At 40.7% G+C, this 65,174-nt stretch overlaps 4 protein-coding genes and 1 long non-coding RNA gene across 9 annotated transcripts; 2 read left to right on the top strand and 3 right to left on the bottom strand.

The window, feature by feature from the left end:
- Nucleotides 1–5,220: 5,220 nt before the first annotated feature.
- slc14a2 (solute carrier family 14 member 2) lies at nucleotides 5,221–11,614 on the top strand. The gene is made up of 10 exons (XM_069139117.1): nucleotides 5,221–5,297; nucleotides 5,835–5,906; nucleotides 6,024–6,210; nucleotides 6,699–6,888; nucleotides 7,046–7,174; nucleotides 7,589–7,781; nucleotides 8,226–8,373; nucleotides 9,543–9,677; nucleotides 9,861–9,910; nucleotides 10,008–11,614. Exons 1-10 carry the CDS (start codon nucleotides 5,247–5,249, stop codon nucleotides 10,428–10,430), a joined length of 1,578 nt encoding a protein of 525 aa, XP_068995218.1. The 5' UTR covers nucleotides 5,221–5,246; the 3' UTR covers nucleotides 10,431–11,614.
- A 7,661-nt stretch (nucleotides 11,615–19,275) lies between these two features.
- lnpep (leucyl/cystinyl aminopeptidase) lies at nucleotides 19,276–35,246 on the bottom strand. Of its 2 annotated transcripts, XM_069178522.1 has the most exons (22): nucleotides 34,858–35,246; nucleotides 32,018–32,112; nucleotides 31,130–31,332; nucleotides 30,707–30,818; nucleotides 30,269–30,526; nucleotides 29,976–30,166; nucleotides 29,659–29,797; nucleotides 28,766–28,900; nucleotides 28,493–28,613; nucleotides 28,251–28,402; nucleotides 28,048–28,161; nucleotides 27,813–27,944; nucleotides 27,583–27,717; nucleotides 26,681–26,841; nucleotides 26,499–26,587; nucleotides 26,213–26,396; nucleotides 25,931–26,087; nucleotides 25,031–25,215; nucleotides 24,646–24,807; nucleotides 23,943–24,083; nucleotides 23,755–23,836; nucleotides 19,276–23,623 (listed from the first exon to the last, which is right to left on the bottom strand). In XM_069178522.1, the coding sequence occupies exons 1-22, from the start codon at nucleotides 34,883–34,885 to the stop codon at nucleotides 23,492–23,494; spliced, it is 3,108 nt and encodes a 1,035-aa protein (XP_069034623.1). In that variant the 5' UTR covers nucleotides 34,886–35,246; the 3' UTR covers nucleotides 19,276–23,491. The 2 variants fall into 2 exon arrangements, with proteins under 2 accessions (XP_069034623.1, XP_069034622.1); XM_069178521.1 differs by having other exon boundaries at nucleotides 28,251–28,613.
- A 488-nt stretch (nucleotides 35,247–35,734) lies between these two features.
- Nucleotides 35,735–43,807, bottom strand: erap2 (endoplasmic reticulum aminopeptidase 2). Of its 4 annotated transcripts, XM_069138895.1 has the most exons (22): nucleotides 43,327–43,380; nucleotides 42,955–43,169; nucleotides 42,368–42,664; nucleotides 42,066–42,252; nucleotides 41,809–41,978; nucleotides 41,557–41,695; nucleotides 41,333–41,467; nucleotides 41,116–41,236; nucleotides 40,848–41,002; nucleotides 40,613–40,726; nucleotides 40,396–40,527; nucleotides 39,932–40,063; nucleotides 38,975–39,043; nucleotides 38,673–38,848; nucleotides 38,490–38,569; nucleotides 38,215–38,398; nucleotides 37,923–38,079; nucleotides 37,644–37,828; nucleotides 37,385–37,546; nucleotides 37,028–37,168; nucleotides 36,639–36,720; nucleotides 35,735–36,289 (listed from the first exon to the last, which is right to left on the bottom strand). In XM_069138895.1, exons 3-22 carry the CDS (start codon nucleotides 42,535–42,537, stop codon nucleotides 36,143–36,145), a joined length of 2,838 nt encoding a protein of 945 aa, XP_068994996.1. In that variant the 5' UTR covers nucleotides 42,538–42,664; nucleotides 42,955–43,169; nucleotides 43,327–43,380; the 3' UTR covers nucleotides 35,735–36,142. The 4 variants fall into 4 exon arrangements, with proteins under 4 accessions (XP_068994996.1, XP_068994997.1, XP_068994998.1 ...); XM_069138896.1 differs by lacking the exons at nucleotides 42,955–43,169; nucleotides 43,327–43,380 and adding an exon at nucleotides 43,619–43,807; XM_069138897.1 differs by lacking the exon at nucleotides 42,955–43,169 and having other exon boundaries at nucleotides 43,327–43,383.
- Nucleotides 43,808–44,035: 228 nt separating this feature from the next.
- LOC138191627 (uncharacterized) lies at nucleotides 44,036–46,091 on the top strand. Its single transcript, XR_011177744.1, has 3 exons — nucleotides 44,036–44,112; nucleotides 44,699–44,787; nucleotides 45,522–46,091. It is a non-coding gene; the product is annotated as an uncharacterized lncRNA (long non-coding RNA).
- rgmb (repulsive guidance molecule BMP co-receptor b) lies at nucleotides 46,072–55,220 on the bottom strand. Its single transcript, XM_069138541.1, has 3 exons — nucleotides 54,709–55,220; nucleotides 50,276–50,829; nucleotides 46,072–48,500 (listed from the first exon to the last, which is right to left on the bottom strand). The coding sequence occupies exons 1-3, from the start codon at nucleotides 54,824–54,826 to the stop codon at nucleotides 47,742–47,744; spliced, it is 1,431 nt and encodes a 476-aa protein (XP_068994642.1). The 5' UTR covers nucleotides 54,827–55,220; the 3' UTR covers nucleotides 46,072–47,741.
- Between the last annotated feature and the right edge of the window lie 9,954 nt (nucleotides 55,221–65,174).

Here is a 65,174-nt window from a genome sequence, read left to right as displayed (position 1 = left end):
TAAGGAAGAAGGCAGCAGACCAAAAAAAAAAAAAAATCCTTGTTAATTTCTTTTCTACATACAGATCTGCCCTAAAATACACGTGCTGTACACGTGCTGTTCTTTGGATTCAAAGATTAACTGATCAGGTTTAAGAGGTCAAAGGTCAACATCAAGGTTACTGTGACCTCACGTTTGTCCAGTTTACTTACAAGTATTATGTGCTTTCATCGCATTTGCTACCTCTTCATATAGTAAAATATAGTTTGAATGTAAAAGTGTATAGGCGTGAATGTGTGTGTGTGTGTGTGTGTGTGTGTGTGTGTGTGTGTGTGTGTGTGTGTGTGTTTGCCCTCTGTCCAATGACAACAGGAAAGCCTTAAGCAGAGAGAAAAAACTCCTCTGAAATTACACTTGGATTTTAAAGTGACAGTACTTTAATACTTAAAATGTCAAAATTAAATGTCCATACGATTTAAAATATTTTAGAAACGAACATTAAAAAGGTTCATTTTTTTTTCGAACCCATGTATTTAACTGAAATCCTGGCATCGCTCCTTTTTCCAGGCCGAAAAGCTGCACATGAAAGTGACAGCACGTTAGTCAAACACTAAGAAAACAAATCGGACAACCATCATACAAAGAATGTCTCACTGTGCTGAAAGAGGCCACTCATGAAAAAGGGGCAAATAGTAACAAGTAACACTCTCATACACACACAAACACACACAGATGGAGATGTGGCCGGGCGTCGGGCCAGATGCTCCAAGAGAAGGAAACTCACATTCTTGTGATGGGGAGTCATCAAGTATCAGGTTCCATAGACTCTGGCAGAAGCAGGAGCCCCCTCACCACCTCACCACACACACACACACACACACACACACACACACACACACACACACACACGCACGCACGCACGCACGCACGCACGCACGCACACACACACACACACACACACACACACACACACACAGACACACACACACACACACACAAACAAACACAATCATAGGGGCCTACTCTCCTGCCGTCCATTTTGTACGTGCATGAGGGCGGGTTGGCTGCATGAAACTGCTGCCTCCTCGTACTCTTTCAAATCGAGAAATTGGGCTAGAAGTGGTGGATTCTGAATGCAGCTTTAACAGGTAGGATTTTATTTTATGGACGTTTGTGTGTCTATCAAAACCAAAGAACCTCAATTAAGAGGATTTCTACAGCAGAATGGCCACAGAAGAAATGTTAGTTTGATTTAGTGTAAGGCATAGAGGTCAAATGATCACCATGGAGGAAGGAGGTTGAGCACCATGGAGGAAGGAGGTAGATAAATAGACACAACTGATGTGTAATTTTGTATCTCTCCACTAGATGTCAGCATCAGCCTACTCTTGTTCCACTGTTGCTGCATGCAGCTGTTGATCTGAGTCTGAAATGTTGATCATTATCTCTGTCTTTGACATTTTTATTTGTAATATAAACAATTTGGAGCAGCAATATTTTCATGAAATTAATATTTTCCTACACAAGATTATACCTGATTTTTAGGGAAATGACATGCCCTCCTCGTAAGGGTAGGCTACGTCAAATCACGCCATTACAGTCAGTTGATGTTACGCATAATTGGTCGTTCAGTTGATATGAGGACAGCCCGTACCTGGAAAATAACTGGACCAGCAGGTTAAATATGCTGATGATAAACATCATGAAGCAACTGTTACCTAACAGCCGCCTCAGATAAACTGAGCAGTTATATAAATAAGGAACTTGTCTTGTAACACCACAATAAATGTTAGGAGGCAATGAAGAGTCACTGTAGTGTCCAGGCAAGCCCTCGAAGTTTCGCTGTCATGGTTAAATTGTGCGTGTTCTTACTTCTTTTCTCTTTTCTTTTTTTTTTTTTTTATAACGGATGATTATAAGTATATAGTGTATTGCCTCCGTAGTTGATTAATCATCCATCCATCCATTATCGGTCCCCTCTTGGCCCAACACACATTCAGTGTCATCAGTGCAAATGTTTGGACGGTGGGAGGAAGCCAGAATACCCGGAGAAAACTCATACAGGCACAGGGAGAGCATGCAAACTGCAAAGCAGTTCTCTTCAGTCAAGAAGAAACGTTTGTCCAGCGTCAAGCTTCAGTCGTTTCCTTACCGTGATCTGTCTCCAACAGTGGAGGAACGTCGACGTTAACTCTTGTTTGACTTCTATTTCTATCACTTCTTTTCTTTGCCACCTAACGTGGTTTCTTGCATGTGGTGTTGGTGCTCATGTTCTTTTCCCAAAAGCTTCATCCATTGATGTGTTTACTGCTCCACTCATTCAAACAAGAGTTGCTCCTTTTTTCTCTCATGTTGGACTGAGCCAGACTGGATGATACAGTGACTCTATCACCAGGTTACCAAGAGACGGACCAAGCTGTTAGACACTTTTTTCAGTCATCATCCAGTTCTGAAGTTTGGATATGAGCATCTATCACCGCCTTTGAGAGACCTGAAAAACCTCGGGTTTGAAAAGGCCTTATTGCTGAATACATTTGTGTCAAAGTAGTTCTAGTGTGGTTGGTCAGAGTTTTATTATTTTTTCAGCATGAGATTCAAGTGTAACTGTTTCTCCTGATGAATCATAGCCAGAAAATAACCAGCTGCTTCAAAAATATTTGCCCATACCTGTCTGTTCTTCATTCCTCTTTTAAAGAGGCTAAAAGATTTGCTCAAAAATCTCTTTTTGACACTCACACGTTTTCTTTTCCAATATTTTTCCTCTTCAGCAATGGATGACTAGATGTCTGCAGCATCAATCAATGCTGCCAATCAGGACTGTAATTACGTAATATAAATGATATAGGAACAAATAAACCAATCCACGCCCACAGTATTAATCTTTTATTGCATTTGTTTCTGCTGTTTATGGTAAAGTTACTTGGATTACTACAAAAAACAACCAATATTTATGGACAGTGACACAAAGGTGTAACTGTGAGGTGCTATTTATGTTACAATATATAACTCTCTTTATGTGCTTTTTACTCCACCCCATTTTTCATGAAGAACTATATAATTAGATTATAAAATACAATGTAATGACAAAGATTAAATCAGTGGTTTCCAAAATTTTTGAGCGATCTAACAAAAACATAGGGAATACAGTGCCAGACTTTATTTAAAGCAGTTAAAACAAGACAATATCTAACGTGTATGATAATAATTAATTGGGGCCATTCAGAATAACAGAGTACATTTTCCTGATTGCAGTTTAGTTTTTGGTTTTTTTCAGTAACAATTTGGTTTATGGTTGTTATGACCCCGAATAAAAGACCTTGCTCTGTTTTTTTCCGTACCTTTGAATTTGTTGCAGAGCAGAAGAGAAAGTTACTTGCTCATCTCAGCGGACACTTTCATTTATGAATAAAAGCATGTTTTCACAATTCAGGTGTTTCCCGCACTCCTAACAATGGTTTTATTGAGCCATGCAATACCCAAAAGCCAAAATTCTTCAATGTTCTGTACTTTATTTACATTTTGATCTATTTCTTGTTTAAATTGAGTTTAAATGCACCTGTTGTGAATAATTTTATCTGAAAGCCTTATCTGTGTTACTGACTGGTTATGAGTCTGTGGCAGTGGGGCATGGTTTGTGTGTCAGCCACAGGACGCAGAGGTGGTAGGAGTGGCTGTAGGAACGGGGTTGAGATGGAGATAACTAACTCAGGTGTACTGTGTTAACTGATTACGCTCCTATTGTGTTCAATGATTACTCTCCCTTCCCTTTATATTAGCAGTCCCTTGCTGAGGCCAGTGGTGGCTCACATACACTCTCTCTTCAACAGAGAGGGTGCCAGGAAGCAGAACAAGACCACTGGTATCTGTAAGTCGTAATGGTGGGCTCTGCAGCTGGGCAGCCCTAAACACAGGGATCTTGACGTTGGTAATTCTTTTGTATGTGACTTTTTAAATTAAAGTTGTGCAATTCCACTGGGCTATCTGTTTTGTACTGAGGGGACCTATGGAAGTAGCAACTCTCTCTAACAGAGCCCCATGGATTTAAACCTCAGGGTCATTCACCTGTTGATAGTAATCTACCAGTCAATGATTATTTCCATTACAGATTCTTTTCATTTAATGAATTAATTGTTTATAAAAAAAATACTTTGGAAAATTACAATCATCACAATCACAATTCCCTTCAGTCCAATGCGTCCCCTTGTAATTGTTTGTTTTGACAAAAGAAACATGTTTGATATATTGGATCTAGAGAGTATTTGGTATTTAGCCTAAATCTCTGGCGGTAAACAGAAAGAGAACTTTGGGTACGTTATGAAAGAATACTGATGATGGACATTTAGATTAAAAAAAAAAAAAGGCTGGAGATTAGGCGTGCTATGCAGCTAATGTAACCTCGAGCAGCTCAAGCCTCAAGTTCAGATCAGACTAGAAGTTTCTGGTTGGCCCACTTTTAAGCACAACCAGGGAGTTTTGTTTTGATTTCCAAACCTGTAGTCTTCAGGACTCCGGTGACATCACTCTATCAGTATTATCAGATTTTGTGTAAATGCCTATCGTGTTTCAAAAGTATTCAAGGAATTTTTGTCAACGTACGCAGAAGTACTCGTGAACACCTGTAAACATACTTTAAGTGAAAATCTCACTTTGAAGTTACTCCTTAAGCAGTCATGTAAGTGAGGTCCAGGACAAGGTACTCACCCTGGGATCTGTCAATAACGCTGATACCTGAAGTGCATGGCCTCTCACTGTACACAGGAGAAGGAGGCCCTCGGGGTTTTCTGCCAGAAAGCCTCTCTAACAGAACTCCAACCCTTTTCCTCTTGCCCGAACCCAAACTCCTTCTGGTAGAAAGTCCTGAAGGTAAACTTCTTGGACTGTTGGACAAGGATCAAGTGAAGTACAGCTTCTGCCGTCTTTGACAAACTTGCTCAGGCTCTGCAGCATTTCACATTACACATCAAACGCCTCCAACTGAGGAGAAAACCCTGACTTCACCTGAACTCACCTTTACTTTATTTGTGATGATCAATGTAAAATTAAGGACAGAAAAAAAAAAACTTTGCTATCTGAGTGTGTCGAGAGAGATCTGGGTGAGGCAAAGTTTATCACTGCTGAGAGACAATGTTCCCTGTGGAGGATGAGCAGCGGAAACAAAGAGGTGGATGAGAGGGAGAGGTTGAGTGAAGAGGTGGAGTTTGCTCTGTCGTCTATAAGAACCTTCAGTGGAAGTCTCCGCAGTGCAGCTTAACAGAAGCTGGCAGCAAATGCATCCTGTGCCTATTCTTGGACATATGACTGGATCACCCAACACAAAGGTAAGGGCACTTGTAACTGTTTCCAAAGTCTGTGAAGTCCAGTAGAGCAGAGTCCAGTAAAACATGGTTAAACTTTAGATAGTGTGCGTCTGTTTGAGCAAATATTTGAGGACAATTATAGATGTGATTTTAACTTTGTTTTACTTTATCTTAAAGCATTGATTTTCATGTATGATTGATTTTTAAATCAACACATACCAGTGATCAAAGTGGAAAAATAATGATATAATGAAGTTTTATCGAAGTAAAAAGCTAAATGTTGGTTTTAGGTTAACCTTTACTGTACTGTAAAAAAGCCACAAGTAAATCTGTTAAATCAAAACTAGTTTTCTCAAGACATATTTTACTTACAGGCTAATTGAATGAAGGTGCAGTAAAAGATACAGTCAATAATGCAATGAATGCATTTTTAGAAGGGATATTCAACATGTTTTAAATTTTGAAAGATTTTATACATATATATATATATATATTTTACGATACATAATAAGTAATGAGTAATCTGCAGTTGAGTGACACTTTTGCTTCTTTTCTCAGGATATTCAGAAGAGTATTGACCATTCCACTTCTGCTGCACCGTGTACCAGCCCTCCTGCCACTACCTTTACTGTACGTTGATATTCATACTTCAGTGTCAGTTAGACAAAATGTGTATTTTACCATGATTCAACAATACTTTTGTAAGTAAATTCTGAAACACATTTTTAAACATAATGGTGGCCTCAGGAGCTCCAGCCTCTGATGCCGCACCCTGACCTGTCATCTGAGCCTGAACGCTCCGAGGCAGACAAGAAGGAGTGCCAGGTGCAGCCCTCTGCAGGACCACCGACCCTGCAGAGGACAAGGGCCCGCTTCCTCAAAGGAGTGTCTTACTTCTCTGGAGACATGGAAGTGTTTGGAAAATGGATGGGAAGTAAGTCAAACAGTACAGCAGAGGACCTCTGGAAATGACATATGACTTCTGCATAACCTAACAATAATACTTACTATTCCTTTCTGGTGAAAACAACATTATCATTCTGTACATCAATAACTCCAACCTGAATTTAGTTATGTAACTAGCATATGGAGAGAGACGTAAGACGGAATTTCCATAACAGGAAAGTACTAAAGTAACATATGGGACAGATGTGCAGACAAGTATGTGACAAATTTATGACAGGAACTTGAAACTGTGCCTTTAGGGAAAGCCAGGCTAGAGAGAGTTTCATAGATGTAAAACAATATACAACATTATGATATGCAATCACAATCTGTCACACTCATACTCACTGATTACGTCGTTGTCCCTGACTTATATTGACTGTGTATCTTGAACTATGATCTTGACGGAAATTTCAAAGTCTTTAAAAACCAACAACTTCTACTCGCACTCTAATAACTCTCTGTTCCATCTTTCAGAACAGTTCGTCTTGCTGCAGCTTTTGGATTGGGTTTTGCGTGGTGCTGCCCAGGTGATGTTTGTCAACAACCCTCTGAGTGGCCTCATCATTTTTGCTGGCCTCATTCTGCAGAATTACTGGTGGGCCCTCAATGGCTTTGTGGGAACTTTCTTTGCAACCATTTCTGCTCTCATTCTGCAACAGAACAGGTGTGAACACACAATAATTTCTTGACGACATTGATGCTTTAGCTAATGACAGTTTGATATCTTAAAATAGAGGTAGACGGTGATCATGTAGTGTGACCTAATTACACTTGTATAGCAGAAAAATATCAATTGATACATTCAAATAACTTTCCCTCAGGGGTGCAATTGCTGCAGGGCTGTATGGTTACAACGGCATCCTGGTGGGTCTGCTGATGGCCGTGTTTTCCAACAAAGGAGACTGGTACTGGTGGCTTCTGCTACCTAACATCTTTATGTCCATGATGTGGTAAGCAGATGAGTAACAGTGAAACAATACAGTGCAACAAACGAGATGAGAAAGTAGATAAATCAACCATGACATGAATGTCACAACTGATTAGCATCTCTAGTATGATTACATAAATCATGAGGTTTCTAAAGGCTAACAGGTTTCAGCTGGGTGACATAAAAACAAACCAATACCTTATGTTGATAGTGTAGAAAGAACAGGTTGTCAGTTATGCCCTGCCCCATCGTCTCTGGTGCTGGCAGATATTATTGTATTAAATTCATGATAAAAGTAAGAAATGTGCAGAAACAACTGTGAACGTGATACAAGCATATATTATAATAAATGTACTTACATAAATATGTAAGTAGACTGTGTGTGCCAAATGTGGAGTGAATGTAACACAGATGATGTTGTATCATTGTGTTTCAGCCCAATTGTGTCCAGTGCCCTGGCATCTATCAACAGCCGCTGGGACCTGCCAGTGTTCACCCTGCCCTTTAACATCCTGGTGTGTCTCCACATGGTCGCCACTGGCCACTACAACCACCACTTCCCCCAAGTCCTCATTCAGCCACGCTCAGAGCTCCCCAATGTCACCTGGGCTGAAATTGATGTAGCCAAGGTCAGTGACAGGCCATAATCTTTGTATGTTACCTCTTATAACATATCTCTTTGTTGTAGATGCTTGCACAATTTAAGATCACATACTTTTACCTTTGTTCTGATGTGCAAGATTTCTCAGCAAATTTTTCTCTGACTCATCATTAATGGTCTGGTACAACAATAGCAAATGACTTGTTCCCTGCATGGTATTCAATAAGAGATTTGGGGAAATGCTTTCTTAGTGCATTGTTATATTAGGATTTAAAGGCCCTGCACCGTAATGCACGCAGGGTCTTTTTGTTATTATGGCAGCCAGCGCTATGTTGCTACCTATGTATGTATGAAACTATGGTTGCATGTACATAGACCAAAGTAGAGATTCAGAAAGTCATTATTAGTGAAAACATCTGTGGGGTTGCATTTGCATGTAAATTTATGCTTAACTTTGAATGTACATTTTCAGCTGTTTATGTCAGTACCTGTGGGAATCGGACAGGTCTATGGCTGTGACAACCCTTGGACAGGAGGAATCTTCATCATCTCACTCTTCATCTCCTCACCCATCACCTGTGCTCATGCCGTCTTGGGATCTGCAGTGGGCATGGTTACAGGTTAGAAGACCACTAAATGCGTTGGCAGGAAACTGATAGGCAAGCCTGTTACCAAAAAAATTGGTACACTGTGTAAAATGTAAATAAAAACTAAATGTGATGATTTGCAAATCATGTTAACCCATATTAAATTTAACACACAGTGCTCACACAATGCTGAAACTGAGGAATTGTATTATTTTATACAAAATATTTGCTCATTTTGAATTTCATGTCAGTAACACGTTTCAAAAAAGTTGGGATAGGGTCAACAAAAGACTGGGAATGTTGTACCTGTATGCAGGGACAAGGCCAAAAAAAAAAAATCTGTATTGGATGGCTTCGAGCTTCAGGCCCTCAGGCAGTAAAACACAAATCTGTAGTGGAAATTACTGCATGGGCTAAAGAACTTTTCTGAAATCCATTGTTTGTGAATGCATTTCATCTCTACATTCACGTAGTAGAAGTCTCGGTGCTTAACTGGTCTGCCTGAAGTCCAGACTTGTCACCCATTCAAAACATTTGGTGCATTATTTAACCAAAAAAATAAGAAAAAGGAGACCCTTTACTGTTGAGCAGCTGGAATCTGATTTCAGGCAAGAATGGGACAACATTTATATTCCAAAACTTGAGCAACTGGTCTCCTTAATTCCCAAACATTTACAATGTTGTTAAAAGAAGTAGTGATGAAAAACAGTGGTAAACATGCCCCTGTCACAACTTTTTGGAAACGTGTTGCTGCCATCAAATTCAAAATGAGCATATTTTCCAAAACACAATACAATTTTATTTGTTGTCTTTGTTTTATTTTCAATTAATTATGAGTTTACATGATTTGCAAATCATCACATTTTGTTTTTCTTTACATTTTACACAGCGTCCCAACTTTTTCCAAAAGGTTTTTGGGTTGTAAATGAAATGACATTTAATTTCATAGGCAGAAAGGGTGTGAAATAATGAACATCTGATGTAAAAGTCATCTGCCTCACCTCAATAAGAAGTGCATCTTACTTTTGCTTCCTTGCATGCTTACAGAATGAATTCAATCCCCATTCGATATGTTCCAACTTTAAGATGACCCCAAAAATCTGTTAAAGGTGCAAATTAACAAGTAGGGTTACTATTTATTAACACAAATTGAACATTGTGCTTCTCTGATAGACTTAATATTGGTGCGTTTGTTTTTGCAGGCCTGGCTCTGGCAGCTCCTTTTGAAGACATTTACTTCGGCCTCTGGGGATACAACTGTGTGTTAGCCTGTATTGCCATCGGAGGAATGTTTTATGCTCTCACCTGGCAGGTGCACCTGCTTGCCATTACATGTGGTGAGAAGATATTCTGAAGATAAAAACACTATCTGCAAATGCATATAATCCACACAAAATGATCAAATGACATGTAACCATGTGCAACTTCAGCAAAGAAAGACCACGTATTTGAAATCTGTGATCACACTTTTTGCATTATAAACATGAATCTCACAATGTTTCACTTCCTCTTCTCTGTAGCTTTTTTCTGTGGATACTTAAGCTCAGCCATTGCCAACATCATGTCCACCGTAAGTTCACGTCCTCTCACTCCTATTGTACATATCAGTCTGTATTAACATATTCAGCAATGCAAGTTACTGACTGCAATGTATTTTTCATCTGCAGTTTGGTCTGCCAGCCTGCACCTGGCCTTTCTGTCTGTCTGCCCTCACTTTCCTCCTCTTAACTACGGAGACCAACAGGATCTTCAAGCTGCCACTGGTCAAAGTTACCTACCCTGAGAAAAACCTCAGCTTCTTCTGGAAGTTGAAGAATCAGGAAAAACTACAGAAAGCTGAGAAAGAGAGGAAGGAGCGTGAAGAGCAGCAGAGAGCCATTGAAAAAGAGGTGCTAGTGAATGAGAAAGAGCAACTGAGGCTGCAGCTGGAAAGGATGGAGGAGGGGAAGGAAGGCAGTGAGGCATCAAAGGGTACAAATGAAAAGACGAGTTTCAAAGACCATACACCTCAAGTAGTTGAGCGGATTTCTGAAGAAGAAAAAAACAGATATGGTGATTTAACTGACGTCACCATTGCTGATAATGTTTAATACAACATTTCTGCAGAGGGGAGAAAAATGTTGGAAGATGATGAAATGATATGCTAATTGAACTCAGATTTATGAAGAATGTAAATAAGTGTAGCTGTAAATATTCTTTTAGAGTAATTGTATTTTTACTAAAAACACTTATGATGGCACCTCTTTCTGAGTTTAGTTGATAACATGCTGCACTTTGTTCTGTAAAACATTTATATATATATATACAGTATATATATATATATATATATGTTTGTGTATATATATATATATATTTGTGTGTGTATATATATATATATAAACATATATAGATATATTAAAAAAAGTATATAAAGTATATATTTTTTTAAACATTTTCCAAATAATTGGCTTGTGTTTGTTTATTCATAATGAATATGAAATAATCTGTGGAATCATCTTTTGGTATGATCGACTATTCATCTTGTTATATAGCATTTATTTGAAACAAAAAAGTCAAAATCGCTATGAATTATAAAGACATCATATAAAACCTTTATCATATGTATTAATATTATAGTGGTTTGCAGTTCTGTGGACATCAAAGAACAGCTATTTAATAAAAACAGAATGTGATTATTTGCAAATCATGTAAACCCATACCTAATTGAAAATAACAAAGACAACATATTAAATGTTGAACCTGAGAAATTGTATTGTTTTATGGAAAATATTTTTTTGCCTTTGCTACGGTTCATAAAATCATTAAAAGATTCAAAGAATCCAAAGAAATCTCTGTACGCAAGGGACAATAACAACAAATCAATATGGTATGGCTGTCGAATGTTTAGTGGAAATCATTGCATGGGATCAGAAACAATTCCAAAAACCATTGTCTGCGAAGAAGTTCATTGCTGTATCAAAAAATACAGGTTACAATTGAGAAAAGATATATCCAGAAATACTGCTGCCTTGTCTGGGGCTGAGCTCTTTAAGATGGACTGAGCTCAAGTGGAAAACTGTGTCGTGGTCTGACGAATAGAAATCTGAAATTCTTATTGTAAATCGGGGATGCCGAGTCCTCTGGGCTAAAGATGAGAGGGACCAATAGGGCACACTTCAAAAGCCAGCATCCGTGATGGTATGGGGATGCATTAGCGGCATGGGTAGCTTGCACATTTGGGAAGGCACAATTGATGCTGAATGACAAACAGGTTTTGGAGGACGAGGTCTTTTTCAGGGAAGGCCTGTGCAGTTCAGCAATAAATGGCACCATTATGTGGTTTTTACAATTCTTCTGTCAAGATTTTTTTTTAAAACATGCTTCATTACAAATACAACTGTAAAGAAAGATATATTTTTAAGTGTTGAGTCCATGTGAGATTGAATTTTAGGTACGTCACAAAATGAGCAAAGATATCCTGTTTTAGTTTTAATAGCTTAATTTAATAATGTATTACATTATGGCAAACCATATTGTCTTGATTCAACTGATAATTGTAACAATTTTGCACCGCTGAAACTCACCACCCACATTTTAATTATTCACCAATACACCATCATCATGGCTGTAACACATCATTGGTGTTGTTACAGGCCTCAAACATGAGTAGCCAGCCAAGATAAGTCCTGTTTGCATTTAAACAAACTCTAATAACAAATTCACGCAACTGACATTACAACTTAAGGGCTCATATGCTAACCCGCTGGAATAATACAATTAACAATATACAAATTCATGTGTCTGTTGTTAAGTAACATGATTAGTTAGCTTACCAAAGTGCTAACATAGACAAATCGTAAGTTTACACTGATTACAAGCTTCAAAAATATATTTGACCGTTAGCTTTAGTACTGCAATTGAGCCTACTTCATTTGTACTGAACACACTTACATAAATATGAAAATGGCGTCGGCGACCCGTCCAGCGACAGGAAACGGAGGAACAGTGTCGTCGACCCGGCCGGAAGTTAGTGGCCCGACGATGCGGCTGGAGGTTAGTGGCCCGACGAGTTTCAAATCTCACCAAACCAACTATTTTTAACAGGAAACTTTAACAAACAACATAGAGAAGGCTTTTAGAGTGCTTATAAATGCTTTGTGATAGCATAGGAATCATTGAAAACCTGTTTTTCTTACGGGGAAAGAAGATGTCCATGTTGTAGATGTCCAGGAGGGAGGGGAGTGCGGAACCAGTAATCCTACCTGCTGCCTTCACTGTGCGCTGCAGGGTCTAGCGGTTGGAGGCGGTGCAGCTCCGATAGCACACAGTGATGCAGCTGGTCAGGATGCTCTCTGTGGTGCCTCGGTAGAAGGAGCACACGATGGCTGCTTTGCAGAGGAACTAGAGGCGCTGCTGGGCTTTTTTGGCCAGTGATGCAGTGTTGTGTGTCCAGGAGAGGGCCTCGGTGAGGTTCACACCGAGAAGCTTCTCGCCCGACTCTACAGCAGAACTGTTGATGGTCAGAGGGGGGTGTTGGGTGAGGGTTCTCCTGAAGTCTATAACGATCTCCTTTGTTTTTGTCACGTTGAGGGGGAGATTGTTATCCCTGCACCACATGGCCAGTCGGTTCACCTCATTCCTGTAGTTTTCCTCATCGTTGTTGCGGATGAGATCCACCACAGTCGTGTCATCCGCAAACTTTACGATGTGATTGGTGCTGTAGATTGGTGCACAGTCATGAGTTAGCAGGGTGAAGAGCGTCCATTTGCAATTAAAAATGGGTTTGCATGATTTGCAAATCATTGCATTCTATTTTTATTTACATTGTACACAGCGTCCCAACATTTTTGGAAATGGGGTCGTACAATCAAGTCATATTATTTATTACCTGCTACCACAAAAAAATGTGTTAATGTTTTTCTTAAGCTATTGAGTTGAGTTATTATTGCCCTTAATATAAAATGGAAAATGTTCTTAGTTGTGGCTCCTTTGATGTCTTCTGAAAAGCACAAGTAGGTCAAAATGCATTTGAAAAGTCACCTTAAGACACGTCCCACTTGCCCGAGCATTGGCTGCTTTGAGGGTGGAGGAACTATTTTTAAACTGGGTGTTTCCAGCACAGTGCACGTGATGCTGTGCTACTGAGCGGATGAGTTGGACATTGATAAACCTCTGAGCTCCTAATAGGAAGTTAAATAACTTTTATTAAATTACTAAGTGTATCTGACATCATTATTTGCCACACGAACTTTGCTTCCTGAAATTTCTGTGGAAAATTTGGGCCTCAGGGTTAATAAATGTCAAATCTGTCTATTTTCTTTCTTCCAGGCCTCCTCCAAGACATTCAGGGTTGATCTTTCTTGTTCTCACTTATTAACACTAAACTATACATTCCGTGTGATCCTTAACAACAACACTGATTCATATTTTAATTTACTTAAAGCTTTTTGGTCATTTGCATGAGTCGTGACCCATATTACAAATATTACTCTGCACCTGCCATCTGAGAGTTGCATACAGTACAGAGTCTTCAGCAAGGAAACCTCTCCCTTCACACTAATCTCCTCTGACAATAATGTGCTAACTGTGCTAAAACCTAATAATAATTATTTTAGTCATTTGATGTGTTACCTCTATTTGATTTAATTTTGTATAACTTTAAAACAAACTCTGAAGCTCATGGTGTTGAAGCTAAAAACGTGGCTGCTTTCTGGAGTTTCAGAGAAACAGCTTGGAGGTAAAAAGGTTTTCTGCAGTGAAAGTATGTAACCCAAACCTTTCCATGAACTGGTAATGCTTTCTTCCTCAATCCAAACATGAGATACGGTCAAAGACAGGTGTAAGAAAACATCAGATACCTGTTGACATATCAGATCAGAAGCTTCTAGCAATTTCTAGCAAAAGAACTGAATTGCCAAGTCTGCCAACTCTGACGTAGAAGAATATAGTGAGTTTATGAGGAAGTGACACCCACAATGGAGATAAGCCAGCGCTGTCTATAGACAGTTTTCTATTGAATACACGACTTAAAGTCATACATTTTGAGGGAATTTTCCTTCATTCTTAGGGCCGATGGTGCGAAAGCCCTATTCTTATTCAAGCGATGATTATGATTCTCTATAAACAACTGCATTTTTGGAGGCTTTATCATACTCAAAAACTCATGAAAGTTGGTACACCCGTCTCTCCCGGCGAAAAATGTCGTATTTTAATGGAGTCGCGAGTGGACGTGGCCAAATGGCTCATAAGTGCCCCCTAAACAGATTTTTTTTTTAAAGTCATAACAAAGCAAAGAATTGGACCTGTAACCTTCATACTGAGAGGCAACACTGCTAACCACTGCACCACCAATATTCCCAGCTGATGGTCTACATTGTGACAAATCTTTGGCTCACTGCAACCTATAACTCCACTGTCCACAAATATTCATTCAAATGCGACCAAAATTGCCGCAGACATTCTTTGGATAGTAGATATACATGTTTTCAAGGGGTCTGCATTGATATTAAATATCTTCCTGTAATGTGTTGTGGATGCAAAACTTTTTCAATTTCACCAAACGTTTCAACTTCACTCAAAGTTGAATCACCATCAACAGGCCAAGGTGGAATCTGAACCATTAATAGCAACCTTGGTGAAGTAGAATCTTTTACCTGTTGAGTTAACCAGACTGTCGGTTGAGTCACTGGAAGCTCTGAGTGAACTCTGTGAAAAACTTTCTCCTGGCGCAGCTGTTTCTCTGGAGCCGAAGATAGTCCAGCGGTCTACGACGCTGGCCCCCAGCTGGAAACGACCTCATGAAGACACGGATTCGCTCAGCTCAGGTATCAAACATGGTTCATGGTTTACAGAGGGCGAGTCCCCTTAATAAGCCAACATGGTTCACGGAGGGTGAGCCCTCCTAAGGCAAGTCCCTCTAAGGGTAAGCCACGTGGTTCACAGGGGCTGAGTCCCCCTAAGGTGAGTCCCTCTAAGGGTAAGCCACACAAGTATGGGTTTCTACATGCAGTCATACTAAGTCCAAAAGAGACTTTTTTTTTTCATTGTGCACTAGTTAGAGCAGTTGCCTCACAGTGAGAAGTAACTTGAGGCATGCGTCAGTTCAGATGTCATCCAAAATATCCAAAGCATGTCGTCCGAAATATTCAAAAAAGTCAGACTATAGCATGTTGTCCAAAAAGTGACCCAAAATTCATTTTTGTATATAGTATAGAGTATGTAGTATAGAGTATAGAGTATATAGTATATAATATATAGTATATATATAAGCAGGGTGATGCGGCTAAGTTTGATGTTTCGCCGTGAAACAGGAAGTTGATGTTTAAGGTCAAGCGATGCTGCAAACTTCACAAAACTTTGCACATGCATCAGGCACCAACTTTCATGAGTTTTTGAAGATGTTAAAGTTGCCAAATAAAGGCTTTTTTTTTTTTTTTAAAGAATAATAAAGAACGAGATTACGAAAAAAATTCAAACTGCAAGGTGGAATATGTGGACCTTGGCGTGCTGCACGTGGGGGAGCCGGCAGCCCGACCCGCTGGAGCCCCGACGTGCAGCGTGTGAGGGCCCGCAGATCACTGCTTGCAGTTTTAATTACATTTATGTAGCTCTGAGGAAAGGAGTCCTTATCCGGTCACAATAACTTCCTGTACTGTAGGTTGCCATAGGCAAACTTGTGAAAAAGATGGGAGCCGTAATGTAAAGGGACAAACATTTCTAAGTGTTCAAAGATTAACCAGATTTCAAGGATGAAAGTCTTCTTATCTAGAGATGCAGAATATTGTGTGAGAGTTTTTAATTCTAAGGTCAAGGAGCTCAGAGTTGGGATGGCAGGGTGCTGGTCTGTACTTTTCATTCTGACTTCTATGTCAATAAATATTTCTGCTTCAGACATCAAATGGTCTTCTGAAGCTTCTTCTTGTGGAGATGATCAGCTTCATGATTTCCACATTTCCTTATTCAAAGACTATCACATGCAGTATGACCTAAAAGGACTACAGTTTAAATAGCTGAATAATTAGACGTACGTTTCTATCCCTTCCAGTTCAAATGTTTGTCAATATAGTTAGAGGGCATGTCTCGAACATTGAAATCCACACTTTTCCATTTAGCAACACGTTTGCATGCTTGAAAATAATTTCATCCCTGTTAGTACCTACAACTCAATATGCTCCTTTGCACATCAGAAACACCGAGGTTTAGCCTGAGATTATGTGTCATTCCTGAGAGACCAGGACCCCAACAACTGATGTGCTGTGTACGCAGTAGAGCAGAGAAAGTTCAGAGTGACCTATAGTGGCAGAGTATAGCAGCTATGCAGTGCTTTGTCCGGGGAGTGATTTGTAGGACAAACCAAACCAAATGACAATATGTCCCCAAAATCAGCACGAATAGTTCACATTTGCTTGCAGCCTTCAAGTCCAGTAGGCCGAGTGTTTTAATCAGATTGTTACACTGCTCATGTGTCGCTCACATTTCCTCATTCAAAGACTTTCAGTTTTTTTGCTATCACCCATCAGTCGCTCTAGAATGTTTCATCACGCAGATCAATCTGATGCTGTGAAGCTGCAGAGGCAGATGACACTGACCATAAAATGTATTGACTGTCAACGTGACCTCCTGGTTTAACTGGGCTGCATAGTTCAAATGGTTGCGCCTCCGACCCGGGTTTTGACAGAATGAGGCCAACACTGATTGACTGTGTGATTAATGACGCAGAGGCCATTGTGCATCGAGCCTCCTCAGAAAAAATGGTGTGATGATCTGACAGTGAAAACACAGAAAGAGAATGTATTTTAAGTATTGCACTCAACCAAAGTTTTAAAGCACTCATACTTTTCTAAAATGTATTTCTTTTTGGTGAGACTTTAAAATTTCTCCTCACTACATATCAGATTGGGCATTTGTTGTGTTTTGTATCGAGAGTTTTGGTTTCATTTTTGTGTTTTAAATGGGGACAGTTACACTCATCTGAAATAAAGTGGAAGCATTTTGAGCATACGATATTCATCAATTCAAGTTGCATGTTTCTATACTGAGGGTGCCTTTTGGTCCGGGACGTTAAAACTGACCCAGCTATATTAATTCTGGCTTAGTTTTATGTTTTGATCAATGAACACTGTCGATGTGAAGTAGACCTCAGTAAATAAATATAACTCAGAAAGGGAATGCTTACCGTGTCTGCAAAATTTAATGCAATAATGCAAAAACACAACACTTAAAGGAACAATTCCTTTAAAACTTTGAATACTTAAAAACTTTTACGTAAGTAACATTTCGCTTACTTTTGATGAACTATTTTTCCATTGCAGTATTGATCATTTTACGTAAATATAATACTTAAGCACCTTGTCCATCTCCGGTCGCAGGACCCAGCAATACTCCTGTTCACAGAACACACTGGAAACATCAGTGCGTCTGAGAATGTCTAAGAAGGAGCCATAATGACCACTGATGAACAAACAGCTGTAAAAATGAAAACGGTAACATCCCTGCAGCTCAAACCAAATGTTTCTAGATTGAAAAAAAAAAAAACCATCATCCTTTTCTTTCCGTTTAGTTTACAGGTTGATTTATGATGTACATGAGTGTGCGCGCGTGAGTCTTTGCGTCACGATTCAAGCTATTATGCGAGTTAGACTTGTTTCTGTAATTGTCCTGTCAGTGCAAGCATGATGATGGGGCCCTTCTGTGCACGTGTTGTTGTTTTTTTGTGTCATTTAGATTTATGACTGACTTACGAGAAATTTGCAAAGAATGTCCAGGATACCAGACAGGAATTATTTATAACCATTTCCCTTTGAAGGTGTGATGATCTTGATATGAGTGTGACGTTTGAGAGACATAATCTATAATAAATTACTTGGACCTTTAGGCCTTGTGTCCAGTGGGCGCTCCACCCAAATGTCTCAGTGGGGCAATTGGTGCGATAATGGTAAAGGAATGCGTAAATTAACCTCAGTCACCTAGCAAACTTGCATACTGTACAGTATCTGTGGACCGCTCCACACAGGAGTTGATTGTATCGTCGTTCAGTTTGCTCTCACAAATCAGTTTGATAATTTGCCTCTTGGAGCAACGGTCAATATTTTGAAGGTTCCAGTGTAGCCAGCAGACGTCCCGGCCATGACCGCCCTCTATGTGCACCAGCCGTTGTACAGATTAGCAGATTGGGAGACAAGAATGGAGTCGAGAGACGACCTCTACGACTGGCTTGTTTCACAAGTAGGCAGTTTACAGTTCACATTTAAAAGCACGAGAACAAAACTAATAAAAATGTTAATTATTGTCAGCTAATAGCCAACCTGTTCCACAGCATGTGACCTTCATTTGGACTGTATATCCTGCTTGCAACCAAAGCCTGCTCAAACGTGATTGGCCAGTCGTACTCCAACTACAAAGGAACTATAAATGGGACCCAAAGCAGGGACCAAAATCTTCTCCACCTGCCCACAGATTAGCATTCTTATGTTGACATCTGATTTTAGACATTAACTACTTACTTCAGTTCCAATACGCATCAAAAACTGTAGCAATCAATAGATGGCAACATATGACAATTGTTGGCTGTCCCAGCAATCCCTACACAAAAACACATTAGTGCAAGCCCACCCAAAAACCACAGAGATTACAATGCAGTGCTTTTGTCTCCCCTTTTTTTCAGTAAGAGTAAAAGAACAAAAACACAGTTCTATAGGCTCAGCTATGGATTTATCCATTACTACTGTTGCAGCTGCAAAACGGTGGATAGATTGTTAAAAAAAAAAAAAAAAAAAAAACTTTCTGACTCATCCACTATTAGAATTTGATCAGTTCGAAATATCTCGAGGAGGTGCACAATTTAATTATTGTATCGCCATTCTTGTTAGCATCAAGCCAAATCCAAAGTTGACGGCTCGGCGGTCTCTGGTACACGTGCTCTACTCTAAGGACATACATGTTCATTCCACATATTGATTGAGTTCACTGGCTTTTAATGAGGAAGAAAGAAAGAGGGTGAAGATGGTGGCTCCATCATGACCACTATCTCCAGCTATGAGTGCTACAGTGGAAAAACACCATCACAGTTTGGTGCGGGCCAACACAGGCTGGTTGAAAAACCATATGTAATATGATTTGTACGGCTTTTCTGCCATAAATTACAGAGGAACAAGAAATATTTTCTAATACACACAAATTACATGCACATCGAAGTAAACCAATGGCGTGGTGAACTAAATCAAAATGCAAAAAATATCTGCGTTTTTTTTTTTTTTTACAGACTTGACATAAAGTAATGGTTTAAAACATGAATTTAAGTACTTTTAAATCATCGTTCCCCAGAACATGTCCAATGTGTACATGAATTAAAAATGATTTACATTTATATAGTGCACTATGTCCATGTCTATGAGATCCAGTGAGAGAGTTTCCTAAAGAACTAGAATGACCTCTGGTGGTACAGATAAGAAGCTTCATGTAACAGCAAATTCACTATAGAGCTGCAGTGTGTTTACACAGTAACCTCCCAGTAGCAACATTTTGGTATTTTTGCAGCATTACATTTTTTTAATGTTTAAAAAAAAATGAAAATTGTACAGCCTTAATTTTGTAATAAGTCTGCAACTTTTTTTTTTTACAGTTTTCCAACTAAGCCTTCCTACTTAAGTAAACTTTCAGGAGGTGTATTATTGTCCTCCTGAGTTCTATGACTTTAAATTTTGTGGAGATGTTTCTTTTATTCTGACCTGACTCCCATTACATTTACAATGGCGCTACTCTTAAAAAATAAACACATATCAAACATATTTCAACTTACAGTACAATCAATATCACTGGAAGAAATTTGGATGCAGCTTAACTTTATTTGGCCTGCCAAAATTAAAAATATCCTGGAAGTTTTGTGTTATCAAACAAAGCTTGCAAAGCTTTGGGGCTTCTTCTGTCAATTAGTGACAAACCAACATGTTTTTAAAACTTATTTAAACAATGGGGGGCAGTCTGACAGATTGAAAATATGAAATGCTCCCTTTGTAATTATGTATAAAAAGAAAATCCGACATTTTCAGAAATCAACTATTATTTATATTCACATGAAGAGCAATAAAATTCAGAAGCATCTACATTTCAATCTAGTACAAAAACAATCTGACTCAGTTTACTGCACGTGTGGTACTTTTACAGTCCCTCCCCCATCACCTCACTGTACATCTTTGACTGAAACATAACATGAAAATGAAACTCTCTGCGCTGATTAATATAACAGACTGTCAAAGCCTGAAAAGCAATAAAACAGTATCAACCACAATCAGCTGGGAAACAAGAGTATGAGGTGTCTTTTCTTAAATGACAGTTAAACACGTAATCACACCGATTGTGAAACAATGCTGGACAGGATGGAATAATTCTTAATGTGTAGACATAAACTACAATAAGATACTTTAAGTAAAGTGTGATTTACTCATTAGGTACTTTTTCAATTCTCTGTACTGGCATTCTGTGCACTGATATTCAGCACTGTTAAAGGTGCAATATGTAAGTTTTTCAGTTGAAAACATTTTAAAAAAAATGTACCTAAAGTTATCCACAAAATGCGAAGAAATAACAGGTTCGACATTATGTCAAAGTTGTCCATGCATTGTGTTTGAATTGCTGTAGCATCCAGTTTGCCCTCAATCCAACATTTTGGTAGTAGCAAAAAAACAAAAACAAAAACAAAAAAACAAGGTTTGTCGCTAAACTAACATTTCTTCTAGATTGGTAAGTAAAGAGCTCTTTATGTTAACGTTGGGTATGTAGTGACACCTTATGAATGAAATTAATTGTATTATGTTACGGACAGTGTTTACAATCATCAGTCATAAAAAAAAAAAATTAAAAAAAAAGTCAACAACTGACAGCAGGGCAAGAATACACAAAATTTGAGCCGGAATGAGGTCAGACATAGCTTGGTGTTACCAGAGCCAATCGTTTCACTGCGTGAATACATGGGTCTGGCTACGCTCCGTAAATATTCATTTCCAGTCGTTACATCCGACTGGGCGTCGACCTCAGGTTCATTTTGAAACGGTTACCGATCTGCACTGACCACACACGCTCCAAAACTCTACCACCGCTGCAACTACGTTTAGAAGAAAAAAAATGGACTTCAATTTAACCCCCCTCCCCCCAACCGGTCACCGATTGGTCCGCCCTTCAGTGTGGCAAACCGTTCGTCAATGCGAACAGTTTCCAGACTATAAGCACAGTGAAGGAAACGGAAGCTGTGAAAAATAGTTTGGCAGAGCCAGGCTAGAGCAGCTACACTGACCCACTATCGACTCCTAACCAACAAATTGGTATTACGAAGACACTTTATATTGCACCTTTAACATAAGGAGGGTGTGAACAGCCAGTTTCTCCTTCAGTACCTAGGTAATCACTTCGTTTTATTTTTCAGACTTATCAAAACGCAACATGTACCAGTGCAGAGATAAGTTCTTCTCACCGCCGTTCCGTAGTTGTGTTCTCTGAAACACGTGATCAAGCGAGAGGTACCACTACCGGGATTTTTTTACACCGATGTCATGAGTTCCCGTTGTAACAGTTATTGCTGTCACTTTCATAAACACAGTTTTCCCATAACTGACACAAAGAAGCTTCAACCTTAACATGACGACCACAGAAATGCAGGTCACCGGGAGGTCACAAAAAAAAAAAATTAAAAAATGAACCAGATGTAATGCGATTAGTTAAACCTGTAACTCATGACAAGTAATGGACTGAACAAGTACCACTATAAATAAAGCTCAGGATGAACGTACAGCTGCATTTAAATACCATTTTGGAGCCAAAAAAGGGGAAATATGTAAAGACACTAAATAAATAGAAAGTAATCTCTGGAGCGACACAGCTGGTTCACACTGGTGTAACTTTAACTCTGTGGATTTTGCTCTATTTTTGGCAACGTCTTATTGGTCAGATTATCAACATAGATATTTTTGTATATACTTTGTATCCTTAATTTGCATATTCGCCCTTAAACCTCAACATTCATCAGTAAATCCATCTTCGTGGTTGTCTAAATGAGGAAATACAGTAAAACGTTTTTACCAAGACTCTTGATAAGTTATATTTATACAGTTCCTCTTGACACGTTATGTACATGACAGAAAGCAAATCTTAAAAGTGTTGAAAGTCAAGAATGTTGAAAGAGTATATCCAAAATCACAGGGGAAAAGGCTGTGGAGTTAAACATATTTACATTATAGTTACAACTTTACTGGACTGCTGGCAAAAAAAAAAAGCAATCAAAATAAAGCTTATTGATTGGAGCTAAACTGGGTTTATGGCTGATAAAGAAATGAAGAAGAAAGAAATGAACATTTGGCTCCAGTGTGCGCTGCCTGCTCTCACCTAAGACACATTGGTTGATGATTTTAACCTGCACTGTTTCTCTGTACACCATCTACTGTACACAGTGGGAAGGTTTTTCAATACATTCAATTGATGCCAACACAAGTTTGGTATTTTAAGATATTAATCAATCAACCAATCTTCTAGCCCACCATGACTAATATAGCAAATGCTTCAGTTTGCATGAATAATTAGTATAGACAGGCAATTATTGTGTCTACACAGATTTTCATTACACAGCGATAAACGATTAGCTTAACACAAAGAATAATTCCATCTCTCAAAGCAGTGATTTCACTTTGTCTTGGCTGGGAAATCCCTAACAGCTGCATCTTCATATACAACTAACCGTACTCACATAGTGATGTTGATATTAATCACACTTCTGATTTTTGAAGTGGCCAGGACACAGCTCACAGTTCGGTGCCTGAGATCGGGCAGGGCCAGAGGAGTGTGGGTAAAGTATGATTGCCTGCTCAGGCATGAGGCTCAGGTGAAAACTGCAGAGGAGGTTTGGTCGACAGCATAAAACATGAGAAGTGTGTGTGTTGCATCTGACAACGCTCTGTCAGACACACAATCTGAGCCACCCTGAGCTATCAAGTACAACTGACAGGACCAATCTCGAATTATCAAACACCCTGTGTACCCAGCTGGAGCACAATCTCTGCCGTTGATTAGTGCTCTGGCTAAAGGGAGTGAAGAGACACAGTCCTATAATAGTGCAAACGCTGCTGTTGTCTCGAAGGCACACGCCCGTTTCCTGTAATCGGGGCAGAGACAGGATGGAGTGCCTGAATTACAGCCAGTTTCTGAGTGTGGACAGGTTCCTGTCCATCCAGCGCTGGTTCAGCCTGATTGTTTCCAAAGCTTCCTGCACGCTCCTCATCTGAGAGCCGCGCTCCTTCAGACTGAAGAAGAAAGCCTGCACCTGCACGTCACACAAAAACACACCCAAATATTAACCGGATCAGACTTGACATTCTGTCCACGACCCTGCACACAGACCCTCAATTACAATGATTTATAAATGTATTGTATTAGGACAAAATGGAAACATACTTGATCAAGGTGTGCCTGTGTGGAGAACTGGGAGGTAGCAGATTTGATGATTGACTGGATGGCAAACGAGCCCACGGGGAACCTACAGTCAAAAAAACAACAACTCTGATGCCGTTTCGTCTTTTAATATAAATAGCTTTCGAATGCGTTCTGTGATAACTTGTATTAAGCTAAAAGGAACCACTTACTTCTCTATGAGGCGGTCCCAGTTCTCTTGTATAAAATCCCAGGCAAACAAATAGCCAGCAAAACCGTTACACACCGTGCTGATGACCAAAGGCAATTCCTGTGTCTGGATATGGTCTCCCTTCAGACCTGCGTTAAGAATCCTGGACAGAGCAAAGTAAGTGTTTGAATGCACTGACAATACAGTCCTCATGATAACTACCAGATTGCATGAAGACATTTGTTGTCAAGTCCTTTAATCATTGTAATATTATGAACAGGTTTCAGAACTTGAGAACAATAAAGAAAAAGACACCAGCTCAACTTAGAGGCTTGACTTCATCCACGGTCTATTTCTCCTGTTTCATTTTTCAGTGCAAAACAGCACACTCAAGGGCAAACAGCTGACAACAAGGTTTGCCTTCATGTTTGTTTTGCTCTGAAGTCACTTTTAATGACAAGAGTTTCTTGGAGATCCCAAGTCCCTGGAATCACCACTCTGAACGCAAACACCAAGCTTCTGGTCCAGCTTCCTGACTGAATATTTGGTGTGTGCGCTCTTATGATGGCACATTACAGAGATCAGACATTAAAAATATGTTAAATGTGTCATTATATTTGTGGTCTCCCACGTTTTTAAAATCAGTGAGAAGAGAATTAGAAAATCCTCTAGTGTGCACCAGGCATAAGACTCTGTATGCTATGTAAGCAAACATAAACACTTACCAAACTAAACGGCGTGTGTCCTGAGTGGATGCTAGGCCCTGTAGCATTTTTCGCTTCTCCGCATCATAGGTGACATAGTGGTACATGCTGAGTAAAGTCGACCAATCTTCATCTGACTGAGCCGCCACTGTGAATACAACTTGCTGCAAATCACCTGGAATCCTACAGAAATTCAAATAATAGGCAAAAATATTTATTTATATGGTCACAACTGCTCCAGTTTTCTTCCTCCAACTCAGATACTAATTATCCAGTCAAATGAGTGTCCTTGCACCCTTTCTAGAGATCACTTGTATTTGTAAAACAGATGTTTGGGCTACCTGTTGCCACCATGACCCTAAATAAGAGAAATCAAAATGAAATGTTTTATGAGTTCTTTACGTACCGAAAGGTCCCGTTGGACTCAACATAGGTTTTGAATAGCGACTTCGCTTGTTGAGTGCAGTTTTCTTCTGCTAGACTGCAGGCCGTCTGCAGCAGTGCTGAGCGCAGCTCTTGTTTAGACACACTGTCCTCCTCTTCCCATGTCTGTTTGTTCATCAGGGAACCAAAATGAGCCAGAATATATTTCTGTGAAATGTAAGAAAAAAAAAAAAAAAAAATCATAGAAACATTAGGATACAGAAACTTTACACTCAGTGAGCAGCCCACTCGAATACTTAACCTAACAAATTAAGTTTACAGACTTAGGATACTTGTATCTTACTTGTCCTTGTAAAATAATAACTTGTAGCTAACAAAATTTGACTTCTTAAATAAAACCAAAGTGCATTTTGTGCAATTAAGTTAGTGATTTAAGCAAATCTAAGTAAGGTAGATGTAAGAGGGAGTTTTTCCCTCCCTCTGTTGGAGGTTTTTCTCCCTTAAAGAGGAGGGGTTTTTTCCCTCCTAGCTTATGTGGGAATTGTTGAAATTGTTGGGTTTCTCTGTATAATATTGTAAAGTCTTGCTGTAAGGACTTTAATGTGTTAAGTGCCATGAAATAACCTATGTTGTGATTTGGCGCTATATAAATAAAGTTGAGTTGAATTGAATTGAATTGAATTAAGTGATCACTAATGGGAAAATAAGTGGATGGTAAAATTCAAAAACGGCACTTTTTTTTAATGTCGGCATGTTGCTGTAAATTCTTACGGCTTAAATTTGTGAACTGCTTTACGTTACTTTACCAACTCATCAGCACTTTATACAGCACATGTTCACTTTAAGCCACACAGTATGTTGAATGTGTTCGATGGATATGTGACTTACTGTGAACCCACTTTCATAAGTGTGAGGTAAGTACCTTCATGCGGGACACAATATTAGTCTCCTGTCTTTTGTCGAGCAGCCCGTAGATTCGATTGAGCTGTAGCAGGGCCTCTGTCACAGGAGAAGTCTCAGTTTCTTTGGACATACACTTCAGCACGTTGAGGACTTGATCGAAAGACACACGTCCTAATCTAATGACAACACAGTACAGTGAAGAAAGGTGGAAGATGTAAGTGTAGTACAATAATTTGAAAATACTCCTCCACTTTTATCAGTGAATACAATTGAAAAAGAGTGTTTAAGTTGTCTTTTATACCTGGAGAGAGCAAAGATGTTATGTATAAGCGATGCACGGTCATCATTTGTAAGAACACTGATATTTTTGGACAAAGCATCTTTAAGAGCAGCCCAGCCTTCATCTCCGTAGTGGACAATGTAGAAACCTGTGTTTCTGTAGTTCAACTTTAGCCACTTCACACTTTCTGGCAGCTTAAAGGTGCCTGAAAACAAACACAAACGCACGTACACACAAAAAATTATCATTTAACAAAATATCTGAGACTCTAAAACTTAGTATAGAAGATTAATACTTTGTGTTTTACCTGACTTGGTGTTCAGAGTGAACACCTGTCTGCACTCAGGGGCCAAACTACAGCTGTCGTTTACGTATGTCACCGGAATATTCCACAAGCTAAAAAGAGTGCACAATACAGTTGGGGTTGTTGTATTTCTATGATTTGTGTATGTGTGTGTGTGTGTGTCTGTTTGTGGTAACGTAACCCACCTTGAGGTATGCGTGGCATTGTCAGTTGTGAGCAGGAAGTGCTCCTGTGTGAGGTTCACCTGGTCTCCCTTGCGGCTTATAGTGACCAATGGAAAGCCTTTCTGTGAAGTCCACGAGCTCATCATCTCTGATATGTTCTGGTGCTGTGTGGAGACCTTGACCTGAGGACAAGAAGAGAAATCCAGTTCATCTGTGCACTCATGCGTTCTCAATACACAGAGATAATTGTGGGAGTTGTCTGAAATGTTGCTGCTACATCATGAAGATTTGTATTAACAACAATTTCTTTAATCCCAACACAAAGGGCATTGATTAAAAAAAAAAAAAAAAAAAAAAAAAAAAAATAGGGATAACTTCACAAACATATTTTACACAAGTCAAAGAATCCATCAATTGTGCAAACATTGTGGCAAACATCCAGATGAGTTTGTTTGACTAAGCCGGTGGAAGTTAAGCACCAATAGGGGGGCATCCTTGGCAGCATGAGCACCAGAAGGGAAAGTGATGAATTGGCAGATGACACTTCAACAAAGGGCACTGGGCTCAAACCCTCTTGTATCAGTCTTATGTTCATGTGTGTGTCTGTATGTGCTCTGACTTCCCTTCAGAGGGGATTAAGCCTGAAGATGAACAAGGGATCTAAACAGTATAACATTATCAACGATTGTAAGTCATTTTCTCCCTTTCAAGTTAATAATGCAACTCCAGAGACATGTGTCTGTGATCATCCCTTATGTGATGACGGTAAAACTAGCTAAATGCAGACAATGTCAGGATGAATGTTAGTAGCATAGTTGGCTGTCGAACTGCAGAATGAAGGGTAAAAGTAGCCAAAATGATAAACTGCTGATAAATAGTGTCTATTATGACAGAGACATGCACACAAAAACACAAACACAGACCTGTGTCAGGCTGTTCCAGAGGTCATCCGTGTCTGTATTTGATCCACTGAACTGTTTTAGGTATTGAATGATACCCTTTCTGAACTGTTGATCGCCTGGCAGCGAAGTGTTCAGCATCAGGAGGATGGATGCACCCTGGAGGACAGAGGCACAAAGCATCAGCGGTAAGACCTCAAACAGGACTAACCCGTAGACAAATTGCACAGTACTTATTTTATACAAAAGTGTACCTTTTCATAGGAGACAGAGTCAAACATCTCTTCGACTTGTTCCGCCGTATTAACCTCTGTGGATACAGCGTGGGAGGAGTTTAGTGCATCTTTGTCTAAGGCTCTGAACCGCACTGCCAGGAATAAATTACCCTGCAAACAAAAAGCACTTACTGAAAAGACGCATAGAGAGGCACACAAATATATCTGCTTCAAAATATGCCAGAAATAATTTGAGCAAAATATTTTAACTTACAATATCCAGCTTGGGTAACACTGTTTGCAGTGACATATACTGCATATAAGTGGCAAAGCCTTCATTGAGCCACAGGTCATTCCACCACCTCATAGTTACCAGGTTTCCAAACCACTGCAACACAACATCAGAGACAGATTAGGACCCTGAACATATTCAATGTCACGGCTCCTTTCACAGACAACCGAGGCGACCAAAACTACCTGATGAGCGAGCTCATGCGCTATGACAGAGGCAACCACTTGTTTTTCCAGAGGAGAGGACTGTTTGCCCACGAGCAGGGTGGTCTCACGAAAAGTGATGAGCCCCCAGTTCTCCATGGCTCCTGCTAGGAAGTCCGGGATGGCTACCAAGTCTGATAAAAGATAGAGGGAGCATATAGCGATGTGTAAAGAGAAGGAGCAAATAAATAGTGTGAGACATGCAGGTGTGTGTGTGTACTCACCTAGTTTTTTGAGGGGGTAGTCAATTTCAAAGAACTCATTGTAAAACTTCAGTAGTTTGGAGGCCGTGTCCAGAGCATAGTATGTGTGCTCCTTCTTCTCTGGCACAGAGTAGACAGACACCTAAAACAAATAGACACAAATATACAGTACACACACACACCTAGACTGTTTATCAGCAACAACACAACATCACTAAATATAAAAAAAAAATGATATTAAGGCAAACAGCCTGAAATGAAAACAAAGAGAGAGATCAAAGCTCTTAGACCTACCACGGTTTCTGAAACATTTTTGCTGTTGGGGGCGAAGTTAGCCACGATGAAGGCCAACAGGTAGGTGCTCATGTTGACACTAGTCTTTTCAAACTCATCCTGCACGAGGCCATTGTGGAGAGGTGTGGAGTTAGCCTGAAACACAAAGCATAAGGATGAGTGGTAGTATACTCAAAAAAAATACTGTAATCAAAACTGGCATGTTGTGGAATACAGAACTGTGAGCAAATACCAATAGACTCTGCGTTAGCTTAACTGTGCCCAAACTAAAGAGCTGAGAAGCCACAGTGGGAACACAAATGACTCTCAAGGTCCTCAAGAGAGGCAGTGACATAATATACAGATGTATTACTATAATGTTGTGCTGTAGATTGTAGCTAAATAGTGACAAACACAACATTGTTGACATTATGTTGTGGAACAGAAAATGAGGCTGCGCACACTGGACATCAAGTTTATAGACCTGCAATACTAACCTATTAATATGAAATTATTTTATTTTGGATGTCCGTGGTTACTAGCCAGCAGCTGGCATGACATTAAGCCTGTCAATAATCAGCATCTGCTGTAATCTAATGAAGCTCAGCACGCAGACACTGATAGACGCTGTTTCTTCCTTATGACAAAATATTTTTGGTACGTTCGGAAAGATTTTTTTAACACTTCAGCCTGTACTATCCCAACATTGAAATTAAATGCAATTCAAAACTAAGGTCTGTTTTATGTTTATGTTTAGTAAGAAATCTCAGATTTAGCCATCAGATACCATCAGCCCTTACAAACGCACACCAAATGATATCAACCATAAAGACTGATGAAGTCATTAACCAAAGCCAGAAGGATGTTTCACCTGTTGGTACCATTCTGTAAAAAATAATACATTTTTAAAGTACCTTAGGCATGTTGGAAAGAGCCATGTAGTTTGGTTTTCTGATGATTTTAATCAGGAAAGTGGCCTTGAAAGCTGGCTCATCAAAACAAGGGAAGGCCTTCCTGGCAGACAGCGGCTCAAACTGTGTCGCTGCTAGCACCCTAAAGACAAGAGACGGACGTAATCATGTTCAAATAGATAAATGCTGTATAAATTAATAAAACAGTCCAATTTCAACTGTCAACTGTAATTTTTACAGCACTGCTCTTTTAGTGTCTGGTCACAAGTTGAGCACATTCCCCACCTGATATTATAGCACAACAAATTAACCAAGTATACCTTTTATTTCCATCTTTATCAGAGTAAGAGCTGTTGTAAAAACCATCGTAGGTGTGTGAGAGTTTGGCAGAGTAATCCAGGGTCAAAACACAGTGCTGGCCCGCCTTCAGCTCCTCAGAGAACTTAACAGCAAGCTGCTGCTTGGGTTTGAACTCCAGTACAGTCACATCATGGACCTGCCCATCACCGAGCTGGATGAGAGAAAGCATTGTTGAAAAGCAAGCAGATGACATAACCAAACATAGTGGTCAGTTATTTGGTTGATCAGCACGCAGAAATCCTTTCAATCCCACCTTGAAGGTAGCTTTGGTGATGTTGAGATTGGAACCATGCAGGACAATGCACTTTCTATTGTGAAGCACAGCCATGTTGATAACAATTCGGCCGGTGAAGGTCATGTAATCGAGGTCAGGGTTCAGAGTGAGGTCATAGCTGAGAGGACGTATGCTGAGAGGCAGTCGGAGCTGTGCCCATGGAAACAATTCACCATTTGTGGACAGAGGGTAGACTGACTCAATGGGAGTGGTCTTGTTAGGCTTCCGACACCCCGTCTGCAGGAGGAGGGAGCCACAGGAATCAGTGTGGAGGAGAAATAAAAAGGGAAGTTATCTCGCCTACATATTGGCTTAGTGCATAGGAAGAGTGAGTGACGTTAACGCTACACATGATGGCAAACGCTACACATGATTGCAAACCGTAACTAACCAGAACTAACTCAATATTTGTCTTACCCTTGTAAAGTTGCATCCAGGTAAGAAGTAGAGTACCATGGTCATAGAGGCTACTATCACCAGGAATAACACGCATACAACCATGGTACGAGCTGAAGGTCGTGAACATGTCCTGAGACCACAGAGAGTTTAGCATTACTTTTGTGAACCAATTTACAAATATGGGGTCAAAGGGAGCAACAGTGTGTATGACAAAGCTGTAGATGGTGGTGTTGCAGGGGACAGAAGCTGTGAAATGTATTTGAAGTAGTTTGACAATAACATTACATTCACCTGATTTCAACATTTGAACAGCCTATGATAATAAATAATTATTTATGGAGCACTACTTTGAAATGTCACAACGCATGCCACACTGGAAAAATATTTATTACACTAAAATACTTTACAGCAACCAAAATGAACCCAGTGTTAGTGCATTACCTCGGTGGAGACTGTCTGCTGAAAGGGGAAGAGGCGGATCTGTGAGCAGAGCTGCGGTTCATGAAAGACATGCCCAGCAGACGAGCTGAAGATTCACAGTCTTCCTCATCCTCGTCCATGTCATTTTCTCCCAGGCCTCGCACAAGCAACCGGGAGCTACAAGGCTCATACGCCACCTCATCTGGGTCAAGAGCAGGAAACGTCTAGAGAGAATGTCCAGTACACTCTGTTATTCTCCAGATGAACTGTGCAATGTTTCCCATATAATGTTAACAACTACATACATTTCCAAGGTAAATTAATTAGCAAAGGGTAAGATGTCATGTGTAAAAACAGTGAGGAGAGTGAGGACAGAGACAGGAATGATGGAAAATAATCAGGGCAGAATAGGGTCTCTCAATAAAAATCCTAATGATAGAAGAGGTTGTTTTTTACTAGGATGGAGGTTGATGCAGAAAGAACATAAAGAATGCAAAAGGAAATGAAAATTAGGAGAAGGTTTGTTAGGTATCAGAGAATGAGAGATGATAGAAGAAGATGAAGACTGAGGAATGACTTCATGAGCCTGTCTGTGTTGACAGTAGCTTAAACTGAAGCTTTGAAAAGAATGATATTGAGACTATTGCAAAAATTAAGATATAGCATTGTCATCCTTTTAAAATGAAGTTCCTTTTTACGCAAGGTATTCAATTCAGTGTTCAAGATAGATAAATAAATGCAGCTGGCAGCTACAAAATAATTTACAGACCAGTGAAAGATGTACTGAACCGCAAAGAGTTTAAATGAGCATCCCTGGTTACCCATAAATGTCGGCCATTCTTGAATCAAATGATCCTTAAATATATTGCCTCAGTTAGTTCCCATTGTCAGCATACAACGGCGGCATACCGGAAATGCAGTGGAGTCTTTTGCCAAATCCACAACATCAGGTTCCTCTTCAAACATGCTGTTCTCAATCATGTTCCTTGGCAGGTTTGCATGCTCTGCAACACACAGAGGAAGAGAAATCAGACAGATGGTTCCCAAAAAGGGAAATAAGTGACTTTAAAGAATACAAATGAGTTTCTACGATGACACACACACACAATCTGTTACACATGCTGGCATATGGGCAGAAGGTTTGGAGTAGGGCTGGACGATATGGTCAAAATTCAAATGTTACAGTGTTTCTAAACTCCAAATCGATGTTGAATACTGAAGTGATGACTATTGGTGCTTTTACTAAATATTGATACAATGAGAATTTTGATAAATAAAACATGGTTATAATGATAAAGTGGGTAAAGGCAAAAAAATAGCAAAGCTAGGCAGTCTGGTAAGTTCAGAAAATTACATCACTTCACTGTAATGCATATTTTAAAACCAGGACAAGATCATACTTAACCCATATCATGATTATAATACCCCAAATCTAGGACTATATTGATATAAAATCGATACATTGGCTAGTTTTACTCTGGAGTTTTTCACAATGAGTAGTGGCAAGAAGACACTACTCACCACAAACACTTATTGTTGTCACTGAACATGCAGACAACAGAAGTCCACATTTAAAAAGCACTGACTGAGTTTCTGCAATTTCCTGTTACTACACCTCCGACAAGTGTTTCCTGGTACTTTGACCTAAATAGAACGGCTTCATCGCTCATCAGTACTGGTTTTACTAAATCTGTAAAGACCAAAATCACTCAATGTGTGGGTAAATTATTTAGCTGCAGAAAATTAAACAAGGGAGTCCCTGCAACCTACAAAAACGCAAGAACAATGAATATCCTTCATCCAGCCATGTCACATGCTACTGCAGTTTACAAAAGCCTGCATTTTCTCAAATGAACCTTCCTCTTTAGCATCGTGACAAGAGTTAAGCCTTGTCTGACAGAATTCATGTAATTTTCTGGCAGCCAGACTCTCCCCTCAGAGGCATGTTCACCTTCCTAATTCAATAAGCAAAGTAGTAAAACGCTGTGCAGTGCAAGTCTCCCGTTTTGCCTCACAATCCATTCATACTATTACAGGCTACAGACAATGCATTTTCAGTCTCAGTTGTAGATGGATTTGAGTGAAAAGCACAGAGACAGTAAATCCCTACTGAATGCACACTGTTCACTCAAAGACAATGACAAACAAACAAGGAAGAGCTTTAATTCCCCTAAAAGGAAGTCCACAGCCAAGAAATGTGAGATGTAAATTATTTGGCTCCTTCTCTGTCCAGTAAAGTGTTTCTGCTGTGACTGCATGGATTATCATAGTCTCTCTGTCTGGACCACATTGCTGTGACATGAATGTCTATTAATAAGCTAAGAGCTACGTAGTCTGTAATGTGTGATGTCCAGTTTTCAACAACAAAAAACTAACACCCATGAAAAGGCATTAAACACTAATGATTGTCAGATCTACGTCTTACAACTGCAGAATACCGTTTTGTTTTTATGGTGTTGATATTTCATACGCTTAGATGAGACAGGTGGTGGTCACCAAAAAGCCAGGCGAAGGTTTATGACCAACAAGTCTGTGTGTATACAGCAGTACAACCTGTTATCTGTTGACTGTGTTCTTCCTGTATACTGAAAACATTTATCAGGCCTACCTTAGTTACAGAACTACACTTAAATATGCAGTATGTGTCTAAGTCTGACTGATATGTTCACTACTTCAGCGGTGAGAACACAAACCGGACACAAGACATAGCTTCAGCAAACCAAGCCAGAGTGCTCTTATTGGTTGCTTCATCACTAAAAGCACAGAGGAAGGAACTTATCTGTGAAGGCTTTCACATCCTTATCTGATCATGTGTCATGAAAATCAAAAAGTCACAAACAAGAACAAACAAAAAAGGAAGTTAGACTGCTGTACTTTGGTTGTAGATCCTTATACAAGGTTCTTTCTTCCATCATAACACTTTTGTGGCACACCTAAGGTTGTTTTTTTTCACAGCACCTAAGCACTATAACTACACTATTAGCCTTGTTTTGTTCATTTCTAGATAAATACTGTAGTAACAATCATCCAAAAATAGGTGAAAACGCAGTTTTTAAGTCAAATAATTGCCTACCATCCCCCACTGCTACCATTGCAATTAAGCCTTCCCTGAAACTAAAACCCCTGTTGTCCTGTGTGTACCGGCCTTTTTGTTTGTTTTAATAAAGCACTGGAAGCCCTGGGACCATAGCAGAGGTTATAAAGCAGCTGACTCCTGGTAGCCTGAGCTGAGCTGAGCATGACTTATCAGCTCTCCACACCACCACCAAACACAGCCACTAACCAAAACCTGCAGGCTTAAACTGGGCAAGCAGCACGTCTGTGTTTTAACAGGCAACTTCAGTCTGACCAGGACAATACTGTTTCTGTCACGAGTCTCAAGACAGTCAACTGCTTAAGCAATCATAAAATAAAAAAACATATATATATATATACAAACAGTCCTTCCTGCTTTGGGCTTAGGAGGAACAAATGTGAATGTTATCATGTCGCTGTAGGACTATCAACAGATACTGAGATAAAGTTAGCTTCAGAGAATCACTCAACTGTAAAAAGAAACAAGTTACTCATAAAAAATAAATAAATAAAAAAAAACCAGCAGCTCTTTTGTTGTTGTTTTTCTTTCAACAGCCCATTGCAGCCTTGTCAACATGTGTCCTCGGGTGAATGTCACTCCCAGTCAGTGTCCCGGTACTTATTAGCCGGCCTGCTGCTGTTAGCACGCTGTAAATGTCCCCACCGACCCTTACCTGAACTGTTACCGTCAAATACATCCATTGTAGGATTATCTCCAAGACCTCCTCCTCCTCCTCCTCCTCCTCGCGTCAAAAAAAAAAAAACCCGAGGGAGCCCCTGCACGTTTGCAAGACGCTCGTAGCCGGGCTCAGCCCACCGCAGCCCGTACCGACGGTAGCTAACTACGTAGTAACTGACTGGAAGATATTCAGTTAGCTCACGTTAGCCGCTTTCCACAACTTTAACGCCCATAACTGTTGTTGTTGTTTTTTTTAAATTCGTGAACACGGTGTCTCACAATATTAAGCCTTAAACTAAAAAAAAAAAAAAATTGACAGCAAATCTCAGCCTAAATTGCTCGGTAAACTTTTAAAAAAACAAAACACGAGCAGATGACACTTTCCTCCCCTTCCGACCAGTTGTTGACAACCGCCCATCAAATTATAATGCCGACATCTCATTGGATGTTCCAGCTAAGGGGGCGGGGCCGGGTCCCATTCCTGCGCACACGCTTGTTATATTTGAGGGCAATGTATTGCGTCACATTCACTTCATCGTGGTAAACCACAAGCGTCACATATTTGACCTCAACCCTCATACTACTGAAACATATTCATGTTATTATGTCAACCCCAAAAAAAGGTTAACATGACAAATAGCCCCCCCCCCCCCCCCCCCAAAAAAAAAAACAACAACAACAAAAAAACACACTTTTCACTAACTTGTGAGGACATTGCACTGTTTTATATCAATTTCCTGGAGACCAACCTAAACCCTTAGCTTGTCAAATGTCTACAGTAATTATTATGATGAATACCAAGTAAACACACAGAAGCATACAATGTCTGCACACATAAAGTTATGTTTTAGTTAATACAAAACAGAGAGGTGTCAGGAGGTAAAATGAACCCTTTTATTGTCCATCATTCACACAAGTTTGTGTGTCACTTTGGAATGGATCTCTGTCTCTCTCTCTCTCACACACACACACACACACACACACACACACACACACACACACACACACACACACACACACACACACAAAGACAACACAATATTCATGGTTCAATCACAGCTCCTCAAACATACTATCACTCAGCTGCCAGTTCTACTAATTCAATTTTTTTGTTCTAACAAATAAATCCCCTGAAAATTTACCATATTTTTTTACATACAAAACCGTCAACTCTTCCTTGATGTCAAATTTAGTAAATATTAAACTAAAACAAATTCAAAATATATTCAAATATCCCCTCTGTTGTGCGTGCCAACCATCACCTCTCTTTGTGTTGTATTTTACTTCATCTGATCACGAAGCCAGTTTCTCAGAGGCTCTAGGTTCCTCTGAACCCAGCGAACATTTTTCTGCACATTTTCTAGGGACATCTGAGTAACTCTCAGCTGAGAAGCCTGTTCTCTGATGGACTCAAAGAACAACTGCACCTGTCAAACACACACATTTACACAAAAAAAGAATACAAGTGAAAATTAGACAAAATTCATAAACCAAGTTTGCAAACAATAGTGTGGGTAATTTTGCATTTTTGCATGTTTCGAGTCTAAATTCAGGTGTAAAACAGTATTACTGCCATAGTATTTAACCCTAATTTGACTTTTTATGGGAAATTGTATAGAAAAAAAAAGATCAAAACATACCAATTAACCTTTGAAAAATACTGTCAATAGAAGCGAGATTTCTGATATTGCCAGTGCCAGTGTCAAGTAATCTAAATATATTGACTATATTACCTTCCAGAATACAAAGTACATCAACATTTAGTAATGTATTTACTTCAGTGAGTTCCTCTGGGGATGAAAACTGGCTTGTGGTGCCCATGATGATGTTTCGAATACAAAATGAGCCTAGCTGGAACCTGAAGGTGAGAAAAACAACAGAGGACAGTCACAGACAAATATATATGAATGTCTAGTATTTGCTTGTGGAATGAAAAGCTCCTTATGAAATCAAAAATCTGCATCTTTTGTTACTGGACTGCACAGAAGCCTTTAGAAAGCTGTGTTTTACTGGTTGGATCTGATTCACACAAGTTTAAAGAGTAAAAGGCAGTTTTTACATATACACACTTGGAAACATGTTACCGTCTGTAAAAGAGCATTTTTATGGCATCACATGTTTTGACTGATAGGTCATACACAGTGTCTTCATCATATTATACTAACTTTTGCACCAGTGTGTCCCAGTTTTTTTTGACAAAGTTCCATACGAGGTGATGTCCCCGCGGGTTCCTGGCCACCATCAGGATGAGCGTGGACAGGTCCTGCGATCGAATTACCTTCCCCTCCAGACCAAGTTCCAGCAGTCTGCAACACAGACACATTGTCTTTGTTCTCTAGCGTCTGCAGCATTCATGTCACTTCTATATGTCCCCTGTATAAGCTTTACTTGAGTTTACTAAGCATTTCTGTACTAATGACTGGCATGTTTTGGCAACAGCACTGTGATACAATACTCCATGACTGCCACAAGATGGCAGCATTAACTGTTTAAAAAAACAGAAGGTAGAAGACAGACAGTACCTTTGTAGTTTGTTGGTGTCTCTACTCCTGGTCAAGGCAAACAGGATCTTGTGTTTTTGTGCTCCAGAAAGGGAAATCTTATAGGTGTGTAAGAGTGCGGCCCAGCCGTGGTCATCCTGAGCTCCTTCTGAATATACTGTCTCTGCCACGTCTGTAGGCAGACTAGAGTAAACACAAGCAGAGGAGTGCTTATTAGGAATACAATGAAATATCAAATTTGACTGATAAGGATGTGTGTTAAAATATAATTTAGACTGACTTCAGAGTTCCGTTGGACTGAAGCCAGTCTTTGAAGTGCTGACGTGCCCGCTCTAGACACAGAGGGTCATCCAGGTGACATGCCAATGACAAGATGTCTGACCTCAGCCGCCGCTCTGACACAGAGCCGCTGTCACTCCACGTCTGCTGGTCAATGACGGCACGGAAAAATTGCAGGATGTACATCTGTACAAAAAGAAACACAGAAACAGCATCCCACAGGAACTCAATATCTCACTCACATACATTACATGCATGCTGTGTACTCTTGTCTTCTTACCGCCAGGTTGTGTGTTAAATCAAGCTCATTCCTTTTTTCAATTATCTGGTAAAATGATTCCAGATAACCCAGTCCTTGGAGGAGAGGCACTGTGTGAGTCTCGAGCTGCAGATAACCAATCAGGTCTAAAGCTTTGTTGAGCGGCAGATGACCCGCCCTATAGAGAGATACAAAAAAAATTGAAAGTTGTGAAAGTGCTATTACATGTGGATAATCAATACTGATTTCTTAAGAAAAGTTTTTTGTTTTCTGACACAGAGCCACAAACATGTGAGCACACACGTATGCTTACGTGACCAATTGAAAAGCGTTGTGTATCAAGTGAGTCCTGTCTTTGTAGCTCAGAGCAGTGTGGTTTTCCCTCAGTAGTTTGGTCATCACATCCCAACCGCCGTCCTCGTAATGAACCACATAATAGCCTGTCATGTCAGAGTTTAACTTCACCCAGCTCGCTTCTTCTCCAATGTCTATACTGTCTGAATAAAACATACACAATAAAAGATAAGACAGAAAGGCACCAAAAAGTTGTAACATATTATATGTAGCATATTCCCTCCAACCCCTTACCTGTGGGCGATGTCATCAGGTGTCTGTGGATGGTGCTGGAAACATCTGTCTTGTATGTCAGAGGGATATGCCAAAGGAAACTGTACAAGAAAAGAGAGTATTCATTTAAAAATGTAGACTGTCAAGTTTAAACCTCAGTAAACTTGCCTAAACTAAACAGTAGAATAAAATGCGCAAAATTACCCCTGTTGCAGCGAGGACCACAGCGGGTCAGAGGGCAGCACTGTTCTCAGAAACCTGTCCTGTCTAAGCTGCAGATGAGGCCCCTTCCTAGTTACAGTTACCAGAGGAATACCTTTCTGCAGAGTCCAAGTCTTCATGATGGCTGTAAGGTCCAGATGTTCCCCTGCAAACAGGTACTGGAGGAGACGGTACACTGAAGATCAATTCATGTGACCACAACCTTACAAACTCCAGTATGTGAAATTTACATGAGGAAACCAGTGAAGAGAGCCCAGTAAGTTGATGCTTAAAGGTTTACTTACTGCATTCTTGGGGGCCTGGTCACTGCTGTAACAGTGTTTTCCTGAAATAAAGTCCTCCTCCGAGCATGTCTGAAAAACAAAATCGAACATTTCCTTTTAACTGTTAAAAAATACACAAATCACAAGCACCTTACATTTCTTATTATATATAGTACACTGGAGTTTTTCATAGGTTTGGATGTGATCTTTCCACCTCCATAGCAGCTATTGGCTCCAAGTACCTTCAGCACAGTTAGAAAATTAACTTTGAGAGACTTTGAACTTGCTTGATATCAGTAATCCATCGCAGTGAACACCACGTCTGCTTTTATTTTCAGCCATGTTTTCTTACGGTTTTCTGAAAACACCATGCATTCTTTTTAAAACGAAATGCCTCACCAAAGACAAGACAAACAAACTTTAACTGCAGTGAAAACAGGCATAATGTTCACTGTCATTAAATATCTACTTTAAGTAACATTTAAGTCTCAGCAAAGTGATGTTTGCACCATGGAAAACAATAGCTGTCTGGAAGGAAGGGAAACACATCAAAAGTCTAAAACACTGCAGTTAGCAGAAATGTAGTCTGCCTGATTTGTAATTAATATATGGGGTAAAAAGTTTTGTGTTTTTTTTTAATTAAAGAAAAAGATGGACCTCATTGATATATATAGAAGAAAAAAGAACAAATTAAATGTACGAGCTCTGAAAAAGGACTCATCACTCTCTGTTCTTTGTCTGATCGTTTTAAGGTCATAAAAAGATGAGCAGTTGATGTCTAAAAGCAGAAGGACATATCTTGATGAGAACAGCCTCCTTGCTATTTTCTCTTTAGTTCAAATTAAAAAGTTCTCTATTCACTACATTCCGTTTTGACAATATGAACTACAGTTCAATCAGGCCTTTTTGATTTACTACGTACAAGATGAAATAAAACCACAAAGTGCATTACATTGTTAATGTAATTTAGGTTCTTACATTGGCTAGACTGTCCCACAGGTCCTGATTGTGTGCATTTCTGTAGCTGTACTTGCGCAGGTATCGCACTATCCCACTCTGAAACACGTCATCTGTCAGAAAGTGTCGCAGCATGTGCAGGACACACGCTCCCTTGAAAGAGGCGGAGAAAAGGATTAATTTAGTGATGAACCCAGACATTCTATGAAGGCTGGAGTGAGCACGTGTCAAGGTTTTGTTTGTCCCAAATGTGAAAAATTAGATTTTTCTGTTCAGCAAAATAATATAACTCACACATTTATCTTTACTGGCTATTTTCCATCATTTTCACACATGAAAAGTGAGTCATTTAACTTTTTTAGTTGATGAAGATAATGTTATCGATCACCAATTTTGCAGACAAATTTCCACAGATGATATAGTCCTAATGAATGACCATTATCCATTTTGTAATGCTCTTTAGAACAAAAAGACCAAAAGCATACTTTGTCATAGGAAACTGTGTCAAACATCTCTTTGATCTGAGTGGGGTTCTCTGCCGGGCTGGATATTGGCCGAGAGGAGTTCAGTGAATCATAACCGACTGCTGCGAAACAGGTGTACAGCAGATATTCCTCCTGCAAGATTGGGCACAGAACATGAATATCCCTGATCTTTCTTCACCTTAATATTTATGTATCAATCAGAGAATACAGCACATACCACTTTGAGGTCAGGGTAGGTGGCTTCCACTGAAATGTACTCCATGTACCTGGCAAATCCTTCATTCAGCCAGATATCGTTCCACCACTCCATGGTCACCAGGTTGCCAAACCACTGCAGGCAAGAGTTAAATTTTACCCCTCTGCATTGACTATTTCTATAATAAAATGATTCATGAACTAAACAAACACTTAATCTTGCATGTCAGTGTGCAGATACACTGTCGTACTCTCACCTGATGTGCAAGCTCATGTCCAATCACCATAGTAACCCAGAGTTTATCAGAAACAGAGGACATGAGGGGGTCAAAGAGAAGGCTGGTCTCTCTGTAGGTGGTCAGACCCCAGTTCTCCATCGCACCGGACTCAAAGTCTGGGATGGCTATCAGATCTGAGAGAGGGAAAACATGGGTTGGGAGGCAGAAAGTGATAGAGTGAAGAGGAGAAAGATGAAATACTTTGTGGTTTGGTTCCAGAATTTTTTTTTATTAAAAGATGGTTCACCTTGTTTGGGTAAAGGGTAGCGGATGTTGAAATACTCCTCATAGAAGTCTAGCATTTTGACAGCAACCTCCAGGGCATAGTGGGTTTGCAGCCACTTCTCAGGTGCAGCATAGATGGATACCTACCGTGCATAAAGACACAAACAATCATACCAACATTTATGACTAAGAGAGGGTAATATTTAGGGACAAAATATGAATATTTAAAGAGACTACACCTGCACTCCAGAAGATGTTGTTGCAGTGACAGACTTGAAGTCACAGATGACAAATGCTACAAGGTACGTGCTCATCTTTACACTTGCAGCAAACTGATCCTCAAGCAAGCCGTCATTTACTTCAACTGTCTTCACCTGAAACAAACAAACTCTTAGCTGTTGCCTTCTTTCACATACCATTAAATATGTGTGTGTGTGTGTGTGTAAAAACGCATACAACTTACTACAGGCATGTTGGACAGAGAAATGTGCACCGGCCTCCTCCTGATTCGTACAGAGAAATTGGCTTTGAAGCTTGGCTCATCGAAACAAGGGAAAGCCATTCGAGCACTTGTGGGCTCAAAGTGACTTGAAGCTAAGGTTCTGAAAAGAGACAGCAGAAGATACTACTGTACTTGTGTTGCAGTTGTAACACACCCGTATGTGCTGGACAACTCCCTATGCATACTGGACCTTGTATGCGGACCTCGTCTTACCTGATCTCTCCTGTAGCGCTTTTGTAGGTGCTTTTATAGAAGCCATAGAAACCTTCAGCAAGCTCTGCCCCAAACTCAATATACAGGAAATACTTGTGCCCACTGCTGAGCACCCTGGGAGAGAAAATGCCTATCTGCTCATGCGAAGGGTTATGAAGAACTGGAAGAACCTAGAACAGGAGGAGATGATTGGATCTGTATTGTAGGTAACAATAAAAAAATTTTTTTTGAAAAAGCTGATCTGTAGTCACAACTACCTGGTCAGACAGATGAGTGAGGTTCTGGTCTAAAATGGTGGCCTTGGAGATCTGCAAACCCTTGCTGTGTAATACAACCCAGTTTGTATTGTTCTGGACATCAATTTGGATCTGTACTGAGCCAGTGAAAATGAGACTTGTGAGGTTGGGGTGCAGGACGATGTGATAGTGAAGAGGGATGATGTACCTGAGAAAAAGAAACACATGTCACTTCTTTAATAAATGACTGAAAAAACAGGTGTCTGGCAATTTTTTTGTTCATTTCTTAAATGGAGCTGCTGCGAAACAAGTGTGAGGCAAACCTTGGCAGGCGAAGACGGCTCCAGGGGAATGACAGATTATCAGTACTTAAAGGAGATGGCTCTCCTGCAGGATGAGGAGGGCTTGACGCATGTTGTGAGCTCTGGGTGGGCTGAGACCCAACCAGAGACACACTGAATAGAGACAGCACCAACAGCCTTGCTGAGACCATTGCAGAGGAAATGTCCTTTCACCACAGATGTATTAAAAAAAAAAAGCCAACTCGTGTTATAGGCTGACAGCTAGTGGATATCACACGTTCAAATCCCAAACACAGGCAACAACTTCTTCTCTTAAACCTGAAAGACACAAATGGAAGATTAAGAACACACAAACCTCCCAGCATTTACTCAGACAAGCCCATAATGCCCCCTGTGCTTTCGTAGAGGTCAGCCAAGTTTGACTTCCTGCTTCAAAGGTCACAATCTTCACTGAAAAACCTGGACAGACATTAATGGATTCAGTGGTTCCTGCTTACTGAAACAAAGACCTTTCCATCTGCAACATTTACTCTTCACTCAGTGCCCTAAATCTTCATTTACTGGCTACTTGCCATGCAAGGATTGTAAAAAAAATATTTTTACATTACCTGGGCTGCACTGAAGCACCTGCTCAGTTAATTCTGGCTAACTGAGATTTGCTGACAATTAGGCCACAATACATCTCATCCTGAGGGAGGCTCAAACATGTGACAAAAACACCACATGATTTTCCGTGTGGACAAAACAAGATGAGGACGCAGCTATAACTGTAAGGTGACAACAGCTGCAGGAGCATAGCTGTGGTTCAATTCAGTTTGCAGGCCTGCCAGTTGTGTTGAAAGGATAAAGCTGTTAGTTACAACCTCTGAGTTCACCAGAAATACATCAGACCGACTGTAAAGCTAAGACATTACATTACAGTTTGTAAAATAATGCTTATTTAAATGTCCTGTTGTAAAGTTGTGAATGTGAAGCCTTACCTCGATCATTTTAGCTTCAACATGCTGCTTCCTTAATGTCCCTGCCATTAAGTTTCACTTTCTCTTTTTAGCTTTCAAGCACCCACCCACAACAGTTACGTGCGTGTGTGTGCGTGTGTGTGTGTGTGTGTGTGTGTGTGTGTGTGTGTGTGTGTGTCTGTGTGCGTGCGTGTGTGTGTGTATGAAAGAGAGAGAGAGACAAACAGATTCGTCGTTGGTTACGTGTGTGCAGGTGTAACCTACAAGAGTGTTGTCTCATGTCCGGGGTGTGTTGATATGATCAGTTTCTCACCTCAGATCTAACAGCCGTAGGCAGGTGTGTCTCCAGTTGTTTGAATTATTCTTCACTGACTTTCTCTTGTCCACGGTAATGGTGTCCTGTCCTTAGTTTTCTCCCTTGTTTTTTTTTTTTTAATAAATCCAGAGCTTCACATGTGCAAGAGCTCACACAGTCTCTTCCTCTCTCTGCCTGTGTATGTGCTTGTGTGTTGGGTGTGTGTGTGTGTGTGTGTGTGTGTGTGTGTGTGTGTGTGTGTGTGTGTTGGGTGTATGGGGTGGGGGTAAGGGGGTTCCATTGTTAGTCTAAGGTCAAAACAATGAGACATGTCAAGCCCCCATAATGCAATGCTCTTGGCAAAGCCAAATGACATGCCCCGTTTCACATACTCATGCACAAGGCACACTCTCATACTCGCACACAGATCACTGTGATCACTCTAACTAAAGCAGACATGACTGAGCCAGCCAGGGGTCTCTTTTACCTTCCTATCATCTATTTATGGACAGGTAAGAGCTTTTATTATGCTGCTTTATATCATTACTAAATAGGATGACTGTTTTGTTTGGTGAAAATCATAAATGTCCACAGTACAGACTTTTAAGAGGGACTTATGGGGTTCTGTTTAAAGCATGACTTCTAGATTTCAGTTTAATCTGAGACTGTTAAAAGTCAACTGAAGTTAAGTCAGTATTATTTATGGAGGCCAAAAAAAACTTGCACAATGTACAGTACTCTCCAAACTTAAGGGTTTAAATGAACTGTAGTGCAAGCTGACATTAGTACTGACTCCTTCTACTGCAATTATTATTACATTAAAATCACAGTCAACTGCAGCACAAAAGCGAATGAATACATCTCGAGGTGTGCCTGGCAATATTATTAAATAAAACAGTTACAATATTATTGTAACTTTATAAGCAAAAAAACCAAAAATGTTTAAAGAGAATGTCTCATATTTGCAAGTACAACGTACTATACAACTTGTGTGCCTCAGTGCAACAATGCATTGCATTGCAGCCACAGAACAAGATCTCTCCCCATCCTAAACCTATGATCCTCTTCATGTGATCCTCTGTCCTCCACCTGGGTCAGGTGGGGTAGAAGGGGATGTCCTGGCATCTCTGGCCCCTCCGGTCCACCTGTCAGGGGAACGACTTGGCTGGACCCTGCTGATCTGCATGGTGAGTGACTTCAAGAGAGGGCACCTAGAGGTCAGCTGGAGCTCAGCATCAGAGGGCCACATGTCCACCGCACCATACAGCATTGGTGTAACCAGGAAGCATCATGGCCATAACGCTGTAGCCATAATCACAGTAGCAACCAGTAACTGGCCATCGTACCGTTGCTCTGTAAATCACAGAAAACACTCAAAAGTCAGGAGGAGACACCACACAACCTATTCAGGTAAAGCTGATCACATGCAAGCATATCAGAGTGAAAGTTTTGTAAATTCGCAGCTTGAATTATTTTTCATTAAGCCTTTAACACATTGTTATCATTTTAGGTGACAAGATTAGCTGTGAGGATGAGGACACAATAGGTAAATTTTTGTTATTTGTAAACAATCAGAAAAAAATTACCTGAGTGTCAAACAGATGCCTCATTGGTCTGTGCTGTTTGTTCTCTAGATGTTGATGTGTGGACAAACACAGTGGTTGTACTTTCTATGAGGCTGCTTTTCATGAAGATCCTTGTCTTTAACACTCTGATGACCATCTATGTTGTGATTAAGTGGTAAGTGCCTGTGTGTGATCAGTATTAACCAAAGAAACATGCAGCACATGTACTCTGAAGGTAACTGGGATGTCATTCATTCTTATAGATGTAACATACAGGATATGGCGTTGTCTTAAAAGTGTGGGAAATTTAATTATTTCATATGTTGTATGTCTTAACAGTGTATTTGGCTTTTCAGATAGATGGAAATGGAGCATTTCTGATGCACAATGTGACCCAGAAAGGAAAACCCAGAGAGGGGAACTTTTTTCTTGTCTGAAGCCGACAACTCGAGGATTTCTGCACTGATTTCATCCTATCGGCTGCCTTATGAAGATGTTTTTTTACAGTGAGCCTTTTGAAAAGTTACATGAATTAAATGGGAAAGGATCCACTGTCAAGACTATAGGAGCAGGCCATGTTGTGATGCTACAAATCTTTAGTGGCACATCGACATTGCAGGTGTTGCCGAGTGTGGCAGTTGAAAGAGGATTGTGTTTGTGAGGCCAGACCTGATATCTGATCGAGCCCTAACCTCAGACAGATGGTTTAATGCTCTTACTGTTACATATTTGTGTGTGTGTTTATGAGAAAGGATATGCGAGTACAGTCTCACTCATATCTAATGCTGAATTCCTTGAATTACCAAACTGTGGGGGAATATTGAGGTTTTTGTAAGTTTACAAATAAACATAATTTTCTATTTTTAATATCTTCACTTTTTTATTCTGAAATTAATAAACAGGAAGTGAGCATGGACTGTTTTGACTTTATTGGTTGTTTTTTTTAAAATAAAACACTGGCACACCGTTTGTTTCCTCCATTTTTTTTTTTTGAGCGCCTTGAGTAACACACTGACATAGCAACAAAGCACCACTAAGTGGCAGTACAATCACATTTGACATTTTTTTTTTAAATTATTATCCAACAGCAAGAATATGGAGCTTAACTTCCTCTACAGGACACTACGTTCATAAATAAGTTAAGTATTTCAACATTGACCAGTCACTCTTCACCAAACCAACACTCACACATGATGTAAGAGATCACAATGCCAAAAATGGAGATTAAGCTTATATGGTCAAACAAATTGGGCATAATTATACAGAATGTTACATGTTACAAAGGCTCATAGTCTTAAAAGTTGACATTTCTACCAGGAATCAAATTCTCACAACATAGTGCTGAGGCACATACCCCTGCATGGTGTGGGGAAGTTTTTCAGTAATTCGCAGTGTTTTTGTCCCCAGTATCTTACATGTATCCCAAATAAGGAGCAGCTGGTCAGCTCCAGCAGAGAGAGAAAAGCAGTCTACAGTAGTAAGTTAACAGGGGAGTAAGAGACTTTGGGGGGACGGGGGGAGAAAGGTGTTGGTTTGGTGGCGAGTTGTGATTTCCTTAGTACATAAAAACCAAACATTATCTGTCTTTGGCTCAAATTATAACAACAAAAATCCGCTGAGTAGAAAACACGAGCTGGTACAGTCACAGCGTCTTGGCAAAAAGGTGAGAATACCTGTAATGTGAGTCAGATGATTTAAAAACACATTCAAACATGTCGCACTCACATTTAGTCAAATGAAACACTGACCCACCCACGCACACATACACACACACATATCTTTGAAATCAGGACTGAGAGAAAGCAACAAACTCATCATAGCAACAGAATAGTACTGATGGCATTTGCTGTGACAATATCAAAATACATTCAACAGAAATGCTCACATTGACTGACTTAAAATAAGACGCTGAAAGAATGAGGCATTTTAACAAAAATGGCAGCTCCTACTATTCAACCTACTTTTACTATAAAAGGACCAAAAACCGAATTACAAACCTCCAAAACTCAAGCCATTGTAGGTTTTGTTGGAGGATAGCAAGTGAAAGGAAGAAACACTGATGTGGATTTGTGAGAAAAACTTAAAATAAAGTGCTTTTGATAAAATAAAACATCCTCTCTCTGAGGTATTAAAAATAAATCACATCAAATGGCACAAAAACAAACTCTACACCATTACACTGTGCACTGAAGACAAAATTAACTATTTACAATCAGTTCACCCAAACAGAAACATTTGTGTCATTGTCGATTGCGTTCTACTCAAAGACGAAGACAGATTGTAGAAGCCGTCATCACATCACCTTTGTTTTTCACCTCCGTAGGGCTGAATTCTGACATACATGGTACGATGCAGTTAGTGTTGCCAGTTTCTCCTGTGCCCAGTGAAAGGTCAGTCACCTCCTCTAAAAAAACCTTCTAGTTCCCAGTAACTGTCCGGCCAGCTGTTTCCTCTCTGCATGAGAGAGGAATCAGTGCTCAGTATCAGTGCTATGCAAAAACTCCCAAAGCTTTCTCTCTAGTGCACACACATACACAAGCCTACATTCACGCAGGCACAAACAAAAACTCCCACTCTTACATCAAAGCAGCGATCAGGGCGCACAGAAGAAGCAGAGCAAGCCGTTTGATAGGTTGAGGATCAGAGAGTAAGGTGGAGGTGGCAAAGCCGCGGGGGTAGATCCTCCATCTGTCTCGGTGTGGATGGAGACTCTCCATGTCCTTCTGGGCGCTGTATGCCGCCACTGTGAAGTTGGCATCCCCGGTGGTCAGGAGATCAAACACACAGGAGTGGAAGTAAATGTCCGGCACCTCTAGCTGCTCCCTGCAGCGCTCCTTCGCCCCCTCCACACCAAAAACCTGCGCGGCACCGTAGGGGGATGCTTGTGTCTGTGAAGCGTAGCCGGGCCGACGCAGCTGCTGAAGCTGAAGGCCTAGCGCAGGAGGGGAGAGCGGCAGGGGGAGGTGCCCTGCCTGGTCGATGCGTTCTCCGCTAGGGCAGCCATTCAGACAGAGTTGCAGGTCCTGGGTGGCATCGTAGGCCTGAGACAGCTCCTCTGGGATGCGTACCGCCAGGGTCAAGTAGCGCCCCAACTGCCGGACAATTACAGTTACACCAATGTAGCCGGCGTGCAGCTCCACATGGTTCCCTGGGCTGCGCTCAGAGATCCACAGAGCCCGGACCTTCCCAGTTGCACCGTCTGCACCAGCAGAGGTGTGGATGGGGTCTCCGCTGCTCACGGTTCCATCATCAAAGGCAGCAGGGAGGTTGTCTGTGACGGCCTGATAGACCCTCTGGTCTGTACAACCCTCATAGGGCTTGAAGATGATGGTGATCTACAGAGGGAGCAACCATCTGTTAGTGACATTTGGGTTTAAAGTGTTTTCAGTGAATGACAATTTCAAAATAAAAGTATTGATATAGGGTTCACAATTACAAAGGCAATGCATTAGTTTTAGTTATAGATCAAACAGCTTCCATGGAGTTGATGAATAAAGCTGAATCTGACGTCAGTTAATTGATTAGTCAACCTGAAACTATTGTTACTATTTTGATGATAAATTGATAATTCAAGTCACTTTTCAGGCAAAGCTACAACAAAATATCTTCAGGATTTTGACAGCTGGACAAAGTAAGCAATTGCGAGCTTAGATTTTTTTTTTTTTTTTTTTTTTTTTTTTTTTTTTTACATGTTACAGACTGGATAATTAAGCAGCATATCAAGAAACTTAACTGATTATGAAAATAAATATTTGTTATTTTTCTTTGTTTCGCGTTGTTGTAAATTGAGAATGCATTTTGCTTTCATTATGAATTAAGAAAATTGAGGAAAAAAAAATCACAAGACAGGTAGAAGCAAAAAGGAATCTCACACTTACACACTCAAATATTAACATTCACCCATTTCATAGGTTATTGACTCTCATCACACCACATTTGAGAAATGACTTAATGACTTTTTAACAAGTTGCAATTTGACACAGCTATACAAACATGCTGACACACAAACGTGCACACACACACACACACGCACGCACGCGCACACACACACACACACACACACACACACACACACACACACACACACACACACACACACACACACACACACACACACACACAGGGCTCCAGTGGTGAGTGGAAGCCATGGTGGATGCAGGGTGTGGTGTGAGCATTACGGTTAGCACTAGCATCATAGTTCCGGTGAATGGCTGCTTTGTTCACATGACAGCCGTGAGGAATGAGGCCTGGCAGACCATTAAGCCTGGAGGGCTGTTAATGTGTGTGTGTGTGTGTGTGTGTGTGTGTGTGTGTCCCTAATAATCGTGACTAATAACTTGCCCCACCTCTGACACAAGGTCAGACCTTCAGCTCCACAGTGCAGCAACCCTACTATTTGTTCAGTGTGTGTGTGTTTCTGCCAGTGTGTACATGACTAAGTGTATGCATGGGTGTGTATGTGCTTTAATAATTAAAGCTATCGACTAAGCTAGAGAGGGCAGATCATCGAGGGAAACATCAACATTGCTTCTTTAACACCACAAAGATCACCTTGTGTGGCTCGTCATGCATTTGGTGTTGTGTGTATATGCGTGTGCGAGTGTCTTTTCTGCTGTACAGGGACCTTTAACACTCCTAGTGCTTTAAGCTGAGTGCAAGGAGTGCCACTTATGAACTTATGAGGCACACAAATGCTTGCAAACACACACATGAGTAAACAGTGGGTCCTTTCACATGTTATTAGAGGTCAGGCTATATACAGCCATTAACCAAGTTAGGTTTCCAACACTGCAGCAGTCACAAGAGACAGTCACAAGATTGAGGCTGTTTGCCTCACACCTGTGAGTGCAAGAGTGAGAGACACAGAGAACGAGACAGAAAGAGAGAGTAAAGTAGAGCAGAGCGAGTGAGGGTGTTTTCCAGTCACACACACTGATAAGATTTCTTACTTCGAGGCACAGAAAAGCAACTTAGAGATCATTATAGAAACACACACACAGAAATAAACCAGATTACACCAGCTGCTCTCACTTAAGAGGCTCTCTTAGTTCTATTAACAGTAAATTAGACTCAAAAAATGCACATTTCTCTCTGCTTTAACCATTCTCACCTTATTTGTTGCTGTAGCACTGGAGCCAGAAACCACAGGAACATTAGTGACCTGCACCGAGAGATAGTCATTATCAATGAGAGGCCATGCCCCCTCCACCTTACAAGTCTGGAAGCTGTCCTGAAATGTCCTCAAGTGCGGGTCGCCGAACAGCCCGCAAAACAGATACCCAGGTTGAGAGTGGCTGTGGCCATGGTTGTGAGCGTGGGAGTGTGTGTGTGCATGCACGTGGGAGTGTGTGTGGGCGTGTTGGGTACGACTGTGGTAGTTGCAGGGCTCAGGGTGGATCTCGGGGTGCGTGGAGGATGTGGGCCCGTCTCTGGAGCAGTTCCTCTGGCTCATGAGGTCAGAGATGCCCAGCACGGCCGAGTGGAAGACCAGGTTTCCCCGGCAGGACTTGGCTGTCCTCTGGGTGCAGGCAGAGTACGCACGTAAAGCCTTGCAAAATTCAGTGTGAAAGCCATCAATGGCCGGTGTCAGGTGGGAGGTCAGGGAGACAAAGTCGGTGGTGCACTTCTGGATACGACACTGAGGGGTGGCCACTTGGCACTGACCTGGAGAGGACACACAGAAACGAGTCAGAAATACTAACAGATAGAAACACAATTATAGTAATAAAGGTGGGTGACCAGCTGTGAACAGAAGGAAATACACACATCTAAAGGATCTCACTAGAAATGGAAAGTTTGTGCAGTCACAAAAGACAACTACGGTTATTGACGGAAGACAGCTTTGATCTTAAACACACAACTTTACCAGCCTGTTACAGTCCAACCTAATAAAACTAGAAAAAGATCTAGCTGCTGATTGAACGTCTTGATCAATCAGCAGTGCCGCTCTATGAGTGCAATAAACCTGAAGAGTAATAAACCAAAGAACAGACAAAGAGGAAAGGTGAAGCACGTTTCCACAAGGAGTGAGATAATAGTGCCTGTATAGCACATAACATATCTAGTATCATAGACAGAGGGAGCAGGACAAAGCAGAGGTGCTATGTCAAGCCTATTGTGGAAATGTCAAAAAGGTGCTTCTGAGGCATTGTGTTTGTGATCCCGTGTAGCTTTAGCAGCAGAAATACATGATCAAAAATGTATCGTCAATACACAGAACTTCAGTTTTTAACCAAAAGACTGATTTCTACCCTCACATACCCGTCGGGAACAGATTTCTCGCTCTGAAATTGTTCCTGATCTTTTATCTATTTCTACATTTCTGAATGTAACAAGGGTCAACCCAGCCTTTTATATCATGGATCATCAGGGAGAGAGAGGGAGCTAGAGCGAGAAAGAGATTAGAGACCAGACCTAATGCATCAGTCACAGCGTGCTCCTATTAGATTAGGCCAGAGAGAGAGAGAGAGAGGCTCTGCAGTGTATGGGCAGCTGCACACGCACACATGCACGTGCACACGCACGCGCACGCACGCACGCACACGCACACGCACACACACACACACACACACAAATATCTGTCTTAGAAAGAATGCTGGTTGTGCTTCCGTTAGACACAGACAGTCAGTGATCTTCAGATGGAGGTATGATCTCCTAATGGCCATGCAAAAGCAGAAAGTGCACGGGTTTTTACTTAAATCAACAGATTCCCTCAATGTCACGCCACCACATAAACACACACACAAGCTGAACAGCACATTCCAGCTCTGCTTTGTAGATTTGTGTGATGAGGGTGTTGGGTGCCACCATGGGGGGGCAGCACTGCTCTGCGTTTGAGAAATCAGGGTGCAGGTATGGACCCCCACTCACACCACGCTTCAGAATCTCTCTCCTGCCTGTTAAATACCGACACCAACCCACAGATACACACACACATACACAGGCTGCCGGCCATGCCAACCACCACTGCACAGACGGTCTGAGTACTGAGGACACATTGTGTCTTTGACTGGTGCACTAACAGCCTCCTTCTTTCCCTCCTATCTGGCCTGCAATACCCAAAGACTGCTCCCGATCTAATCAGAGTGGGTTTATTCTCTTTCAGAAGGTATCAGGATCATGAGCTGCTCTAAAAAACATACAAAACGCTTATTCACTGACATTCTCCCAGTAGGGAGACGTAGCAGATAGGGAGCCAACCCTGTAACTGAAGGACTCGGGTTCAAACTCCAAACTTATAAAGGTTAAAACCTTACAGACGACAAGCCTCGGCTGAAGTTTACATCAGCTCCCACTGTGTCACTCTATTGCTGACCCTGCACTCGAACCTTCGATGAATGCATGAAGCAAGAAGAATATTTCCATATGATGATTAATAATGTTCTGAATATGATTATGTTCAATATTAAAGCACAGTTTTATTATTTTTGTTCTTCAAGGCTTCCCATGATCTCCCTTTTAATGAAGCTGTCCTCTTAAGCAGCTTTTCTAGGAAATCATAGCTGTACTTTTGTATGAAAATCCAATCTTTGCATATAAATAAGCAATTTCTGGTAAGTCAAGCCGAGGTGATGAATATGAATTGGCTAGGAAATAATAAGAGGAGAATAAAGTGCGAGGAACTAATGTTTTCAACACATTCAGAATCTGGTTTGTATCATCACCTCGGATGGAAGTGTCTGTCCAATATGTGTCCATGTCCTACGTCAACCTTCCTTTCTCATCCCGTCCTCCTCTCACATCTGACTTTATCATCTCACAAGTCTCAGATTTGCTTTTCTCTCAAACCTCATCTGTTGTAAGATGTTTTTACAGCTTGAATCCCTTGCCTCTGTCAGCACTACTCTGTTTTCAGCTTTCAGCCCTCGCAGCCTGATTCCCTAGCCAGTCTCCTCAGGCCCCTGGTCATCTCGCAGCCTCTCTTCCTGCATCCTCAGGCATCTTCTCTACCATCAGATGGATGTCAAAAGGTACCAGCTGCAGCTCCCTGGCTTGGTTTAGCGATTCTTTGTCTCCCAATCTGGCTGCCTTTCAATTTCTCTGATCTACGGAGATCAGAAAAGGATCCACTGGGATCATCTCTCAGCCGAGGGAATGGTTTGTGAAGTGCTTATTGATCACCTTGTTGTGTGCACCCTCTCACATGCTGAGCTCAAATCACACAAACAACCCTCCAAGCTTGGAGATACAAAGCTGTACAGCATGCACTCTTGACTAGACACTACGAACACTAGTCAACAATTCAAACACTCCTGCCTTCCTGTCTAAACAGACACATGGAGCTTGCAGACAGCTGGAGCAACAATGAAATATGACTAAATACCGTGAACATGTACAAGTTTTAACAAATAAAACATTCTGTTTGGCTCCAGCAACTAAATAATACACATTCTTTCCAGGTGACGCATGTATAGCAGTAAGTGCCAAGAGGGTCTTTAATGTGAAGTAGGTCTCTCTGTTCTCACCAGGCTGTGTGTGCAGAGGCAGTTTTGTCCTGCTGCCTCAGCCGTGTTAAACTAATTACTGGAGGTGTGACTGCTCAACAGACAACCGCCACTACAGCCGACCCCCTGCGCACACAGAAACACACAGCCACGGCCAAAAAAACAACAACACTGCCTTCTGGAGAGAGGACACAGTATACTGTTTTTTTCACCAAATGCAATATAGACTGACCAGCAAACAATATGGTAAATAAGAGGTCAGCAAATCAAGAGCTCTGTGTAGCCACAGAAAAAGAGTCATTTATTTTAGTGTAAGACACCTCGTGAACATTTGGCATTCTGTTAACAGACTCTTCTTTTGTTTATTTCTTTGATTTGGTTTATTTTCTATTAGGCATTTGTCTTAGATTAGGATGAGTTTATGTTGGTGATCATCAGAAGACAAAAATCCATGTACATAAAAAGAAAACTGTCAGATTTCTACGGAATGATACATTTACTCTTATCTCTTAAATGAGACTAACTGATCTTATTTTAATAACATGTCTTATGATGTATTTAATTCATCTGCATCAACCGAACATAAACTGTATTCCACAATAGATTTGGTTACACCACAGAACAACTTTTTACTTTTCATAATGAGCAAAACGCTGAAAGACTCTCCTTTCTAAATATTGTATTGAATAAATCTTGTTATATATGGAGATGAGGAGAGGCAGTCGCCCTCTTTTCCCTTCTCCTCCCCTCCTCCACGAGCCATTAAGGGGCAGACAGGAGAATGACGGCCCAGGAGAGAGGAGGAGAAACTCGATCCGTGCTCAGACTGCTGCACTGCCGCTTTCGAGAGAGCCATTGTCACGCAGCACTGGGCCAAACACAAGGATTGGCCGTACAATGATTACAAACGCTTCATAACTAATAAAGTGATCACTACCAAGTGCAACAGAGTGAAAAGTCGAGTGTTGCTGTGGTGGTTGCTGCAGCGCACAGAAATTAGTGCGAAATTGAAAAACTAAGTGCGTAAAATAGCAGATAAGTTGCGACTGTAACAGAGACAGACTAGTAGTGGTTGCAGTGTTGAAGTGTGGTGAGTTACCTATGTGAGCACCGGAGCAGAGAACGATGATCAGCAGCAGCAGTGGCCGGAAGCGGCGCACCACAGACGGGGAGGCGAGGCGCTCAGCCCCGCGGCAACGGCATCCGGCTCTCCCCATCCCCGTCCATGCAGGGCCAGGAGGGGAGAGTGACCAGACTTCCAAAGGGCGAGGAGGGGTGTTGACCAGGCCTTTTCACCTCTTCTTCTGCCTCTTGTTCCTCACTCTTCTCTCCTTCCTCTCCTCCTCGGGTGCGCAGGGGCATTAAAACACAGCTGCTCCGCGGAATGCAGGGCGGAGGGGGTGGAAAGGCAAAGAAAGGAGGAAAAACAAAGTACGACCAGAAGTCACTTCGACGACACTTTTACTTTCCCCTGGACAAATCCACACCCCACGTGATTGAAGTGAGCTCCCACCGCGGTCGGACCTTTCGCCTTGGTCGTGATCCCTCTCCTTTCGCGTCCCAAACACGCACAATCACATCGCTCCCTCCCTCAACCAGGCCGGGGTTTCTCCTCCACTCCTCCTCTTTCACTTTCTCCTCCTCCTCCTCGGCCCATCCAACAAATCAATAGAGAATCAACCAAACCCTGCTGGCGGAAAACCCGCCTACCACAGAGCGAAAGACAGAGAAAGAAAGAGAGAGCAGTCCTCACAATAAGAAGCCAGAGATAAAAGTTGTAAAAGGTTGATGAGATGCCATGAAATCACTATGTACCGAAGAGAATAGTGGATTTCTAATGTGGTGCTGCCATTTTATTTGGCAAACTGAAAGCTCATCAAGACAAAACAAAGCTTGCTTTTAGTGTTTTTAATAGATAATATTTTATCCTTCTTCTGTGAAACGCCTGTCAGAAATAAGAGATCATAATATTCTATGATTTTATCTTGCTTTTCTCCGGCAGAAAAAAAAGAATAAGAATTAAAACTGCAAGCAGTGATCTGCGGGCCCTGGCACGCTGCACGGCGGGGATCCAGCGGGTCAGGGCAGCTGGCTCCCCAACGTGCAGCACATACTATATACTCTATACTGTATACTCTATACTCTATACAATATATTATATACTACTCTATACTCTATACTCTATACTATATACTCTATACTCTATACAATATACTGTATACTGTATACTCTATATTATATAGAAAAAATAATTTTGGGTCACTTTTTGGACGACATGCTATAGTATGACTTTTTTGAATATTTCGGAAGACATAGTATGACTTTTTTTTTTTTATCATATTTTGGACAACATACTTTGGATATTTTGGATGACTTTTTTGTATCACTTTTTAGAGTATGACCTTTTTCTGAACTGACTTGCATGCCTCAAGTTACTTCTCACTGTAAGGCAACTCTAACCGGTGCACAATGAAAAAAAAAAGTGACTCTATTAGTATGACTGCACATACAAACCCGAACCTGTGTGGCTTACCCTTAGAGAGACTTGCCTTAGGGGGACTCAGCCCCTGTGAACCATGTGCCTTACCCTTACAGTGATTCTCTCTCTGTGAACCATGTGGCTTATTGAGGGGACTCGCCCTCCGTAAACCATGTGATACCTGTGTCTTCATGAGGTCGTTTCCAGCCCGGCGTCGGCATCGTAGACCGCTGGACTATCTTCGGCGCCGAAGGATGAGTCGCGGCAGGAGAAAGTGTTTCACGGAGTTCACTCAGATCGTCCAGTGACTCAACAGGTAAAAGATTCTACTTCACCAAGGTTGCTATTAATGGTTCAGATTCCACTTTGGCCTGTTGATGGTGATTCAACTTTTAGTGAAGTTGAAACGTTTGGAGAAATTGAAAAAGTTTACACTACACATTACAGGAAGATATTTAATATCACTTGAAAACACGCATATCTTCTATCCAAAGAATGTCTGCGGCAATTTTGGTTGCATTTGAATAAATATTTGTGGATGGTGGAGTTCTAGTTAGCGGTGAGCTAAAGATTTGTCACAATGCAAACTATCTCCTGGGAAGATTGGTGGTGCAGTGGTTAGCACTGTTGCCTCTCAGCTAGAAGTTTTGGGGTTATTGCCCCTCCTTTGATATAACTTAAAAAAAGAAATCATACTATGTCATGTTGTTCAAATTATGAAAAAAAAGTTATACGAGTATACTTTCGTAGATTGGTGTGAGGCGTGGCGGCCAAAAAGTGACCCAAAAGTCATTTTTGGGTCACTTTTTGGACGACATGCTATAGTATGACTTTTGGGTCACTTTTAAATAATAATTTGTATTATTTTGTTCTTTTTGTTTTTAGATGCAACATTTTGGGCTCGAAACGATCATAAAAAAAATCAATTAAAAAATATTAACATTAATTTCAAAGTAATTAAAAGTACAAGTTGACTTGAAACTCTTCATAACTTTTAATGTTGGACGATTGACTGTTTTGCTCACTGCCATGATAGCAATCTGCTTTATCAAGTCTTTGAAGAATTTGATCCACCAGCCAAATGAGCTGGATATTTAGTTGGAGAAATGTTATTAATTGATGGGTATTTGCCATAAAGCATTTGAGTCCATGTTTGATTTTTTTTGCTTCATGGTTGCTGATGAAACCCTTAGGAATTAAACATCAGCCTTTTAACTTTAATCTTAATAATTATGTTGCAGAAGGAAAAAGTTTTGCACCAAAGTTCTTCTGCGGATTTCTTGAGACAAGTTTGTATCTTCTTACTTTAATGAGACACAGAGCAGAACACAATGTGAAGGGACCATCTCTGTGACACATAAACGATCCAGACAAAACAAGGCACCAAACAGTTCACACTGAAACCATCATAAATCTGTATAGTCAAACGAAAACAACTGCCAAAAGTACAAGGTGAGCAGACAATATCAACACCGCCCATCGATAATGACACACATTGAATATATTCAAAGCAGCCTGCACCTTGCTATCACTGTTGTCCCCTCCTTCAACAGCTATAATTCATAAATGAATAACTTCACACCCACTTTCTGAAAGGAAGTGCATTTCAAAACTTTTTTATTGCAAAGAATTTGAACCTGAGCCAAACGCTGGCTGTCAAATAAAGGTTATGAAGTTGGACAGATTTCAAAGCAAGTACCGAAGGATCTACAGGTCTGGATAATTTTTTACTTTGTGTGCATATCTACAACATGTTTGTTGTGCAGGGCTGTTTGCTGTAATTCTCTGCTGCTTGCTACAAACTTCCACACTGTGCCAACCTGCCCTGTTTGTATACATATGTGTGAATGTAAGCAAGTGTCTCCATAACTGTGACGCATTACATAAAGCCTCTCTGTGGCTGATATTTTATGTGCTGTGTGTGCCAAAGCTGGGGCAGTTTCACTCTAACATCACTCAACTTCAGTGCATATACTCACATTACTGCCGGCCATAAGTTTGTTCCTGCTGGCCACTCGTTCCATGCTCATTGTGTCAGTAAAATAAACACACACAGTCACTGTGAATCTCATGAAGAATTGAAAGTAAACGTGGCCAGACGAGATGATGTCTGCAACTCCAAAGGCCTCTCATATTCGATTATATTGGCTTCCTGTTTGCACCAGAAGCCTCTGATCTCACCAGTAAGGAAGTCTGCAGATGTGTGTCTGTACATGAGTGAATAAATCTTGTCAAAAGTCATGATTTACTGTGTATATAGTTTGTTCCTTTTGGAGCAGGCCTGGAATAGCTGAACAGACAGATGACAAATTACATGAATAACCTGAAACATGCTTCCATGCAGGATAGAAGAGGTCAACAAACCTTTATGAATGGTGGATGAATTTTACTATTTACATTTACATAAGGGTACTTAACTCTAATCCAGGTGTTGTATTTGATGCTACTTTATACTTCTACTTCACAACATTTAAAAAGAAAATATTACTCCACTGTATTTGTTTGAAGGCCGCTTCAGGATTAGTTCATGAAATATGATGCATACGTTTAACTGAAGTGGTCATCTCAGTCAATTAAATATTGTTGGCTATACACATGGCTGCATCAATAATACTGCACTCTATCATTTATCTGTTTAACTTTTATTTCACCAGTTTAAAAAAAACAGTTGAGATAAAACCTCTTTTTCATTGGTGATCTGACCAAGAAGGCTGCAAAGTTACACATCAAGTGTATGTCAATTACATCTATACAATAAAATACTAAGACATTACAAGTGGGACAGAGCAATAACTAATGTCAACAGATCACAGATGAGGTTAACACAGAAAATGGGTGACAAAATAATTCTACATTGTAGCAAGACCATTTTGTAGGAAGACACTGCAGTTAAGTTTTGTTAAAAACTGATAACAGAGTGATGAGAAAAGTTTGTAAGGCATACAGGTCATTTTAAGACCAAGAACCGTTATAGAATACTCTTTTTGAATTCTTTTTTCAGTCTCTGTCCACACAGGTGGCACTTTCAAGCATAGTTGGATGTGCTGAAGCCTGCGCATAGCAAGAAAAGGCTGTCCAACCACAGTGTACAATGTGCAATGATTAGTCCTCTCACCTGACTTTGAAATATTTTTCAAAGCATCCTAAAAAGTGGGTCAAATAAGACCAATCTGTAAATGGTATCACTATAGATATACATTTTTTATAAATGAAAAAATTTCCCCTCGGGGATTAATAAAGTAACTACCTAATAAAGTAACTACCTATAGTCTAGCTTGGACATATGCACAGTACAGAATACTGTATAATGTTCTGTATAACTCTGAATCATTCTGTAAACAGAGTACCTTCTACACATCAGTGCTGGCGGTACTCCCGTACTTTAAGACAAATATTTTATTTTTGGAGCTTGCAGGTAACCAGCAAGCTCCAAAAATAAAATATTTGTCATTGATCATGAACCACAGTGTTTGCATTTGGCTAGGTTCCTTTGTTGCAAATCGCTTCCTCTCTCTCTTCATTTCCTGTTTTTTTCCTCTGCTGTTGACTATCAAATAAAAGGGATGAATTAAAAAAGATTGACTTTTTCCACCACTTTTTAATATATATGAAAATGATGGAGATCATATGTTATACCTCTATGCCTGGTGACTCTAAAGCCCTTTTAATAACCTGTGGGAGATTTGGAGCCAACATCTTGGGCAATGCTCTCCATTATTGTCAAAACACCAAATGAGGTAATATCTTTTGGATGAATGGTGTCAGTAGAGCTCAGCTGAAGCTGTTTGAGGCTCTTTGTGGTTCAACACCGTGCTGAGACGCTTAATACTGTGTAACTTTAATTTGCCACCCAGCTGTACATCCTGGTTACCAAATATTGGGACAAGAATCAAACAAGCAGTGCTCTCTGACCAGCCTGTCAACCTGTGATGCACCTCTCTGCACGACAAAGCACACATACTGTAACATTTCATTTATGCTAACACAGGCTGGGTAATTCAATTTACACGTGTGCATATGGTCAGGACTAATTTCATATTTTATTCTAATCACACTTCTGCACACATGGACAGACACACACACACACACACACACACTCACACACACACACACACACACACACACACACACACACACACACACACAGAAACACAGACAACACATGACCCTATTCATGGAGATTAATACTACACTTCATACTAATTCATTTAATCAATTACGCCACAGCTGGGACCGGGGTGCTGAGGATGCTGAAACTAACTCACACCCCTCGACACCCACATGCAAGCCCCCAACGAACCAACGTTAACACATGCATTCACACGCCGGCCTCAGGCACAAAGGCAGTCTGTTTCTGAACGTCCAGCTTGTCTTCACCTCCACACCTCTGCCTCCCTTCTCCACTTCTACCTCTCTCCACCTCCCCCTCACCCCGCCCAACTCCAAACAGGCTTTCATTCAACAGCTCTCACAACTCCATAGTGCACCTGTGTGTGCATATGTGTGTAGAGGTGTGGGGAGTGTGGGGTGTGTGTGTGTGTGTGTGTGTGTGTGTGTGTGTGTGTGTGTGTGTGTGTGTGTGTGTGTGTGTGTGTGTGTGTGTGTGTGTGTGTGTCAGAGTGTACAAATGTTGAGAGTTTGCATTGTTGCAAATATGTCAAAGGCTGTGTTTAGAAAAGGTGAAATGATGCAATTATTCTTTCAATACACAAGTGCACCTACACACACACACACACACACACACACACACACACACACACACACACACACAGAGGCCCATTAGGTTTGTAAAAACTGAAACACCATTGTCAAAAATACTTAATTGGTAATGTAAACAGGTTGGAAAATTTACATGTAAATAAAGAGTTAAAAGTCAATAATAACCTCAAAGTGCTTGATAAGAAGTAAGAAACAACTCCATCTTAATTTGAAAAGGCGTCAGATTTGTTTGCATGAAAAATATTAAATTGTAAAATAAGTAGCTAACAAAGTATATTGTATGTATACTGTGAAATAAAAAAGTACAATATTTTTGCAATGAAGTATAAAAGCATCTTAAAATTTTACATCCCATGACTTCACAGTTCACTGCATTATGTTTAGTTATCTTGTAGTCAGTGTTTGTGCCAGCCACCACAACAGGCACACAAAAATCCCACACACCTGACTCCTGACTCTATAGGTGCGTGGTAAAGGTAAGGAGGAGCTACAGGTGTGTGTGTGTGTATTCCTGATGTGAGACGATAACATAACAGATAAAACTCCAGGTATCAAAGCCTTGTGTAATTCGAGTGGAAATTGTATCCTTTAATAGCCTGTTTGACAGCTGTTTCTCTCCTCAGCCAAACTCATGTTGTGTTTTACCTGACTGGGCTTTATCAGACCGTCCTGTGTCTGCACATTCACTCCACTGTTACAAAGAGACGAGTGAGACCAAGGCTGGTTTCAGGTGCTTCAGTGCAGAAAGCGTCAAAGTGGGGAAAGCTAGAGTGCTTATCATGGGGTCAGTTTATCTTACGAAATGCTGAGGAGAAATATAGCGTCATCAGAGAACTCAGATCATTGGCAGAAGATTCCTTTAATGCAGGACAGACAGCGAGATTATCACAGTGATCCTTCTCATTTTACACTCTCAATCCCAGTCTTTGTTTCCCCAACCATTCCATTGATGTGCATTGATTCACTGGTACTGGCGTAAAACCAAATATCATCATGACACTGAAGTATAAAATATAATCTGTTATCCTTTCTTCTCTTTTATTGTGGAAAGTAACTCAATTATCCAAGGGCTGTTAGTACAGGTTTGTAGTAGTTTTCCATTTAATGCAACTGACTTTTATTCCACTACATTTCAGAGGCAGATGTTTCAGAATACTTTTTATTCCACTACATTTTTCACCTATAATTACTTGTGACTTTTAAAGATAGAGACTTTAAACACAAAACGTATGATTAGCTTATAAAATGTGTAACTCGATATCACACCAAAACATTTGATACACCTGTCAATGTACTAGACGATAGCCTGTCAGTGTCACATTTTTCTTTGCCGAGGCACGAAAATTTAAGTCAAGGTGTCTGGGCAAAAATGTGTTATTGCATTGTACATCATCACATGAACTCCTTCTTCAACCCAGATGATACATCTTTTCATGACACAGCGAGGCAAAACGAGACACTGACACTTGTATAATCTGGTGGACATGGGTGTATTTCATGGTTTGGCGTGATTTCTGCCTGAAATTTTATGTTACTGATTAACCTATTTGAAAAGTATGTACAATGGGTAAAAAGCTTCATATCAACCAGATACAACATTCAAATGCTGCTTACATGTTGATGTATCAATAATATTTATCCATTAGTAGTTTTACTTATCATACTTCAATTATATTTTGCTGAAAATACTCCTGTATTTTTGTTTAGGGGAGACTTTAAGTGAGTGTTTTTACATTGTAGTATCACTACTTAGGATCTGAATATTTTTTTCTATCACTATATACATATCAGAATACGCTTTGGTTTAGTTTGGGTTCAATGTTTTTTTTTTTTACTTTAAATCATATTTAGATCAAATCAAATCCTGGCAAGAAATGTATCGAATTTCTAGGGAAAATAGCACAGCTGTCATGTATAGCAAGGTGTCACTGGTCCACAGGGACACTTTCCTGTTTTAGCTTGACAACGTATTACTCCTTAAAAGAAAACATACAGCGACTGTAAAGTGAATTGTTTGCCACATTTGGTGTAAGAACTATACTGCAAATATGTCTGAGAAAAACAAACAAAAGAGGTGTTTGACAATGCATGTTATTTTTTCTACCATCTCTTCATCATTTTTCTCTTCAAACACTCTCTCTATTTCACTCATCTATCATTTCATCCTTTGTGTAAAAACATCTGAAGTGCACACAGCTGCATCAGACAGCGCAGTGACAATGAAGCCTCTGTTTTTTCTGGGCAAACACATACATTCGCACACACACGCACAGAGCAGTAAGAAGGAAACAGCTGAAGGATGTAATAGGGCAGATGAGGATCATGGGGTTGCAGTTTAGTTTGGGTCAGGGTGAATATTTGGCAGCTGTGAGACAAAGACGTGCTATTAAAACTGCTCCCCTCTCGCCTCCAGCTCACTCCGCAGAGAGACTTGTTTTGTCAGTCTGTTTGCCAGCTAACATCCAGTTAGAAGCCTTGTGATTCCCTGACACACATTTTGGGATAACAGACGGCCTTTTTCTGTGAACCACTTCAGCACTTCCAAATACAATGAAGTTTTCAGGCCTGTGCATCTGATCACAGTGATAATTGTTCAACCACTTTATAAACATAACCACCACACTTCTACCTCTCTCTCTCTCTCTCTCTCACACACACACACACACACACACACACACACACACACACACACACACACACACACACACACACACACACACACACACACACATCTTGTTGATGTTCTGTTGTCCACACATTAATTCACTTGTACGCACACTGAAGCCTCACAGATATTTTGAGTCTTGCGGTTACAGATGGTCAGCTTACATCTCCTGCTGCGGCTGTCCAAATTCTCCGGTGGTAAACACAAACCTCTGTCAACACACACCACACACACACACGCACACGCACACACGCACACGCGCGCACACACACACACACACACACACACACACACACACACACACACACTGAAAAGGTATGGACATCTATAAATCAATTCCAGAGCCATATGCTCATACCTGTCTGTGAGGAAGCAGCCCAAACACAGGTGAGCCCCTCACATTCCAGCAGCTCGCAACCTGACAGATATACAGATGGGTGGGGGGGTGGGGGGGGGGGGAGCTCAACTCCCCTCTCTCTTTCCTACATCCAGCTGTGTGGGCCTCCCTCTCTTTTCCTCCCCCTTCCCTCCCCTCTCTTCCCCTTGGGATAGAGTGCTCACAGAGTGGCAGATGGGTGGTATGCATAATACATAGACTATTTTGGGGGCTGGGAGGGTTCTGTGCATATGTGTGTGTGTGTGTGTGTGTGTGTGTGTGTGTGTGTGTGTGTGTGTGTGTGTGTGTGTGTGTGTGTGTGTGTGTGTGTGTGTGTGTGTGTGTGTGTGTGCACATGTGTGTGTGTGTGTAGTCAGTCCATGGGGAGTAGGCTGCGGAGTCATTATAGATCTAATGGTTGTGTTTTAGACGCTGCGCCGTGCCAATCTCGTTTGAAGTGCAAAAGCCAAATGAGTGTGAAGCGTTTCATTACTCATGCTCTCTGTGTGTGTGTGTGTGTGTGTGTGTGTGTGTGTGTGTGTGTGTGTGTGTACGCGCGCACGCTCCCCCTCAGTTCATGTGAGGCAACAGATCAGTGATGCAGTCACAACTTTCTAACTGACATGTGAGTATATGTGTTTGTCTGTGTGTGTGTGTGCACATATATTTTGAAGGACATTTAAGGTGGATGCTAGACTGACTGGATTTGCATCCTTTGTTCTGCACAGTCGTGGTTCTTCTGCCTCCCTGCTCATGTAGACCTCATGTAGACATTATTTCCTTAATTACTATGATTACTGCAAGATGAGGCCAATGTATCATAATGTTGTGTGATTAGCAATCAATCGTGAACTAACAAGGCCTTCTCAGGCATAGGTAATGGATTTTAGATAGACAAGCTGAGCTGAGGCATGACTAATACAGCAGGGGTAAGTATAATTAAAGCCTCCTCTCTAGAAAGAGGTTCCCTGTCCCACACAGCAGAAGTTTGAGTAACATTCGGCACCGTTGTGAGAGAAATTCATCAAATCCCCATCAACAGCAAGGTCTCTCGGACCATTTGCTTCCTTGGGAGTTTATGGGGACAGTGTAAGATGTGCACCCAAAGCAGATGAAGAAAGCTTGTTAGCTGATGGAGGCAAACCCCACTGCAGTGAGAGAGGCAGCATCGGTTTAGGCAGACAAACAACGAGGGGAGGAGGGTGAAGACAAGACGGTAGAAAACAGAGTGAGAGAACAATGAAGACAAGACAGAACAAGAGAGAGCTAGCAGGTAGCAGATCTCTGGAGATTCATTAGGCTTGTCAGAAAAGCTGGCTGTGAATA

This window comes from Embiotoca jacksoni, unplaced genomic scaffold (genome assembly GCF_022577435.1).
Source record: "Embiotoca jacksoni isolate LCO1_2020_lvr unplaced genomic scaffold, fEmbJac1.0.p SCAF_8, whole genome shotgun sequence".
Classification (NCBI taxonomy): domain Eukaryota; kingdom Metazoa; phylum Chordata; class Actinopteri; family Embiotocidae; genus Embiotoca; species Embiotoca jacksoni.
This window is presented reverse-complemented; position numbering and strand designations above follow the sequence as displayed.

Excerpts from the sequence above, each read along its gene's own strand:
- rgmb (XM_069138541.1), bottom strand. The coding sequence starts at position 54,826 with ATGGGGAGAGCCGGATGCCGTTGCCGCGGGGCTGAGCGCCTCGCCTCC. Across the intron at positions 50,830-54,708 it reads CTGCTCCGGTGCTCACATAG|GTCAGTGCCAAGTGGCCACC; the intron begins GTAACTCACCAC and ends TGTCCTCTCCAG. Across the intron at positions 48,501-50,275 it reads GTGCTACAGCAACAAATAAG|ATCACCATCATCTTCAAGCC; the intron begins GTGAGAATGGTT and ends CTCCCTCTGTAG.
- lnpep (XM_069178521.1), bottom strand. The coding sequence starts at position 34,885 with ATGGATGTATTTGACGGTAACAGTTCAG. Across the intron at positions 26,842-27,582 it reads TCTGGAACAGCCTGACACAG|GTCAAGGTCTCCACACAGCA; the intron begins GTCTGTGTTTGT and ends TCTTGTCCTCAG. Across the intron at positions 26,397-26,498 it reads CACTCTGAACACCAAGTCAG|GCACCTTTAAGCTGCCAGAA; the intron begins GTAAAACACAAA and ends GTTTGTTTTCAG.
- erap2 (XM_069138896.1), bottom strand. The coding sequence starts at position 42,537 with ATGGTCTCAGCAAGGCTGTTGGTGCTGTCTCTATTCAGTGTGTCTCTG. Across the intron at positions 41,003-41,115 it reads CTACCCTTTACCCAAACAAG|ATCTGATAGCCATCCCAGAC; the intron begins GTGAACCATCTT and ends TCCCTCTCTCAG. Across the intron at positions 38,570-38,672 it reads TGGTCCTCGCTGCAACAGGG|TTTCCTTTGGCATATCCCTC; the intron begins GTAATTTTGCGC and ends TTTCTTGTACAG.
- slc14a2 (XM_069139117.1), top strand. The coding sequence starts at position 5,247 with ATGCATCCTGTGCCTATTCTTGGACATATGACTGGATCACCCAACACA. Across the intron at positions 5,907-6,023 it reads CTCCTGCCACTACCTTTACT|GAGCTCCAGCCTCTGATGCC; the intron begins GTACGTTGATAT and ends TGGTGGCCTCAG. Across the intron at positions 6,211-6,698 it reads GTTTGGAAAATGGATGGGAA|AACAGTTCGTCTTGCTGCAG; the intron begins GTAAGTCAAACA and ends TCCATCTTTCAG.